Source organism: Bos indicus, chromosome 15 (assembly GCF_029378745.1).
Source record: "Bos indicus isolate NIAB-ARS_2022 breed Sahiwal x Tharparkar chromosome 15, NIAB-ARS_B.indTharparkar_mat_pri_1.0, whole genome shotgun sequence".
Classification (NCBI taxonomy): Eukaryota; Metazoa; Chordata; class Mammalia; order Artiodactyla; family Bovidae; genus Bos; species Bos indicus.
In genome coordinates this window covers 6714716-6786804 of record NC_091774.1, presented here as the reverse complement: position 1 = coordinate 6786804, position 72089 = coordinate 6714716, and the positions used below count along the sequence as shown (strand labels likewise).

At 39.3% G+C, this 72089-nt stretch overlaps 2 protein-coding genes across 8 annotated transcripts in view; both read left to right on the top strand.

The window, feature by feature from the left end:
• The window catches only part of BIRC3 (baculoviral IAP repeat containing 3), a 19025-nt gene extending 7024 nt beyond the window's left edge, over window positions 1–12001 (top strand). For all 4 annotated transcript variants that reach the window (XM_070803304.1, XM_070803306.1, XM_070803305.1 and 1 more), the window contains 6 exons: window positions 1384–1462; window positions 3347–3395; window positions 5904–6146; window positions 10637–10891; window positions 11161–11202; window positions 11316–12001. In XM_070803304.1, coding sequence (XP_070659405.1) covers window positions 1384–1462; window positions 3347–3395; window positions 5904–6146; window positions 10637–10891; window positions 11161–11202; window positions 11316–11509 — 862 coding nt within the window. In that variant the 3' untranslated portion in view covers window positions 11510–12001. The remainder of the gene's footprint in view (window positions 1–1383; window positions 1463–3346; window positions 3396–5903; window positions 6147–10636; window positions 10892–11160; window positions 11203–11315) is intronic.
• A 25216-nt stretch (window positions 12002–37217) lies between these two features.
• Window positions 37218–63235, top strand: BIRC2 (baculoviral IAP repeat containing 2). Of its 4 annotated transcripts, none has more exons than XM_070803299.1 (9): window positions 37218–37383; window positions 38730–40847; window positions 40938–41037; window positions 47733–47811; window positions 48401–48449; window positions 55467–55721; window positions 59804–60058; window positions 60755–60793; window positions 61349–63235. In XM_070803299.1, the coding sequence occupies exons 2-9, from the start codon at window positions 40010–40012 to the stop codon at window positions 61540–61542; spliced, it is 1809 nt and encodes a 602-aa protein (XP_070659400.1). In that variant the 5' UTR covers window positions 37218–37383; window positions 38730–40009; the 3' UTR covers window positions 61543–63235. The 4 variants fall into 4 exon arrangements, with proteins under 4 accessions (XP_070659400.1, XP_070659402.1, XP_070659403.1 ...); XM_070803300.1 differs by lacking the exon at window positions 37218–37383 and adding an exon at window positions 37471–37600; XM_070803301.1 differs by lacking the exon at window positions 60755–60793.
• The last annotated feature ends 8854 nt before the right edge of the window (window positions 63236–72089 follow it).

Genomic DNA, 72089 nt, shown 5'->3' with positions numbered 1-72089 from the left:
CATTATTAGGAAAGTACAGAGAGAAAAAATTTAAATGTCAAGAAATCTCACCACCTAAAGATGACCACAGTTACCATTTTCATGAACATCCCTCCAAAAAACATCTCAAATGTATAAAATTTTATATAAATTAGATACATGTACTATTTTGAAACTTTTCAGTCAACATTATGTCTTAAACATATTTCCATTTATTCAACACTCAGTAGGTAATTACCTATTACCAGGCACTGTTGTAGATATTTAATATACTTGGTTGAACAAAATCAAAACAAAATCAAAATCAAAACAAAATCAAAACTGGTCTCATATGCTAAACTTATAGCAGGAGAGATCAAACAATTAATACAAGCTTAATAAATAAGTTATATAGCATGTTGGAATATAATAAGTGCTTTGGATAAAAAGAAAAAAAGAGATGGATGAAAGAGATCAGAAGTACCAGGCTGATTGCAATATGAAACAGAGTCATCAGGGTAAATATAGATCCATTTCATCTGTTTTGGTCACTGCATAGCATTTTGCTGTCATGTCTTTCGATTATTCCATGCTTGTTTTCACTCTTTTTAAATTAAAATCAGGTAGCCTTTAATTATATTTTTCATGGTCAACACTTCTAATATTTGTTAATGTTGATTGCCAAATGTTTACATTATATGTTTTTAATACTGGTCTTCCCTTGTAACAACTTTGCACTCCCCAAATATTTCAGATTTCAAAAATTAAAAAGAATACCTTTAAAAAACATAGACGTTTTTAAAATGTGCTGCTAGCTTTCTATTGTGGTAATTTTGTGAATATATAAAGAACTGATAATTTTGCTTTGATCGAGTCATGAATTCATTTTGTACTTAAATTAGACAATGGATATATATTATCTAGGAAATGCCAAACTTGTGAATGTCTGACATACTAGAAAATGGGCTCATCTTCCTAATTCTTTCTTTTTGTGTATTTTCAGCTTTTAAACATACACACATACCTTATGTATGAACAGTATCATTTATTAGGGAACTTTCTACCTTGTTTCCTTGTTATTAGTGTTCAGAGTGTTTTTAGGAATCTTAGAGAACAGTTGAAGAGAGCAGCTGGGAACTTGGAATGGAGACAGCCTTGCTTTTCTCAGTAGACTTGAGAGCCTCACGACCTCTGCCTGCCTCAGCCTTGGCTGATTACCAATTACAGCCCTCCTCTTGATGATATCTTGCTTTTGACTGCAGCGTCTCTTACCACTTCCTATATGCTAAATGAATAGTCAAGTGGTTATAATTACGCTTATGTTCATTTGAAATATTTACCAGGCTACAAATGGCCAGATTGAAATAACCAGAGTTAAATTTGTTTAAATATAAATAACCAGATTTAATTTTGTTTACATTTTAGGTGTGAGTACTTAATACAGATTAAAGGACAAGAGTTCATTAGTCGAGTTCAAGCCAGTTACCCTCATCTACTTGAACAGGTAAGGGACAGTTTTTTAAAATCATTTGTTAAATTGACTTTCTGATAATTACAGAGAGTAAATTTTAGTGAAAAGACCAGAATCACTTTAAAAATACACTTTTTTTTTCAACACCCAGCATGATCTTAGAGAGTGCTCAGTTCAGTTCAGTTCAGTCGCTCAGTCGTGTCCAACTCTTTGTGACCCCATGAAACACAGCACACCAGGCCTCCCAGTCCATCACGAATTCCCGGAGTTTACCCAAACCCATGTCTGTTAAGTCAGTGATGCCATCCAACCATCTCATCCTCTGTTGTCCCCTTTTCCTCCTGCCCTCAATCTTTCCCAGCATCAGGGTCTTCTCAAATGGGTCAGCTCTTCGCATCAGGTGGCCAAAGTATTGGAGTTTCAGCTTCAACATCAGTCCTTCCAATGAACACCCAGGACTGATCTCCTTTAGGATGGACTGGTTGGATCTCCTTGCAGTCCAAGGGACTCTCAAGAGTCTTCTCCAACACCATAGTTCAAAAGCATCAATTCTTTGGTGCTCAGCTTTCTTCCCAGTCCAACTCTCACATCCACACATGACCACTGGAAAAACCATAGCCTTGACTAGATGGACCTTTGTTGGCAAAGTAATGTCTCTGCTTTTGAATATGCTATCTAGGTTGGTCATAACTTTCCTTCCAAGTAGTAAGTGTCTTTTAATTTCATGGCTACAGTCACCATCTGCAGTGATTTTGGAACCCCCCAAAATAAAGTCTGACACTGTTTCCTCTGTTTCCCCATCTATTTGCCATGAAGTGATGGGACCGGATGCCATAATCTTAGTTTTCTGAATATTGAGCTTTAAGTCAACTTTTTCACTCTACTCTTTCACTTTCATCTTTAGTTCTTCACTTTCTGCCATAAGGGTGGTGTCATCTGAGTACCTGAGGTTATTGATATTTCTCCTGGCAGTCTTAATTCCAGCTTGTGCTTCACCCAGCCCAGCGTTTCTCATGATGTACTCTGCATATAAGTTAAATAAGCAGGGTGACAATATACAGCCTTGACGTACTCCTTTCCCAGTTTGGAACCAGTCTGTTGTTCTATGTCCAGTTCTAACTGTTGCTTCCTGACCTGCATATAGGTTTCTCAAGAGGCAGGTCAGGTGGTTTGGTATTCCCATCTCCTTCAGAAGTTTCCACAGTTTATTGTGATCCACACAGTCAAAGGCATTGGCATAGTCAATAAATAGTAGCGAGTGCTATTCTTTGGATAACAGCAGATCCAAAATTAGAAACCTTCTGAAAAATAGTATTTAAGTTGTGTTTCTGAATATTACTCTAATAAAGTTGTAATAAATTGAATTACTTGAGGAAAAAATTGACTAGGTAGTAGCATTTAAGTTACACTCTATATCACCATGATGATGAGCTATACTATATAAATTTTTCTTAAAAGGATTTGAGGAAGATAATTGTATTGCTCTTTCTAATCTTCCCAGAAAAGCAAATAAGAACTTATAGAATAGCTTGAGGGTCAAACACTTCCTAGCCATGGTCAATGGAACTAATATTTGATCCAGCTTATCCCAAAGAAACACCCAGAAAATGGAAGATCTTTGGGATAATAGGTAAACAATGATTGTCTTGTAGATCACTGAAAAGGTATAACCCTTTTTGTGCCTTAATGAAAATGCGTTTTATTTGTTAATACATACACACATGTGAAGAAATTCTTAGTAGTTTATGGCCTACAGAATTGCTGTTGAATGTAAATAAAATTCTGCTTTTGACATAAAAAACCATGTTCCCAATAAACAAGTCAGTATGCAATAAATTGAACAAGTCTCTTGATTAATTTTTATTGCAATGAGTAAGATGAAATTTACATTTTAATTTATGTACATTTTTTTTGTAGCTGTTATCTACTTCAGACAATCCAGAAGATGAAAATACAGAGTCACCAAGTATGTATACTAATAATAACTGCTACATTTAAATATTAGGATCATTTGATACTGTTAAGATTGAAAGCTGATAATTACATAATATACATTTATGTTATGATTTATAATTTACAATGAATTTTCAAATACACTTGATATTTTTCAAACCTTAGTGCATATCATAATTGCCTGAGGAACTCCAAAAATATAGATTTCTAGTCTCACTTTAACCCTACTGAATTGAATCGTAGTATCTAAAAGTGGGGCTTGACTGTCTCTAGTTTTAACAAACTGCATACATCCAGTTTTCAGACCAGTGTGGGAACAGATACACTATGGCATAAGATTGCATACATACTATTTCTATGAAATGGAGAGTAGAAAATAATATTCCCATTTTTTTCAATAAGGACTTGGAGGCTCAGAGAGGTTAAGTGACCTATTACCTTAACCTAAAAGGTGATAGAGCCAATATTTGAATAAGCCCTTCTTCATTATCTAGTGTTAAATTCAATTCAATAAATATTTGTTGTGCTTCTGCTGTCCTGAGAAACAAAGAACAGAATAAATGTAACACCTGTTCTCATGAGCTGCTAGTCTGAGGGATACAGGAAAATGCACAGATAGGATAATGGTGCAGAAAATAAAGTGGGCTCAGAGAGCACATATGGAACATTAGTCCAGACTTGGAGGATCAGAAAAGCCTTTCCAGAAGAAGTATTTGTCTTAGCACAGAAGCAAACAGAAGAACAAAAGTTAACCAAATAACAAACGGAGGAAAAGAATATTCTCAGCAGAGAAAACAGCACGTGAAAGACTTAAGTGACAAAGGAGAACAGGCAAATTAGAAGAACTGAACAAACTTCTGTATGGATAGAAGTAGGATTTGTGAAGAGATGAATGAATGAAGCAGGCTGGCTTAACAGTAGTTAGCACAATAGGCAGAATTTGAACCAGCAGCTGTCAGTTTGTGACTTCTGGGCTAGAAGACAATTGAGTAAGTGGCCAGTGGTGAGGCTGAAGGGGTTAGGGTCCAGACTGTGTAAGATCTTATAAGGTACAATTGAATGTTACCTTAAAGGCAAAGGAATTGTTGATGGAATTTATGGAAATTCAGATTTATGTTTTTAAAAAGGCATTCTGATTACAATACTGAGAATAAATTAGATAGGAACAGTGTTGTAGAAGGCCACTGCAGGAATAGAGATGAGTGATGACAGTTGGCCTATTTCACAATTATATAAAACATATTTAATTTAGAAAGCTCATTTGTTCATTCAACTTGGGGAAAAAGAATCTCAATACTGGTTGGGATGATCCACCAGCACCGACATTCTATTTCTTTCTCCCACTTATAGTTATGCCAGATAATGGATATTTTGTATCTGAATACAATGTTCCATGTTCCTATTTTAGTGACTGAATATGTATACCATTATTTTAAATTTACGAAAGGTAGTACAAAAATAGTACCTGCATATTTTCTGGGCCTTATATTTTGGATATTGTAATAAATAGACATTTCTCCAAAGAAGACATACAGATGGCTAACAAACACATGAAAAGATGCTCAACATCACTCATTATCAGAGAAATGCAAATCAAAACCACTATGAGGTACCATTTCACGCCAGTCAGAATGGCTGCTATCCAGAAGTCTACAAGCAATAAATGCTGGAGAGGGTGTGGAGAAAAGGGAACTCTCTTACACTGTTGGTGGGAATGCAAACTAGTACAGCCACTATGGAGAACAGTGTGGAGATTCCTTAAAAAACTGGAAATAGAACTGCCTTATGATCCGGCAATCCCACTGCTGGGCATACACACTGAGGAAACCAGAAGGGAAAGAGACACGTGTAGCCCAATGTTCATCGCAGCACTGTTTATAATAGCCAGGACATGGAAGCAACCTAGATGCCCATCAGCAGATGAATGGATAAGAAAGCTGTGGTACATATACACAATGGAGTATTACTCAGCCATTAAAAAGAATACATTTGAATCAGTTCTAATGAGATGGATGAAACTGGAACCTATTATACAGAGTGAAGTAAGCCAGAAAGAAAAACACCAATACAGTATACTAACGCATATATATGGAATTTAGAAAGATGGTAACAATAACCCTGTGTACGAGACAGCAAAAGAGACACTGATGTATAGATCAGTCTTATGGACTCTGTGGGAGAGGGAGAGGGTGGGGAGATTTGGGAGAATGACATTGAAACATGTATAATATCATGTATGAAACGAGTCGCCAGTCCAGGTTCGATGCACGATACTGGATGCTTGGGGCTGGTGCACTGGGACGACCCAGAGGGAGGGTATGGGGAGGGAGGAGGGTTCAGGATGGGGAACACAGGTATACCTGTGGCAGATTCATTTCGATATTTGGCAAAACTAATACAATATTGTAAAGTTTAAAAATAAAATTAAAAAAAAAGAAAGAAAGAAAAATAAATAAATAAATCACAATTTAGAAAATATACAAACTCTCCCATAATGTGTTAAATTCCTTATTTTGTATAGTTATTCATTTTGGACCTGGAGAAAACCATTCAGAAGATTCAGTCATGATGAATACACCTGTGGTTAAAGCTGCTTTGGAAATGGGCTTTAGTAGAAGGCTGGTAAAGCAGACTGTTCAGAGTAAAATCCTAATGACTGGAGAGAATTATAAAACCATCAGTGATCTTGTATTAGATTTACTTAATGCAGAAGATGAAATAAGGGAAGAGGAGAAAGAAAGAGCAACTGAGGAAAAAGAATCAGGTACACATATTTATTTACAGTCTCTATTTCCATAAGGATGCCACTGTATATGTTATTAAAAATATACTCATTAATCCAATTGGATTTTATGTTCAGTCTTCTACATTTGAATTCTGAAAACTTTCTTCACATTAAACTATATTTGATTGCTTATTAGTAAATTGAAATCGTATATATTGAGTGAAAGCAAATTTTCCTGCCTTTGCTTAATTTCTGTGTTTACTCTGAATAATTGATTGTGTATATAATTATTCATGGCACATTAAAAAAATTTTTTTTTTTTTTTAATTTTTGGCTGCAGTTGGGTCTTCCTTGCTGCACGTGGGCTTCTCTAGTTGTGCTGCCTGCCTTATTGTTGCAGTGCCTTCTCCGGTTGTGGAGCATGGACTCTGTGGACTCGAGCTTCAGCAGTTGCAGCTCTCAAGCTTTAGAGCGCATGCTTAGTAGTTGTGGTGTACAGGCTTAGTTGCTCCTTGGCACGTTCAGTCTTCCCAGACCAGGGATTCAACCAGTGTCCTCTGCATTACAAGGTGGATTCTTAACCACTGGACCACCAGGGAAGCCCATGGCACATTTTTGATCTCGGACTAGTTGCTCACTCCTCTTCGCTGTAAATTGGGGTGGGATCAGGGACAACTATTAATAGTAGCATAACAGTGTGTCTCAACCTGTGACTATAAAGTAATATACAAATTATCATTAAGTTTCCTATTTGCTCACACAAGATATGAGTTCCCCTTTGGAGTGTCTTTCTATTATTTAAAAGAGTGCTGGGATACTGTTTCACGTTCTCTCAAGACAAGTTGCCTGTGACCTTCCATGCTAGCCATGTCGTCTTGTTAGCTCTGCTCTGTTGCCCTTCAGAAAACTCTCTCCTCTCAGCATGTTCATTCTCATCTGGTTGCTCTGCTTCCATCATCACTTTGGCCTGGACAAAGAGAAATGTTGATCCCTCCTTGGCCACTCTTTCTCAAGCATGGACCAGATCCAAGAGTCCTTTCAACACAGCTGAAAACAGACTACAACTCTTAACAAGCTCTTATTGGAGATTTAGGGATCACAGAAGGACATTATATCACACATGGCAATTGACAGCCATAACTGTATGTGTGCTCTCTTGGTGCTCCTAAACCCATCCTCATGAATCTCTCTACCTAGCTCCTGATTGATCTCTGTGTAGCTCTGACCAGTTTACACAAATGACTAGGAAAGTCCCAAGCAAGGCTCAGTTCAGTTCAGTTCAGTCACTTAGTCATGTCCAACTCTTTGCGACCCCATGGACTGCAGCATGCCAGGCTTCCCTGTCCTTCACCAACTCCCAGAGCTTACTCAAACTCAATTCCATTGAGTTAGTGATGCCATCCACCCATCTCATCCTCTGTCGTCCCCTTCTCCTCCCACCTTCGATCTTTCCCAGCATCAGGGTCCTTTCAAATGAGTCAGTTCTTCTCATCAGGTGGCCAAAGGATTGGAGTTTCAGCTTCAGCATCAGTCCTTCCAATGAATATTCAGGACTGACTTCCTTTAGGATGGACTGGTTGGATCTCCTTGCAGTCCAAGGGACTCTCAAGAGTCTTCTCCAACACCACAGTTCAAAAGCATCAGTTCTTCGGCGCTCAGCTTATAGTCCAACTCTCACATCCATACATGACGACTGGAAAAACCATAGGTTTGACTAGACGGACCTTTGTTGGCACAGTAATGTCAGCTTTTTAATATGCTGGCTAGGTTGGTCATAGCTTTTCTTCCAAGGAGCAAGCATCTTTTAATTTCATGGCTGCAGTCATCATCTGCAGTGATTTTGGAGCCCCCCAAAATAAAGTCTGTCACTCTTTCTATTGTTTCCCCATCTATTTGTCATGAAGTGATGGGACCAGATGCCATGATCTTAGTTTCCTGAATGTTGAGTTTTAAGCCACCTTTTTCACTATCCTTTCACTTTCATCAAAAGGCTCTTTAGTTCTTCACTTTCTGCCATAAGGGTGGTGTCATCTGCATATCTGAGGTTATTGATATTTCTCCCAGCAATCTTGATTCCAGCTTGTGCTTCATCCAGTCCAGCATTTCTCATGATGTACTCTGCATATAAGTTAAATAAGCAGGGTGACAATATACAGCCTTGACATACTCCTTTCCCAGTTTGGATCCAATCTGTTGTTCCATGTCCAGTTCTAACTGTTGCTTCTTGACCTGTGTACAGATTTCTCAGGAGGCCCCCAAATAGCCACAAAGCCCAGAATGAGAAAGGTTTGCACCCCTTCCCTTGTCCATGGCCATCTGAGACCTCTTTCTTCCCAGGATAGTTGACTGTGAGATTGTCCACTCCATTCCTGGATAAATCTACCCCTGGCCAACCCAGACTGACATATCAGATCATGATGATACAGCATCCTCTATTTACCAAAGTGTGACTTACTTGTTCAGTTGTACATGTCACCAATACAGCATATAGTCCAAGTTTGCCCAGCCTTGCCAAGTTCTTTTTCATTTTAAAGGGAAGATAAGACTGCGTGTCCTTCCTGTAGTTGTCACATTCTTACCACTGGTTGTCAGTGAACAACTGCTTAAAGAAGAGAACACTCATCTCCATAACTGTTTAAAAACTCTTTGAAGTCTAAAGGCATCCAGCTATAAAATACTTATTTTTCTTCAAAAAAAAAAAAATCAATGGTTTCCAGAGATAACTCCAAGTCAACAAATGGTATAAGATAACTTTCATGTGTCTGCACAGTCTGTGCCCAAGAAATATTTTTTGAATGACAATTAAAATTCTTACATTTGTGTTACTAATTAATTTCTAGTTTCCGAGAATGGTAGGTGGGTGATTTCTTTACAAATGTGCACTTAAAGAGGCAACTTGGGATATTTTTTTCCAGAATAAAAGAATAGTATGTTTCAAAGGTGTATTCAAGTCTTTACTTTCTTATAAGCTATAATATAGCCTATGACTTTGAAGTGAGACTATTTTCCTCAGTCAGTAGCAGTCTAATTTTGGAAATCTTAAGAATTTCAGAGAACTTATTAGTTTAAGTAAAATGTAATTAGAAAAATAAAAAACTTTAAAATGGATATACTTCAATATAAAATTATACTTTAATTTTCTAATATATCGCTACTTCTTTATAATAAATTACTTAACAATATGGTAAATTCTGATTCTTCCATCCCTCTGCTGTAATCTACTTCAAATTTCTTTGTTCCAACTGCTCTTTAAATTGCCTAACCCTGATCGTTCATTTGTTCAGCAGGTATGTGTGAAACATTGACTTTTTACCCAGACACTGTTCTGTTCGTTTTCTCTTTTATTTTCAGAGCTTCAATCCTCTTTGAAATGCGTATCTTGAGCCTGGACCATCTGACTAGGCACTAGTTAAATGGTGTTCCTTGTTAAATGGTTTTATTCACGTTCCTATTTGAGAGAGTCAGAGTTTCTAAAATATATCAATCATCTCCACTCAAATAATCTTTCTTTAGACAACTCAACTTCTCTTTTTATTTTATAGTAAAGCTTAATGGATCATGGTAAAACTATATGATAGTTAATTAACAAACCTAGATTCATAAGTCATATTCCATAAAGATAATGCAATTGCAGAGTTTCAAATATAAAATATTTTACTAGTAGATACAAAATCTAGATTTTTAAGGAGAATATAGTGATCCTATAGCACAGGAAGGTGTGACAAGTAGGATTTCTTTTTCAAAATGTTGTTAGTGCCTTTTCCCCATTGTTATAAAATATTGAGCTAATGGTGATACCATGTATAATTTGGGGAAATAATAATTAAATGGAATTTTAAAGAAGTTTTATGGGTGACTGATAATTTAAGAAAAAATCTGTCATTTTTAATTCTCTTGATTTTGCCTTTTCCACTTGGACTAGATTGGATTGAAATTTCAATTTCATTTGGCTCTAAGGTTTATTTGGTTAAACGATTAGCAGTATTGCAGAATTGTTGAAAGCAGAGATTATGACACCAAATTGCCTCAGTTTGACTTTTGCTAGTTTTATGTACTTTAGCAGTTTACTTACCTCATTGTGCCTCTGTTTTCTTATCTACTAAATAAGGACACTAGTGAAAGTGAAAGTCGCTGTCCTGTCCGACTCTTTGCAACTCCATGGACTATATAGTCCATGGAATTCTTCAGGCCAGAATACTGGAGTGGGTATCTGTTCCCTTCTCCAGGGGATCTTCCCAACCCAGGAATCAAACCAGGGTCTTCTGCATTGCAGGCAGATTCTTTACTGACTGAGCTGGGCTGTTGTAAAGATGAAATAAGTTAATACATGTGAAGTGCCTACCACAGTGCTCAGCATTAGTTCTTATTATAAATAGAGTTATTTTCTACTTTGGTACTGCCAAGCTAGCAATCAACTTCAGTGCTGATACTGAATTATGGTTGTTTTCATTCAGTTATATGTGTATATGTGGAAGGAAGTTTGCAGACAGAGTTTGAATGTGATTATGTTTGTGTTCTTTTCTATAAAGATGACCTGTCATTAATCCGGAAGAATAGAATGGCACTTTTTCAACATCTGACTTGTGTGCTTCCAATTCTGGATAGTCTCCTAACTGCCAGGGTGATTAGTGAACAAGAACATGATGTTATTAAACAGAAAACACAAACATCTTTACAAGCAAGAGAACTGATTGATACTATTTTAGTGAAAGGAAATTTTGCAGCCACCATATTCAAAAACTCTCTACAAGAAATTGATCCCATGTTATACAAGCGTTTATTTGGTGAGTGCTGAAAAATTACTTTTGAAACTTTCTAGGTCAATTGAAAAATATGCTCATATTAATAATTTGTGGTTATTGAAAATAATTCAACCTAATTTGTAAACTAATACTTGTACAAAAAGATAGAAGGCTTTTGTTGCCTTGACATTTTGAAAATTATTTATAGTGTTTGGGCAGAGTCCAAACTGTTAGTTTAAAAATATATATTCTGTGACTAAATATTGTTAACCTTATTTGTAATAGTAATGCTTTTGCTTTTGCTCCCTTAGTGCAACAAGACATAAAATACATTCCTACAGAAAATGTTTCAGGTAAAATATTAATGATTTAAACCAGAAGAAAACATTGTTTTTTATTTTCTTGGCTTTTCATTGGAGGAGAAGCAGCAAATTGCCTTTTATTAACATTTTTTCTCTCTTCTTAGATTTACCAATGGAAGAACAGTTGAGGAGACTACAAGAAGAAAGAACATGTAAAGTGTGTATGGACAAAGAAGTGTCCATAGTGTTTATTCCTTGTGGTCATCTAGTAGTTTGCAAAGACTGTGCCCCTTCTCTAAGAAAATGCCCTATTTGTAGAGGTACAATCAAGGGTACAGTTCGTACATTTCTTTCGTGAAGAAGATCTAAAACTCTGTCTAAACTTATACTAGAATTAATGGATGAAATGTATTATAATTTTAACTTTGATAGTGTTTTGGTTTCTTTAAGATTTTTTTATTTATTTGCAACTCAGAAGATTTTGTTTTATATAAATATATTTATATAAATATATCTCTAAACTATGAACATGAATATTTTATATAGCAGGGAATGATGGGCTTTTGTTCTTATGAACAAAATATAGGGATAGCACTATAAGCACAATACTAAATTAAAATTTCAGCATTATTGAAATTGTAAGTGATGGAAAATTTAAGCTTTTGAACTGACCTTTCTGAATTTTGCATATTTTTGAGTTGTATTAAGGATCAGGAACACAGATTCCTTTGCTTTTTCCATCAGTGTCCTATACATAGAAGGTCTTGATATTTGTTGAGTGACTTTTTTAGGACATAATGTTTTTGTAAAGAATTCTATGAGGAACATTTTAATAAAGCAATCAAAATTACTGTTGTTCTTGATACCTTCATTTCTATGATATCAGATAGTGTACTGACTCCCACACTCCTTCCGTACCTCCCTAAGACTTTTTGAATGTTGAACTCTGCTTTAGATCCCTTTCTGTAAGATGCTTCTTCATTTATACTTGTAGAGCACAGTGGTCAACCACAGCTGGCTTTAATCTATAGGATTTTATAGGATGTCTGAGTCAAAATCAAATATCCTCCCATTAAATTTGTTTATTCATTTGTCTGTTGATTTATTCAGGAAGTCTCATGCCTGTCCTGCCTATCAGGAAAGGCCCCTAGTTTTATTCTCACCACTTTGGTATTAATTCTGGGATTTGAAAAGTACACTGATTAGCAGTGTTTGGAATGAACAGCTTGTAAGTCAATTTGTTCCGCTCTGCCAGTGCAGAAAGATTTCCTCCTTTGCATTACTTTTTGGTACTCAGCGTGTCCAATTCATAATTCTCTAGCCTTTGTTTCCTGTAGAGTTTTTAGGGCTTTAAAACCAGAAGTGAAGCTGTAGTTGGGAATAGTCTGGAGAGACAAGCAAAAAAGCCAATAATCTAAATTAGTTCTAAATGGCTGCTAGAGTTCCATAAAAAGAAAGCTTAGGAACCAAGTAAGAGGGGAGATTCCATCTCTTCAGGCTGTTGCTGGGAGGCTGCATGTGATGCCACTGATTTTGCCTCTTTGTTCGAATATTTAGTTGGCTAGCCACATGGTAACCACAGTGTCCTGCAGGGGTGCAAGGCTGAATCAGTTGGATTATTGCTTAGATGATTTGTGTTGTTCAGTTGCTCAGTCGTGTCCAGCTCTTTGCAGTCCCGTGGACTGCAGCACCGCAGGCTGACCTGTCCTTCACTGTCTCCTGCAGCTTGCTCAAACTCATGTCCACTGAGCTGGTGATGCCATTCAACCATCTCATCCTCTGTTGCCCCCTTCTCCTCTTGCCCTCACTCTTTCCCAGCATCAGGGTCTTTTCCAGTGAATCGGGTCTTTGCATCAGGTGGCCAAAGTATTGGAGCTTCAGCCTCAGCTTCAGTCCTTCCAGTGATTATTCAGGATTGATTTCCTTTAGGATTGACTGGTTTGATCTTGCAGTCCAAGGGACTCTCAAGAGTCTTCTCCAGCACTACAGTTCGAAAGCATCAAGTGTTCAGCCCTCAGCCTTCTTTATGGTCCAACTCAGCCTTTTAAGAGAAACATTTAGATAGTATATACCCTTCTGACAGCAACTATGTTTATATCTAGTTCTTATTGCATGCTACACTTAATATTTGAACTTGCCCATATCCACTGTGAAAGTCTTGTTCATTTCTCATTTTGGTAGTATATGTATAGCTAACATACCCAGATTATTTATTCAGATATTTTGTTATTACCCTGTTAGTCACTGTAGATAATAATAATGGTAGTTTCACTTTCAGATGCCATGTCAGGCATCAGGCATGTTTTTAGGTGCTTGACATTCATTCATTCATTTGATTCCCTCCATCTTCACCCCTCACCCAACCTGGCCTTACAATTCTTGTAACTGAGTAGATAATTTAAATCTCAATATACAATATATACTAAGTGTTATAATTCAGAATTTGCAGTGGGCTTAGTTTCTTATTTAGATTATGCTCATTGAACTTCCGTCCATTCTTTTTTTCATTTCCTTGTGTTACTTGGTACTATTAGCCTGTAAAATGCCTTTGTGATCATAGGCAATGTTATTCAACCATCTTTACCGTGTTTTGATGGCTTGCACATGATAGTAGACAGTGTGGATGTTTGCTGTGTAAGTTCTAGGCAAAACGATGGGTTGTTTAAGGGATTCACTGTAGAAGCAACACTGTTGCTAAGTCGCTTCAGTCCTGTCGGACTCTGTGCGACCCCATAGACGGCAGCCCACCAGGCTCCCCCGTCCCTGGGATTCTCCAGGCAAGAACACTGGAATGAGTTGCCATTTCCTTCTCCAGTGCATGAAAGTGAAAAGTGAAGTTGCTCAGTCATGTCCGACCCTCAGCGACCCCATGGACTGCAGCCTTCCAGGCTCCTCCGTCCATGGGATTTTCCAGGCAACACTAGTACCCTTGAAATAGTAGGTCAGGATTGCTCATTCTTTTTAAAACTATGCCAATCCCCACCCTTCTAGTCAAGAAGAGATGAGCAAGGTCCAATTTCCCGAGTATGTACTATGTAAATAGAGTAATAGGTATTTTTTTTTTTCCACGTTGCACAATATACCTGCTCTTCCTCAGAGTCTCACCTGGCCCTGTACAGTTTTTAACCTCATTTTCTGCCACTTTCTTCTTGCTCACTATAGCTCAGCTACTTTGGTTTTCTTCAGTTTCTAAACATGGCAGGCTCTTTTGCTTCAGGGTCTTTGACTGGACTGTTTTTTCATTTGCTCTTTCCCTGAAAAATGTTTACTCGTTCTTCAAGTCTTAGCTTAGATGTTACTTCTTCAGAGAGGCCTTCTCTTACTCCTTAGAGCTAAATTATATCCCTTAAACTGTCTCACGACTAAGTGACTGAACTGAACTGAAACTGTCTTTCCAAAGGCCTCTTTTTTTTTTTTTTAATGAAATTGATCACAATTGCAAACAGTTGACTCATTGAAAAAGACTCTGATGCTGGGAGGGATTGGGGGCAAGAGGAGAAGGGGACGACAGGATGAGATGGCTGGATGGCATCACTGACTGCATGGACGTTTGTCTGAGTGAACTCTGGGAGTTGGTGATGGACAGGGAGGCCTGGCGTGCTTCGATTCATGGGGTCGCAGAGTCGGACACGACTGAGTGACTGATCTGAATCTGAATCTGAATCACAATTTGTATTTATACATTTATTTGTGTACTGTCATGTTTATTGTAAAAATTTCCATGAGAAAAGGAACCATGTGTTTTGTTTGCCGTACATGTCTAGCACCTAACTCAGAGCCTGACATAGAATAGGCCCTTACTGAATGAGTGAATGAATGACTTTCTATGAGCAAGGTTGGGATATGAGAGGGAATTTCTTCCTCCATAATTATCACTGTTGATAAAGTATTAAGGGATAATCATTGGTGTAGAATCATGGGCCAAATTCTGCACTCCTTTAGATATCAAAGGGAAGTTTTAGAGAGCGATCAACTCAGTTAAAAAAGATGTATGTAGGAGATGGGACTTGCAATTATTTTCTGAATGATGAAGCAAGGCAATTATTTTCTAGATGATTTCAAGTTTGGAAAGAGCATTTTAAAAAGGTACAAATATGGACATTAGAATCTTAATAATAATAATTGACATGTATTGAACTTGCATGTACTAAGTGTCTGTGCACATTATCTCATTAGAGAATCACTGTAACTTAAAAACAGTATATAACACAGGGACTGATAGTGCAAATTTGGGGTTCAAATTATAGCTGAGTAATCTTGGACAAATTAGTTAACACCTCTGTGCCTCTGAGTGCATCTGTGTGGAATGGGGATAATATGCTGCTGCTGCTAAGTCGCTTCAGTCGTGTCCGACTGTGTGACCCCATAGACGGCAGCCCACCAGGCTCCCCTGTCCCTGGGATTCTCCAGGCAAGAACACTGGAATGGGTTGCCATTTCCTTCTCCAATGCATGAAAGTGAAAAGTGAAAGTGAAGTCGCTCAGTTGTGTCCGACTCTTAGCGACCCCATGGACTACAGCCCACCAAGCCCCTCCGTCCTTGGGATTTTCCAGGCAAGAGTACTGGAGTGGGGTGCCATTGCCTTCTCCAACTATAGCCCCTGCTGCTGCTAAGTCGCTTCAGTCATGTCCGACTCTGTGCGACCCCATAGATGGCAGCTCACGAGGCTCCCCCGTCCCTGGGATTCTCCAGGCAAGAACAGGGGATAATATACCTGTTGCTATATTACATCTCATGTCCCGTGATGAGATTAACATCTCATCTCCCATGAGATGTTTCTCATGGGATTGCAGTGAGGATTTAAAGAGCTGATCTGTAAGATGCCTGGAGTGCTCAACAAGTATTAAGTAGATACTGTTCTTGTTTTTTAAAGATGAAAGAAGTGGTTTAGAGAGGTTTAGTATATTACCCAAGGTCTCATAGCTGGTAAGTGAAAGAGTTGGAAGGAGAACTCATACTACCATCAATTGGAAGAGACCTTAGGAGTTCTTTTTTCTTTTTTTTTAAATTGAAGGATAATTGCTTTACAGAATTTTGTTGTTCTCTGTCAAACCTCAACATGAATCAGCCATAGGTATACATATATCCCCTCCCTTATGAGCCTCCCCTCCATCTCCCTCCCCATCCACCCCTCTAGGTTGATACAGAGCCCCTGTTTGAGTTTCCTGAGCAAATTCCCATTGGCTGTCTATCTTACATATGAATGCAAGTTTCCATGTTACTCTTTCCATACATCTCACCCTCTCCTCACCTTTCCCCATGTCCATAAGTCTATCCTCTATGTCTGTTTCTCCATTGCTGCCCTGTAAATAAATTCTTCAGTACCATTTTTCTAGATTCCATATATATGCATTCAGTTCACTTCAGTTCAGTTCAGTCGCTCAGTCGTGTCGGACTTTTTGTGACCCCATGAATCACAGCATGCCAGGCCTCCCTGTCCATCACCATCTCCCGCAGTTCACTCAAACTCACGTCCATAGAGTCGGTAATGCCATCCAGCCATCTCATCCTCTGTCGTCCCCTTTTCCTCCTGCCCCCAATCCCTCCCAGCGTCAGAGTCTTTTCCAATGAGTCAACTCTTCACATGAGGTGGCCAAAGTATTGGAGTTTCAGCTTTAGCATCATTCCTTCCAAAGAACACCCAGGACTGATCTCCTTGCAGTCCAAGGGACTCTCAGGAATCTTCTCCAACACCACAGTTCAGAAGCATCAATTCTTCGGTGCTCAGCTTTCTTCACAGTCCAACTCTCACATCCATACATGACCACTGGAAAAACCATAGCCTTGACTAGATGGACCTTAGTTGGCAAAGTAATGTCTCTGCTTTTGAATATGCTATTTAGGTTGATCATAACTTTTCTTCCAAGGAATAAGCATCTTTTAATTTCATGGCTGCAGTCACCATCTGCAGTGATTTTGGAGCCCAAAAAGATAAAGTCTGACACTGTTTCCACTGTTTCCCCATCTATTTCCCATGAAGTGATGGGACCAGATGCCATGGTCTTCGTTTTCTGAATGTTGAGCTTTAAGCCAACCTTTTCACTCTCCTCTTTCACTTTCATCAAGAGGCTTTTGAGTTCCTCTTCACTTTCTGCCATAAGGATGGTGTCATCTGCATATCTGAGGTTATTGATATTTCTCCTGGCAATCTTGATTCCCACTTGTGCTTCTTCCAGCCCAGCGTTTCTCAAGATGTACTCTTCATATAAGTTCAATAAGCAGGGTGACAATAAACAGCCTTGACATACTCCTTTCCTATTTGGAACCAGGCTGTTGTCCCATGTCCAGTTCTAACTGTTGCTTCCTGACCTGCATATAGGTTTCTCAAGAGGCAGGTCAGGTGGTCTGATATTCCCATCTCTTTCAGAATTTTCCACAGTTTATTGTGATCCACACAGTCAAAGGCTTTGGTATAGTCAATAAAGCAGAAATAGATGTTTTTCTGGAACTCTCTTGCTTTTTCCATGATCCAGCAGATGTTGGCAATTTGATCTCTGGTTCCTCTGCCTTTTCTAAAACCAGCTTGAACATCAGGAAGTTCACAGTTCACGTATTACTGAAGCCTGGCTTGTAGAATTTTGAGTATTGCTTTACTAGTGTGTGAGATGAGTGCAATTGTGCAGTAGTTTGAGCATTCTTTGGCATTGCCTTTCTTTGGCATTGGAATGAAAACTGACCTTTTCCAGTCCTGTGACCACTGCTGAGTTTTCCAAATTTGCTGGCATATTGAGTGCAGCACTTTCACAGCATCATTTTTCAGGATTTGAAATAGCTCAACTGGAATTCCATCACCTCCACTAGCTTTGTTTGTAGTGATGCTTCCTTGACTTCACATTCCAGGATGTCTGGCTCTAGGTGAGTGATCACACCATCATGATTATCTTGGTCTTGAAGATCTTTTTTGTACAGTTCTTCTGTGTATTCTTGCCACCTCTTCTTAATATCTTCTGCTTCTGTTAGGTCCATACCATTTCTGTCCTTATTGAGCCCATCTGTGCGTGAAATGTTCCCTTGGTATCTCTAATTTTCTTGAAGAGATCTCTAGTCTTTCCCATTCTGTTGTTTTCCTCTATTTTTTTGCATTGATTGCTAAGGAAGGCTTTCTTATCTCTTCTTGCTATTAGTATACAATAATTATCTTTCTTTTTCTGACTTACTTCACTCTGTATAATAGGCTCTAGGTTCATCCACCTCATTAGAATGGACTCAAATGTGTTCCTTTTTATGGCTGAGTAATAGTCCATTGTGTACATATACCACAGCTTCTTTATCCATTCATCTGTTGATGGACATCTAGGTTGCTTCCATGTTCTAGCTATTGTAAATAGTGCTGCAAGGAAAAATGGGATACATGGGTCTTCCAATTTGGGTTTCCTCAGGGTATATGCCTAGGAGTGGGATTACTGGGTCATATGGTGGCTTTATTCCTAGTTTTTTAAGAAATCTCCATACCGTCTTCCATAGTGGCTGTATCAGTTTACATTCCCACCAGCAATGCAAGAGGGTTCCCTTTTCTCTACACCCTCTCCAGCATTTATTGTTTGTAGACTTTTTGATGATGGCTGTTCTGACTGGTGTGAGGTGATATCTCATTGCAGTTTTGATTTGCATTTCTCTAATAATGAGTGATGTTGAGCATCTTTTCATGTGTTAGCTATCTGTATGTCTTCTTTGGAGAAATGTTTGTTTAGGTCTTTTCCCCACTGTTTGATTGGGTTGATTGTTTTTCTGGTATTGAGTTGTATGAGCTGCTTATATATTTTGGAAATTAATTGTCAGTTGTTTCCTTTGCTTTTATTTTCTTCCATTCTGAGGGTTGTCTTTTCACTTTATAGTTTATAGTTTCCTTTGCTGTGCAAAAGTTTTTAAGTTTAATCAGGTCCCATTTGTTTACTTTTATTTTCATTACTCTAGGAGGTGGGTCATAGAGGATCTTGCTTTGATTTATGTCATCGACTGTTCTGCCTATGTTTTCCTCTAAGAGTTTTATAGTTTCTCTTATATTTAGGTCTTTAATCCATTTTGAGTTTATCTTTGTGTATGGTGTTAGGAAGTGCTCTAATTTCATTCTTTTACATGTACCTGTCCAGTTTTCCCAGCACCATTTATTGAAGAGGCTGTCTTTGCCCCATTGTATATTCTTGCCTCCTTTGTCAAAAATAAGGTACCCATAGGTGACTGGGTTTATTTCTGGGCTTTCTATCTTGTTTCATTGGTCTATATTTCTGTTTTTGTGCCAGTTCTATACTGTCTTGATGACTGTAGTTTTGTAGTATAATCTGAAGTCAGAAAGTTTGATTCTTCCAGCTCCATTCTTCTTTCTCAAGACTGCTTTGGCTATTTGGGGTCTTTTGTGTTTCCATATGAAATGTGAAATTTTTTATTGCCATTGTTAATTTGATAGGGATTGCATTGAATCTGTAGATTGTGTTTGGTAGTATACTTATTTTAGCAATATTGATTCTTCCTACCCAAGAACATGGAATATCTCATCTGCTTATGTCATCTCTGATTTCTTTCATCAGTGTCTTATCATTTTCTTTGTATAGTTCTTCTGTCTCCTTAGGTAAGTTTAATCCTAGATATTTAATTGTTTTGTTGCAATGGTGAATGGGATTGATTCCTTAATTTCTCTTTCTGATTTTTCACTGTTAGTATATAGAAATGCAAGTGATTTCTGTGTATTGATTTTGTATCCTGTGACTTTGCTAAATTCACTGACTAGTAGTTTTCTGATAGTATCTTTAAGGTTTTCTATGTACAGTGATGCCGGGAGCCGGCGAGAGACATTCCGCTCGTGACAAAGGTCATGAGGAAGGAGGCTCGGCATATGCAAAGGCGGGGTCGAGCCTCGGGAGTCTCCCCGGATATTCTCGAGTATCTTCCCCCAAAAAACCAGAGTCTGCCTACTTTATTGCTTTGTGCTCTCACCTCTGACTTTACTGGGGGCTGTCCCCCACCACCATCTCGCTCTCTCTGTCAAAGAGTTAACTTACAGCTCCAATTAATAAAGTTCCTGGGCAATTAGGAGTGTTTAAATCCAAACCCCTCAGATGGCTCTCTAACTCGCCTGACAAGTTTACCGGGACTCCTACAGCTATGCATATGATTGTTTACAGTCTCCCAGCCTCAAGAGGCACGGGAAGCTTAAGATATTCAAATAGCTTAGAGCCTCTCAGAGAGTTAGAAACTGTCAGAATAAAACTAGTAAAAGATTTCATTGATGAGCCAATGCTTGTTGCCAAGTTTTCACATCCCCTGAATTGTATCCTTGAATGTGTATTAATTAATATAGTTGGTATGTAGAAAAAATAAGTAGTGGCCTTGGTGTTAGTAACTTTAGACCCTTAAGGTAATAAATTCTTTCCTTTGTTGTAAACCCATTACACATCCACCCTATAGGAATGCAATTTTATCTTCGGAAGATGGCGCCAAACCTTAAAATAATTATTCTTAGAGAAAATAAGTCTTTGTTGATAAGTCCTTGTCAAGAGTCATAAAATGTTAATAGGCCTTCTGGCCAGAAGATGATGTAAATCACCTAAACCATTTGTATACGATAAATTTGCAGGAAAGAAACCCTGGTTTTTGATAAGAATCAAAGACTGCTGACTTTGCATCCCCTATTATCCTCTATGTGTAACTTAGGGTATAAAAGCCCCTGTTAAAAATAAAGCTATGGGCCTTGCTCACCAATGCTTGGTCTCCCCATGTCATTCTTCTCCTTAACTTCCAGCTGAGTCTCCATCTGGAACGTGGATATCCTCTGCGACCACTTATTTGCCTGGGCTTCTAAGACCCACTCGAGAAGGTGTCTAAGGTGGGGCACCTTCCGCTATTCGAGAGGGCGCCTGCGGCCTCCGTGGTCAGAGCTAACCTGGTGTCACGGGTTATATTGATTTTCCGCGTAAACCAAGCTACTCAGTCTCTTTTCTCCACTGAATTTTCCTACTGAGCTATCCTCATTCTATTACTCTTTATATCTCTAATTACCATTTGAATAGGTCGCCGACGCCATCTCCCCTTCGAATACCCTGGATCAGCCGGGGCTGGTCCCCGGCACAGTATCATGTCATCTGCAAACAGTGAGAGCTCTACTTCTTTTCTGATCTGGATTCCTCTTATTTCTTTTTCTTCTCTTATTGCTGTATCTAGGACTTCCAGAACTATGTTGAATAATAGTGGTGAAAGTGAACACCCTTGTCTTGTTCCTGATCTTAGGGGGACTACTTTCAGTTTTTCACCATCGAGAATAATGTTTGCTGTAGGCTTATCATATATGGCCTTTACTATGTTGAGGTAGATTCCTTCTATGCCCATTTTTTGAAGTGTTTCAGTCATAAATGGATGCTGAATTTTGTCAAAGGCTTTTTCTGCATCTACTGAGATCATCATATGGTTTTTATCTTTCAATTTGTTAATATGGTGTATCACATTGATTAATTTGCATATATTGAAGAATCCTTACATCCCTGAATGCATATCAACTTGATCATGGTGTATGAGCTTTTTAATGTGTTGTTGAATTCTGTTTGGTAAAATTTTGTTGAAGATTTTTGCATCTATGTTCATCAGTGATACTGGTCTGTAGTTTTCTTTTTTTTGTGTTGTCTTTGTCTGGCTTTGGTATCAGGGTGATGGTGGTCTCATAGAATGAGTTTGGAAGTGTTCCTTCCTCTGCAGTTTTTTGAAAGAGTTTTGGAAGGATAAGCATTAGCTCTTCTCCAAATCTTTGATAGAATTCTCCTGTGAAGCCATCTGGTCCTGGGCTTTTGTTTTTTGGGACATCTTTGATCACAGCCTCCCTTTCAGTGCTAAGAATCTGTCCATTTCTTCTAGGTTATCCATTTTATTGCCATATAATTGTTCATAAGAGGTGGTGCAGCTGCTTGGGTTGCAGGGATTCTGGCAGCACCAGGTACTCAGAATTGGCGGCTAGGGCAGCAGGAAATATAGTGCTCTAGAAGGGTATGGCAACTAGTGTTGGCCAGTACACTCCAGAGTTCTTGCCTGGAGGACCCCCTGACAGAGAAGCCTGGCAGGCCACAGTCCACAGGGTTGCAGAGTTGGACACAACTGAAGCGACCTTCCGTGCTTAGACACAAGACTTTTTTTTTGTCTGTGGCAGCTCTGCCCCAGTGAGGGTTGAGCGCTGAAGGTGGCAGAGCTGCCTGGGTCACAGGGATCCTGGCAGCACCAAGTGTGCAGGGACATGGCCTGCCTCTGCCGCAGGAGTTATGGCCCTCTCAGAGTCTTTGTTCGAGCCTTTTGTACCTGGTGATCGGAAGGCCTCTTTGGCCAGTCTTTGTAGCTCTGCCTGTTCATGCACTTAGAGGGCTCCCTTGCCTGGGGTCCTTCTCTGTTGTTCAGTGCATCAGGCACATAGAGGGACCACCCTGGCTGGGGTCCTCTGCTATAGATTGGCATGTCAGACACTTAAAGGGGCATCCTGGCTGGGGTCCTACTCTGTAGTTTAGGGCATCAGGCACTTGATGGGCCAGCCTCTCAGTTGTTCAGCTTCTAGTGCAGGCGTGTGGGGAAAGAGAGGCTATGGTGATGGCTCCACTCTCTATGTGTGACTCAGCAGTATCTCCTTGCTTCCATGGCTGCCTGGCTTTCCTCCACAGGCATTTCCCACCACAGTCTCCTCCCTCACACTGCCTCTATCCATCTCTCCACAGTCAACAGCAGCCTTTGCCCTGGGATTGCTCCACGATCCCTAAGGTCCAGATCCCAGCTTCTGTCCCTTCCAGGGGACCTGTGTCCCTGTCCGGGGTATGTATGGCTGCGGCAAGGACTGTCTGTTCTCATTCCATTTAGGCTGCCACAGATCAGTTGCTTCACTCTCAGCCTTAAATGTTTCTCCTCTAACCCAGACAGTTGCCCCGACGTGGGGATCAGACCCCTGCTTCAGTTCCCCCACCCACTGAGGGCAGGTCCAGTCCTACTAACACTCCTGTTTTTCCCCCTAGTTCCTTCATCCTCCCAAGTTTTGTGTGGTTCTATATATTCTTTTCCGCTGGTCAGGTACTCCTGTCCACTCTCAGCTGGTGTTCTGCATGCACTTCTGTGTCTGAAGGTGTATTCCTCATGTATCCATGGAGAGAGAGGTACTCCACGTCCACCTACTCCTCCACCATCTTGTTCTCTCTAGGAGTTCATCGTGGCATCAGAATATTTGAATCATCTCTGTAAGGAACCTCTCAAAAAATGCTCATGTGTCAGCTTTATTGATCTTATGGTAGTAGAGGTGGATATGATAGAACTTAGGTGATGCCTAAAAATAGTTTTCTATATGTTTTGTTAGGCCAAAGAAAGAAAAAAAAGTGAAAGTCGCTCAGTTGTGTCTGACTCTGCATGAGCCCATGCAGTCCATGGAATTCTCCAGGCCAGAATACTGAAGTTGGCAGCCTTTTCCTTCTTCAGGGGATCTTCCCAACCCAGGGATTGAATCCAGGTCTCCCACATTGCAGGTGGATTCTTCACCAGCTGAGCCACAAAGGAAGCCCAAAAACACTGGAGTGAGTAGCCTATCCCTTCTCCAGTAGATCTTCCTGACCCAGGAATCAAACCGGGGTCTCCTGCATTGCAGGCGGATTCTTTACCAACTGAGCCACAAGGGAAGGGATAATAAAAGTGTCAAGCTATAAAGTGGATATCCTCAAAATATTTTGAGAGGTCTTCATACTTGAAAATACTGGGAACTAGTAATTCAAATTAGTTTTGTGTTGGCTAGTCAGGCGATTGAGCCCTTAAAATGTGGCTTAGTTTGAATGGAGATAAGTGGTAAGTACTAAGACACACAGTAAATTTTGATGACCTAGTACAGAAAACTATAAAATACTCAGTAATTTATATTGATTACATGTGGAAATAATATTTTAGGTATATTGGGTTACATATATTGTTAAAATTAATTTTACTTGTTTTTTCTTAATATGGTTATGAGAAGATTTTAAATTACTCATATAGATCACATTACATTTCATTGTATAGTACTGATCTAGATAATATAATGGCTCTTAATTTTATCATTTCAAGACATTAGGGACTCATCAAAGTTTATTAAAAGGTAGTTTGTACTATAAAATATGGTCTTCTCTAGAAAACTACTCTGTCCATGCACCATCACCTCCTTTTCCTCTGGTCTGGATTGAAAGTTTCCTTAATGCTCTATTTTTAAAGGAATTGTATTAAAGTATAGTTGATTTTCCTTGATGATCTTTTCTTGTCCCTGTGATTGACTTTATGCTAGTGTTTATCACATTGTATGGGGTTTGTTTTGACGGGCTTCCCTGATAGCTTCGGAGAAGGCAATGGCACCCCACTCCAGTACTCTTGCCTGGAGAATCCTATGGATGGAGGAGCCTGGTAGGCTGCAGTCCATGGGGTCGCACAGTCGGACACGACTGAAGCAACTTAGCAGCAGCAGAGGCCTGATAGCTTAGTTGGTAAAGAATCCGCCCACAATGCGGGAGACCTGGGTTCGATCCCTGGGTTGGGAAGATCCCCCAGAGAAGGGAAAGGCTACCCACTCCAGTATTCTGATCTCCAGTATTCTGTATAGTCCATGGGGTCACAAAGAGTTGGACACGACCAAGCCACTTTCACTATGGGGTTTGTTTATTGGTTTCTTTTGCTAGTTTGTGAGCTCGTGAGAAGGGACTGTTTTTCATTCTCACTGTCCTTAGAATTTGTGCAAAAATCATACATACCATGATTCTTTTTCCCCCAATTTTACTGAAATATATTTGACATACAGTACTATATGTTTAAGATAAATGATTTGATTTACATACTCCATGAAGTGACTATTGCAGGTTTAATAAATATCCATCATCTCATGCATGCATGCATGGTAAGTTGCTTCAGTCATGTCTGATAGTTGCAATCCTATGGACTCTGGCCTGCTAGACTCCTCTGTCCGTTGAATTCTCCAGGCAAGAATACTGGACTGGGTTGCCATGCCCTCCTCCAGGGAATCTTCCCCACCCAGGGATTGAACCCATGTCTCTTATGTCAGGTTCTTTACCAGCTAGGAAGCTCATCGCCTCATATAGATGCACAATTAAAGAATCAGAAAAAAAAAAAATGTTCTTCTTCTCATGATGAGAACTCTAGGGACTAAATCTAACTTTCATATATAACATACAATAGTGTTAATTATATTTATCATGTTGCATGTTACACCCCTAGTACTCAGTTCAGTCACTCAGTCGTGTCTGACTCTTTGCGACCCCATGGAATGCAGCATTCCAGGCCTCCCTGTCCATCACCAACTCCTGGAGTTTACTCAGACTCATGTCCATCAAGTCAGTGATGCCATCCAACCATCTCATCCTCTGTCATCCCCTTCTCCTCCTGCCTTCAGTCTTTCCCAGCATCAGGTTGTTTTCTAATGAGTCAGTTCTTAGCATCAGGTGGCCAAAGGATTGGAGTTTCATCTTCAGCATCAGTCCTTCCAATGAATATTCAGGACCAATTTCCTTTAGGATGGATTAGTTGAGTCTCCTTGCAGTCCAAGGGACTCTCAAGAGTCTTCTCCAAGAAGTCTTCTCCAAGGTAGGGTGGGATGAATTGAGAGAGTAGCACTGAAACATATACATTACCATATGTAAAATAGAAGAATTGATACAGTCACCATCTGCAGTGATTTTGGAGCCCCCAAAATAAAGTCTGCCACTGTTTCCACTGTTTGCTTATCTATTTGCCATGCAATGATGGGACTAGATGCCAGGATCTTAGTTTTCTGAACTTAGTTGAATTTTAAGCCAACTTTTTCACTCTCCTCTTTCACTTTCATCAAGAGGCTGTTTAATTCTTCTTCGCTTTCTGCCATAAGGGTGGTGTCATCTAAGGTTATTGATATTTCTCCCGGCAATCTTGATTCCAGCTTGTGGTTCATCCAGTCCAGCATTTCACATGATGTACTCTGCATATAAGTTAAATAAGCAGGGTGACAATATATAGCCTTGACGTACTCCTTTCTTGAGTTGGAACCAGTCTGTTGTTCCATGTCCAGTTCTAACTGTTGCTTCTTGATCTGCATAGATTTCTCAGGAGGCAGGTCAGGTGGTCTGATATTCCCATCTCTTGAAGAATTTTCCACGGCTTGTGTGATAGCAACAAAAAAGCAGGAGACATTATTGTTATATAATCCTTACTAAAGAATGTAGAAAAAAAACATTTGTCCTTTCCTCCTCCTTGAGAATTCCAGGCCCCTTTCTCCTCCATGGGGACCCTGGACTTTTTATCAACCTGCCTAGGAATTGACTCTGTCACTAGGCTGGGGAAGTTTTCAGCTATTACATCTTCAAATATGTTCTCTGCTCCTTTCTCTCTCTTCTCCTTCTGGGACCCCTGTAATGTGAATATAAGTGTACTTGGTATTGTCTCAGAGATTTTTTAAACTGTCTTCATTCTTTTTGTTCTTTTGTCTTTTTTCCTGTTTAACATCAGTGATTTCCATTATTCTGTCTTCCAGCTCACTGATTTTTTCCTCTATTACATCTAATCCACTCTTCATTTCTTTTATTATATTTTGCATTTCAGTTTTTGTACTCATCTCTGTTTGGTTCTTCTTTATATTTTCTAACTCTCTGTTAAAAACATCTAACATCTCACTCTGTCCATTCTATCTTCTCCTGAGTTCTTTGATCATCTCATGTTCCTCTGTCACCTCATTTTGTCTAATTTGTTCTTTTTATTGCTATGTATTTGGTAGGCTGGTTAAATTTCCCAACCTTGGAGAAGTGCCGTTCGTAGGACAGGTCTTATGCATCCAAGCAGCACACTCTTGTCTTGTCACCAGAGCAGTGTGCTCTAGTGGTACCCCCAGAGTGGGGTGCACTGGTCCTCTGTTGTGGTGGGCTAACTACACCTAGTGGTCTGATGGGTGTGGCTGGCTCACGAAGCCACTAGTTAGTGGGGCTGGGTCACTGGGCAGCTGGCTGTAGAGCCCCACTGTGTTCCCAGGGCTCCTGGCCCACTGCTCAGTAAAACCTGGATATAGGGCTGGGATTCCTAGACACAGCAGCAGCCTGCTGGTAGGTGAGGCCAATCTCTGATATGGCTCACTATACGTTCTGAGGTGTCCCAGAGCTGGTGCTGGCCCTTTTGTGAGTGGGGCTTGATCCCAGGGTGGCTGGCTGAAGGGTTTCTTAGAGCTGGTATTGGTATGCTTGTGGGCGGGGCCTGGACACGGGCTGTCCTGGAACTTGTGCTGGTCACTGGTGGTCAGAGCAGTGTCCTAGGTTCTCTGGGTGCAAAGCCTTGAGGGTCCTGAAACTAGTGTCAGCACCTTGGTAGGTGGGGCCAGACCCTGGGACAGCTGGCTGAGAGTCCACTGTGTCTCAGAGCTGGTGTTGGCTGGTCCTGCCATGGTGGTCTGTGGAGCTGCAATGGTCCTGGGACTTGTGCCCACATACTGACTAGTGGGTAGGGCCTTGGCTTCTTGGGGCTGGTTCTGGCATGGTAGACGGAGGTAAGTCCTGGGGTCTCTGGCTGCAGGGCCCTGGGGTTCTGGAGTTGGTGTGTTTGGGGCTTGGGCCCATGGAATCTTGGGGCCAATGTCTGCTCATTGGTGGATGGCTGGTCCCAATGCTAGTGAACCGGTGCGTGGAGCTTTGTCCCCAGGTCTCTAGCTGCGGTGTCCTGGGATTCCTGGGACTAGTGCTGGCTTACTGGTGTATGGAGCTCAGGATGTTCCTACTCTGCTATCTTGGCCACTCACCTCCATGATTCTTAAATGAATCAAAGAGTGAAATAATTTGTTCATAGGCATGTAACCCCAGGAGAAACAGCAGAGATTAAAGCAAAATCTCTTTCACTGTAATGCCCAAGTTTTATACATTGTGACATATTGCATATACTTCAAAGATTTGAATAATTTTGCACTGTCATTTATAAAATGGTACGTTTTCACTATTTAATATAGTGTACCTATGTTGTGAAGAGAACTAAACTTTCTAATTCATCTAAAGTTTTATTTATTGCACGTTTCTAAGGGTTTCAAATAATTCTACTAGATTGAGCTGCTCAATTTCTCTCTCGTGATTGCTTTCTGGAAAACCACAGGAAAAACTTCCCCTAGACCTTCATCAGCTTTTTGGATCCTAGAAGTCTTTTATCTTATCCTTCCTCGAAAGGAAACATGTATAGAAAGAACAAGGTTCTCTATGCCTTGTGTATGCGAGCATGACTCCTTATGACCGTTTTTTCTCCAGTGGCAGGTCTTTTCCTTTTGTTTAGTTTGAGGATTTGGGGGCTTATTAAAGAAAAGACCAGCAGGTGGCAGTAGCGCACAACGAGCTTTACTCTGGTGCTTGGCAGGTTTCAGGCGAGGGAAGTTCCCATAGAGGGTGGGTGACCTTCCAGTCAGAGGTGTGGGGCCACCACCAGGAGGGGAAGAGGGCAAGGGAACTCCCAGGCAGGAGGGGAAGGAGGCAGGAGGTTTCGTCCAAGTGCTGTTGCAGACAGCTTAGTCATGGATCTCAGAAGGCCAGCAGGGACTTGGTTTCTTAGACTGAGGATTTGTTTTGTGGATTCTGGGTATGCAAAACAGGCAGGATCTAAATGGCTTAAAATATGGTTCTTTAGGATACAGTTAAAGTAATTAGATGTGTAAAAATTTGAGTTTGGCACAGGCAAGATTTTGAGCTAGTAGTCAAAGTCTGCTGTGAAAAAGTAATATGAAGCTAATAAGCAGGGGGCATCTTTTTTTTAATTGGAGGATAACTGCTGTACAACAACGTGGATCAGCTGTAAATATACATATATCCCCTCCCTAGTGAGCCTCCCTCCCACTGCCCACCCATCCCACACCTCTGGGTCATCACAGAGCACCAGCGGAGTTCAAAGGGTACATCTTTAATCCATTTATATAAATCTTCATCATCCTTTTGTTTTCTTGTTTATTTTTGGTTTCACTGGGTCTTTGTTGCTGCACATGGGCTTTTCATTGTGGTGTGAGGGCTTCCCTGCAGTGGCTTCTCTTGCTGTGCAGCACAGGACCTAGGCGTGCAGGCTTCAGTAGTTGCAGCAAGCGGGCTCAATAGTTGTAGTGTGCGACTCTAGGGCATGCGGGCTTCAGTAGTTGTGGCTCACAGGCTCTAGACTTCAGACTCAGAAGTTGTGGCTCACAGGCTTAGCTGCTCCGTGGCACGTGGGATCTTCCCAGACCAAGGATCGAACCTATGTCCCTGCATTGGCAGGTGAGTTCTTATCTGCTGCATCACCAGGGAAGTCCCATCCTAACTTTTAACTCATTAATTTTTTTTCATACTTTAAACTTTTTATTTTGTATCGGGGTATAGCTGATGAACAATGTTGTGATAGTTTCAGGTGAACAGTGAAGGGACTCAGCCATATATATACATGTGTCTGTTCTCCCCAAAGTCCCCCTCCCATCCAGGCGGGCACATAACACTGAGTTTCATGTGCTCTACAATAGCTCCTTGTTGGTTATCCATTTTGAATATGGCAGTATGTACATGATCTTCCCAAACTCCCTAATTATCCCCTCCCTCGGGCAACCATAAGTTTATTTTCTAAGTCAGTGAGTCTCTTTCTGTTTTGGAAGTTCATTTGTATCATTTCCTTTTAGATTGCACGTATAAGGGACGCCATATGATACTTCTCCTTCTCTGTATGACTGACTTCACTCAGTATGACACTCTCTAGCTCCATCCATGTTGCTGCACATGGCATTATTTCATTGTTTTTAATGGCTGTTAACTCATTGAGTTTTGAAATTAGAGCTGCTGATATTTGAACTTATATCAATTAAAGTTCACTAATTAAGCTTTTAAATAATATTTCTGTTATTAAAATTTTGACTTTTGCTACAGACAACAAAATTTTAAAGCTCTCATGAACTTAATACAGATAGTGATTTTTTTTCCCCAATAGATGGAAAGGTAATACTTGGGATGTTGTAAGTAACTAGAAGTTGGGGAAGAAAACTGTGACATGGCCAAAATTTCCAAATTTTTAATGTGTTGGGTTTTATTTAATTTTTAAATAAAGTATTTCAAAAATTCAGGAAAGTATACATTTCATTCTTGTATTGAGGAATACCAGAATATGCCACCCCAAAGTGTACTTATAGAAAATGGATTATTTTGTCTTGCTCTTTAGTATCTTAAAGATGACTCTTAAAACTCTTATCAAAGGAGAGGACAAGGACTCAAATCTGCACAACAAACCTTACTAAACAATTCTTATTTACCATGCTTTTCCTGATTACCTTCCTATATCTTGATTCTCACCCAGAAACCCCAAACCTCTTTTCCTTTGCTGGTATTAAAACCCAAGTTCTAATCCCATCTTTAATGTTATTCATCACTGAGGATTCTTATTCATACATGTGTAACCTTGTTTTTCTCTTGCCAATCTATCTTTGGCCAGTCTAGTTTCCAGCATCCCAGCTGGGGAACCTAAGATGGGCAAAGTAAGAATTTTTCCTTCCTTATGATATACACTGATGTAAGGGAGAAAAAAAATAATTTCCCCTTTGCCCTTCTGAGTTTTTGGCTGAGACCTCTGTAATAACAGACTATTAACAAGAAAAACATCAGAAGTTTCACATATCTACCTCATGTATACATGGGAGATACCCTGGGGAAACTGAGTAACTCCCTGAGACGGACTAAGCCACAGGCTTAAATACCACTTTCACCTCGAAACAAAAAGAAAGAAGGGTGTGAGGAGGCCAGTTACAGGGAAGTTTCCAGGAAAAGCACAGTAAACCAGGGTAAAGTTTGCTGCTGCTGCTGCTAAGTCGCTTTAGTCGTGTCCGACTCTGTGCGACCCCATAGACAGTAGCCCACCAGGCTCTCCTGTCCCTGGGATTCTCCAGGCAAGGACACTGGAGTGGGTTGCCATTTCCTTCTCCAATGCATGTAAGTGAAAATGAAAGTGAAGTCACTCAGTCGTGCCAGACTCTTAGCGACCCCACGGACTGCAGCCTACCAGGCTCATCCGTTGCTGCTGCTGCTGCTGCTGAGTCGCTTCAGTCGTGTTCGACTCTGTGTGACCCCATAGACGGCAGCCCACCAGGCTCCCCCGTCCCTGGGATTCTCCAGGCAAGAATTCTGGAGTGGGTTGCCATTTCCTTCTCCAATGCATGCAAGTGAAAAGTAAAAGTGAAGTCGCTCAGTCGTGTCCGACTCTTAGCGACCCCATGGACTGCAGCCCACCAGGCTCCTCTGTCTGTTGCTACATAGATTTAAATCAGTGCCTCCTCCATTTGTCACTCCGCAATGCATCTTTGGCCTGTCTAGCCCAGTCTTAGCAAGAATCTTGCTATGTCATGTTAGTGAGAATGTGTCCAACCTTAATATCTGATTAAATTCTTTATCTTCCACCTTTGATATATATAAGCCCTCAGCCAATCTTCAGCAAGGATCCATCTGCCCTTGATGTCTCCACTAAGTAATTTCACATCCACTGACCCTTCATTCCACTGGCTGGCTACAAATTCTCAGCTATCTTTGTGGTATTCAGAGTTGAGCCTGATCTCTCTCCCCATGGCAATGCTTTATTGCAACAGTCTTAAGTCTTCCTTTCTGTTGTTCATTACTTGTAAACGTTTTGACAAGTGTCAGAACAATTTTTTTCTTTAATAATATCACATAATAAATCCTAACATTCTTTTATACTTCCTAAAAAATTAAACAACCATTACATATGCAATTGATGCACTGAAAAGATTATGAATCTCATTCATCATAAAGCAATGAAATTAAAAGTACACTGAGATACTATTTAACAGATGGGCAAAAATTCAAAAGTTTGACAACATATCTCCTTGATGAAAGTGAAGTGAAAGTCGTTTAGCTGTGTCCAACTCTTTGTGACCTCATGGACTATACAGTCCATGGAATTCTCTAGGCCAGAATACTGGAGTGGGTAGCATTCCCTTCTCCAGCGGATCTTCCCAACCCAGGGCTCGAACCCAGGTCTCCCACATTGCAGGCCAGTTCTTTACCAGCTGAGCCACCAGGGAAGCCCATCTCCTGGATGAAGCGGTGTAGAAAAAAGGAAATTACATACATTGCTGACTGGATTGCAAAATGCTAATACTTCCATGAAAGGGAAGGGGTATTTGATCACATCTAGCAAAATTACATACGAATTTGCCATTTGACCTAAGAATCCAACTTCTGGGAATATATCCTAAAACAAAATGTCCATGACTATTCATTATAGTATTATTTGTAATAGCAAAAGATTGGAAACCACCCAGATGTCCATCAAAGGGAAGTAGTTGAATACATTATGGCATATGAAATAAAATTACATCTTATAGCAAGACAAGAAAAAAAATCAAACACAAAAAATTTTCCCAGCCCTTTGGCCTCGTCTCTCCTGCCACTGTGCATAATGTATCTGCATTAAACATCGACCAGACCTCTCCATTTGCAGAAACACCTGCTCAACTATACAGAGCAACATTCTCCTAGTACCAACAAGACAGTTCCTTAAAAGATAACAGTCCTTCTTAATCTAGGAAGGGGCCCGTTACTTGCTTAACTACTATAAACTGTCAATAATACATCATTTAATATACAGCCCTCTGTCTTAAAAACTTATATTGATATAACTGTGCTTTGACCTCTAAGGGGCAGAACAGTTCTTAGAGCTTTCTGAGAATCTATTCCTGGATTATAACACTCAATTTGGCTCAGTTAAATTTTCCATTTTTTTCTTAGATCAACTGACTAATTTTTTCACCAACAGGGACTAGTTGACTACATAGCGCTACATCTACACTATGGAGTACTGTGCAGAAATGAGAAATCTATCTCTACTAGTATTGAGTGATCTCCAGAATTAGTAAGTGGAAAAGGTGGGAGAAATATGCTACCGTTTATCTAATAAAAAAATAAATATATGGATAAATATATAGAATTATATTTTTAGAATTAAAAAAAGAACCATAAACGTGTTTAAATCATTGCCTATGAGGCAGGAAGAAAATGGAAGTGAGAATAAGGATTTTTCAGTGTGAAGGAAGGGAGTTACAGATGTACAATCAAGGGTTATCCAGCTTATAACAGAACAGGTTATAAGAAAAATACAGTTGACGGGAACAGAGTAAAGGGACAAAGTAGGTGATTAAATAATCAATCTCACTAGGACATTATAAGTAGAAAAAACATGGGCTACTCTTGTAAATTAATGATTACTCAGGAAAGCAGGTTTGCTTACCACCAAACCAGGTAGGCTTGCTTAGCAACAAAACCATGCAGCAGAAGCATGAGACATGCTCTCAAACAATAAAACAGTGGTGGCATAAAACCCACATATCTCAGTGAGTTCAGTAAGTTAATGATTCTTAGGACATGCTCTCTGCACACATGAAAAACAATAACTTGTGGACTTAAATTGACCATGTAGGGAACAAGAAAACTTTCCTGCTCAGCCTGGAGGAGGAACTGATGATGGAAGCATGATGTCTACTCAGTTCAGTTCAGTTGCTCAGTCATGTCTGACTCTTTGTGACCCCACGGGCTGCAGCATGCCTGGCCTCCCTGTGTATCACCAACTCCTGGAGTTTACTCAAACTCACGTGCATTGAGTCAGTGACGCCATCCAACCATCTCACCCTCTGTCGTCCCCTCCTCCTCCCACCTTCAATCTTTCCCAGCATCAGGGTCTTTTCCAATGAGTCAGTTCTTCACATTAGGTGGCCAAAGAATTGGAGTTTCAGCTTCAGCATTAGTCCTTCCAATAAATATTCAGGACTGATTTCCTTTAGGATGGACTGGCTGGATCTCCTTGCTGTCCAAGGGACTCTCAAGAGTCTTCTCCAACACCACAGTTCAAAAGCATCAATTCTTTGGCGCTCAGCTTTCTTTATAGTCCAACTCTCACATCCATACATGACTACTGGAGAAACCACAGCTTTGACTAGATGGACCTTTGTTGGCAAAGTAACATCTTGGCTTTTTAGTATGCTATGTTGGTCATAACTTTTCTTCCAAGGAGCAAGTGTCTTTTAATTTCATGGCTGCAGTCACCACCTGCAGTGATTTTGGAACCCCCCCCCAAAATAAAGTCTACTCAGTGGAAAGTACTCTGAGGTCTACTCAAGAAAGACAAACAAGTTCTTCTCCCTCTTTCATTTTTCCTTTGATTATAAAACTCCAGCCCAGTAAGATCCTGGGGCATGGCACCCCCTTCCTGCCTGCTTGTAAGGCTCACAAGCATCTTATTCTAATAAATCACTTCTTATTTATCACTTTGCCTCTCACTGAATTCTGCACTGAGACACAGAGCCCCTGATATCACACCAAATGGTTTCACAACTGAATAACAGTACCACAGACAGTCAGATTATGGTCTTAAATATCATTTCCCACTGAAGGAAACAGAGCATTTTGAATAAATGGCTTGTTATAATTACTGGGTAAGAGATGTACAAAGCCAGTATTGAAAGCAATCAAAGACTACCAGGGCCATTTCTAAAGGACTCAGGAATGACTTCCCTGGTGGTCTAGTGGCTAAGACTCTATGCTCTCAATGCAGAGGCCTGGGTTCACTACAACTAAAGGTCCTGCATGCTGCAACAAATATCAAAGATTCTGTGAGCCAAAACTAAGACTCAGCACAGTCAAATAAATAATTAAAATATACACATAAATTTTAAAAAAAAGGACTCAGGAGCCAACATAAATAAGCTCCCATTGGTCTATTGAGAATAAGTGCAAAGGATTATAACTCACAAAGTGTTAAAATCCCTAGATTCATACAGATAACTGTTCACTTTAGGGTTTTTACCCATTAGAACTTTTTTTAATAGTTTAGGTTACCATTTAATTTTATTTTTCATTAGAGTAACCACTCATTATTACTTATTGACCAGTTAAATCCTTTTCTCAATGATATGTAATGTAATCCCAATGTCAGGTTCATATATATATTTCTAGGCACTGTATCTTGTTCCTTTATTTGTCCATCCTTGCGCTAACTCAGTACTATCTTAATTACTATGACTTTAGTATATAACTCATTATCTCATGGATAAGTCCCTTCAATCTTATATTCTTCTTCAAAATTGTCTTGGATCCTATAAATATTTTATTGACATAAATGTGAAAAATATTAGGATAGCAACCTCAGTAGAAATACACACCTTATTTTTAAAAATCACCAGCAATTGTACACTGTAAATATTAAAAAGATTAACTGAGTAAGTGGGCAACAATAAATTTAACATTCAACTACAAGGTTATACTGGAGAAGGCAATGGCAACCCACTCCAGTATTCTTTCCTGGAGAATCTCAGGGACAGGGGAGCCTGGTGGGCTGTCGTCTATGGGGTCGCACAGAGTCAGACACGACTGAAGCGACTTAGCAGCAGCAGCACAAGGTTATACAAGGTTATAGTTATTTATTATGCCTGCATGTTATTACACAGTTTTTTTTTTGAAATATCTATGGACTTTCAGTTTTTGAAATACGAATTTTCCCTTATACTGTTTTGGTCAGGACAAGAATTGAAAATGAGAAATAGTCTTGAATCCAGAATGAACAGTTCTTGCTATATTTATTTTCCCACACATAAAAAGAAAGTTGAGTAACTTTCAGAGAAATTGTAACTTGAACTAAATACTGAACTACTATCAAACCTCGTGCATATTTGGAAGTTTTTAGTCATTGGGAGTCACGGCATTTCTTTTCTCTGTATCACAATCTGTTACGAATACTTTCTTTTTACTATTAACACTTGAACAGAAGCCCTCCTGTTCTGTGACTGACTGGCAGGCAGAAATGACAGGGACAGGAAATGGGAAATGGTTCAGGGTTTTGGAATTCCCCCGGCTGCCTAATTAAGTAGCTTATTTGGAAGTTTTTGAAATATTTGCCCCCCTGGGGTTCCCCTGAGAGAAGAAATCATCTGCTATCATTCACAAAGAAAGTCTTCACAAAACATAAACTAAAAAATTCCCTTGCTGCAATATAGCAAATATTTACTGTATGCCACTGCTAGAGAGGGGAGCAAACCAAGATTTTGTATTTACGATTTTTATATCACTTAACTATACAAACATGTCACTTAACTATATAAACGTTATTTATAAGGGCTCCTTTGTGGTTCCTTCATGATTAACATATACATGCGTATGAATGTACCCACTCATTGGAAAAGACCCTGCCTGATCTTCGGATTGAGGGCAGGAGAAAAGGGCCACAGAGGATGAGACGGTGGCTGGCATCACCAATTCAATGGACATGAACTTGGGCAAACTCTGCGGAGATGGTGAGGGACAGGCAGGCCTAGTGTGTTACAAGTCCATGGGGTTGCGAAGAATCAGACACGACTTGGCGAACAACAATGTATGAATGTATACATTCCATTCTAGCCACATTCAGATTAAAAAAAGGAGTGAGGCCTGGCCTGAAACATGGTTCCTGTTGCTCGTGATGACTTTCTGAAATTAGAACACTTTTGTCAGTTCATCCGCCTCCAGAACAGAAAAACAAAAGTTTAAAAATAAAAGATACAGTGTCTGATTATAAAATTTATTCTCTGATGCTGTTCTGCCGTCCAACACTTTTCCATTTCCACGGCCAGCTGTCGAAGGTTGACGTTACGCAGCCGCTGAGACCGTTCAGACCAGATCAGATCAGATCTGTTACAACTATTCATTTAATGGAAGCCCAAACGCCGGCAGGTTGCCTCCACCCCGGGACGTGGTCACCCGCGCTGAGGGGAGGCCTCACTCGGGGAGTCGGCGGGGGCCGGACCCCGAACGCGCGACGCCGGGGAGAGGCGCTTCGCCCGCACGGGGGCGTTTCTGCAGGGCTTCCCGCGGCTCGCGCTTCGTCACGTCCCCCTCAGGAGAAGGTCAGGAACGGCCAGGGAACGAAACGTCAGAAATACCCACGCCGCGAGATGAAAAGTCAAAATACCAAGCTAAGGCCCGGCTCCGCAGGCCCCGCCAGCTGACCCACGGCCAGGCCCTCCCGCCCGCGCGCGCTCCCTGAGTCACGCCAGACCCGCACTTCCGCCCTCAAACGCCCCGGCGCCCTCGGGCTGCGTGACGTGATCCCGGCCGGCGCGCTGACGTCACGGGCGTCGGCGTGGGCCTCGCGCGGGCGGGGAGCCTGTGGCGCGCTGGAGCCCAGCCACCCGGCCGCCCCCTTCTGCCGGCGTCGCGTTCAAGGGTCTGAGGAGGCTCCGGGCGGCTGAGCAGTTTCCGCGTCTGCTGCGCCGGCCCCGCGGTGAGTGCAGCTCCTTCCGGGCCCCGGGGTGCAAGGAGGCTTGGGGCGCGCGGGCCTGTGGGACTCGCTTCCCTGCGGCTGCGGTTGGCAGGACTGGGACGACAGGGCCGGGGCCCTTCGGCCGGGAGCTGGGGGGTCGTGGCGAGCTCTCCAGTCTCCTCACTCTCTCCGGCGCTGTTTCATTCGGAAGCCCCAACTCCAAAAGTTGCAGTCGAAAGTAAATTTTTTAAATTGACCTGTTGGCAAGCCTCCGCTGGCCGCCGCCCACTTTTGTGGCCATTGGACTCAGCCCAAGATGTTGGTCAAGCTTCTGCAGGGTTTTAAACTTAGCCCTCGGTGGTGTTTTGTTTAGCGTGTTCGAAGGAGGACAGTTTTGTGGGAGCGGGGTCTCCTCTTTCAGATCGCTCCAGCCGCGCTCTGCCACTTTCGTGGTCCACTGTGTGTTGTGAGAAATAGCGCTGGGAAATTAAAATTCAGGTTTCCCTTCTTTTCCCTTGCAGTTTGTCTCTCGGCCTCAACCCCCGAAGCCACAAGTTTGCTTTAAGAGGGCAAATCACTGTAGGGTGCTTGTGGACAAAAGTCTGTTAAGACAGAACGTCAAGTTCTGGTGTAACGGAAGCTTTCTTGCAAGGGGTCGCATTCCCAAGGCCAGTGTTTCACAGAGCCGTTGTGGGGTGTGTTGGTTTTGAGCTGCTTTCTGTGGCTGTTGCTTTGGATTGTAAGGCGTTGTAGACTTAAAGGGTTATCATTTATTAATGAGTTCCTGACCCATTTTACTCTCACTGGTGAGTTTTCCGAGTTCTGGAGAGACTTGATATTAAAGAATAAAGAACATTGTGAGCGCGCAGTCGTGTCCAGTTCTTTGCGACCCCAGAGGCTGTAGCCCGCTAGGCTCCTGTGTCCAAGGAATTTTCCAGGCAATACTGGAATGGGTTGCCGTGTATTATATCGTCTAAATAACTGCACTGTTGCTCATGGGTGCCGTCTCTTTCAGCACTAGTGCCCCTTTGCCTCTAGCAAACTGCCAGAGATATTACCCTTAAAGTATGTATTAAAGTTGTCACCAGAGGAGGAGAGGAGACCAAGAACAAAATAGGTTTCTGTGTCCATCTTTCTTCAAAGTTGTACGTTAAAAGAAATGCATATTTATGCTGTGGGCAATGTATTGCATTTATTTTGATAGAGCTTTTCTAATTAGTTTTGGTGACAAATTGCTGAAATTTAAGATGTATTATCTAAAGTGTAAATCACTTTTAGAATTTATCGAACAAGTTGAAAAGAATATATAAATTGTATTCACCGTGAAAATGCAGTTTTCTAAAATAGCTTTTGTTTTTCCTTTTCAGATTTACAGCCCTGAAGAATCTACTTTTTTTCCCTCATTTTTTCCCCTGCAGTAATAAATCCCATTATGGACACCCAGAAACTTTATAAAGGGATATAGTTTGAATTCTGCGGAGTGTAATTTTGTGTATGACTTATACTTTTAAAATATGAAGGGTTTTCAGAAACAAGGCTAGTAGAGTTAATTACTGGCATATTATGCATAAGCAGTGTTGGTGATAAGATCTTGTTAGGCATTTGTGATAATACTAGAACAGTCAAGCTGTATCTTGATAAACTTGATTTACCTTTAAATACAAAATGAGTGATATTGTAGATGCATGATTCTTAAATGAAAGACAAGTTATGTAAAAAGGTTCTGCTGTAGAAACCTTATGGTTAACTAGTTTATGGAGGCAATACCTTCAGTTGACCAAATATTATAAAGTGGTAAGCAAAGTTAGGAAGAAAGACAACATAATGATGCTGCAGGAAATGAAAACAAATACAGACAGTATTAACAAAGATAAGTTAGTGGCTTGTGAGTTTTAACATCGTACACAGTATAACAGATATAGGTTCAACAATGCTTGTAGGTGTTGACATCCTCCAAAATTGTTAACTGAAGCTACTTTAACTTTCTTAAGTAAATACTATGATGATAAGCTATGTGAAATTGGCCTTTAGATAATGTGACCATATGAAGACTTACTGTTTACTAGAATAAAAGATTTTTTTTATAAAAAATATATTAAGAGTGCTTGGAGGGAAAAAAGTCTGCATATAGTTTTTTTTCTCTTATAGGATGGCCATTAATTGGCTTGATATCCAGGCTATGTGATTTGTAACCAAAAGCAAATTAAAGGCATAAGTATTGTGTCTTTGTTTAGAATTTTGGGAATATAAACTTCCTTGAAAAATCAAGGAGTGTTAAACATATTTTCAAAAGTGTCTCAACTTCTTTCAGTCTGCTTAGTATTATACCAAATAGTGAACAGAGATAGTACTTGAGTTAATATAGTCCTAAAGAGTATTAAATAGTATTTTGATAATATAGGAGATAGAGTCATCCTGCCTGAGTGTAAATTCAGATGTAAATCCAGTAAAGAAGGTGTAGTGAATTTTATGTAAGTAGGAGCCTATCATTTGATTCTTTTTTAATGGTGAAAAAAAAAAAAAACTAATGTGAAGAGAAGAAAAATTTCATGTAAAGGATTTTTGCTGTCAAAAAGTAAAAATCATGCACAAAACTACCTCCTAAAGACTTGTCCTGGATCCCTTGTATCGAAAAATTAAGAGTGTGATGGAAGACAGCACAGTCTTGTCAAATTGGACAATTGGCAACAAACAAAAAATGACATACGACTTTTCATGTGAGCTCTACCGAATGTCTACATATTCAACTTTCCCCGCCGGTGTTCCTGTCTCAGAAAGGAGTCTTGCTCGTGCTGGTTTTTATTACACTGGTGTGAATGACAAGGTCAAATGCTTCTGTTGTGGCCTGATGCTGGATAACTGGAAACAAGGAGACAATCCTATTGAGAAGCATAAACAACTGTATCCGAGCTGTAGCTTTATTCAGAATCTAGTTTCTGTTACTAGTCTGGAATCTACTTCTAAGAATGCTTCTTCTCCAATGAGAAACAGTTTTACGCACTCATTATCACCCACTTTGGAACATGGTAGATCATTCAGTGGTTCTTATTCCAACCTTTCACCAAACCCTATTAATTCTCGAGCAGTCGAAGACTTTTCCCCATTGAGGACTAACCCCTACAGTTATGCCATGAGTACTGAAGAAGCGAGATTTCTTACTTATCAAATGTGGCCATTAACCTTTCTGTCACCATCAGAATTGGCAAGAGCTGGCTTTTATTATATAGGACCTGGAGACAGGGTAGCCTGCTTTGCCTGTGGTGGGACGCTAAATAACTGGGAACCAAAGGATGATGCCATGTTAGAACACCAGAAACATTTTCCCAGCTGTCCATTTTTGGAAAATTCTTTGGAAACGCTGAGGTTCAGCATTTCAAATTTGAGTATGCAGACACATGCAGCTCGCCTGAGAACATTTATGTACTGGCCATCTACTGTATCAGTTCAGCCCGAGCAGCTTGCAAGTGCTGGTTTCTATTATGTAGGTAAGAAAATGTATAGCTATACATTTTATCTAGTTCATTTTGATTAATATATTGGAACACGTGTGTATTCAGTTATTGTGTTTTCTTTAGGTCGCAACGACGATGTCAAGTGCTTTTGTTGTGATGGTGGCTTAAGGTGTTGGGAATCTGGAGATGACCCATGGGTAGAACACGCCAAATGGTTTCCAAGGTAATTGCTTTGAAAGGTATTTGTATACACAACTCTGTGCGTAAAAGATGTAGGCATGTTTGTGTGTTTTAAGTTTACATTTCAGTATAACAAGCTTGTTTATACCATTAGAAAATTAGCCTTTTAAGACACCAAATTGTAACATTAGTTATTTTGGTAGAAAAATGTAGAATATTCTGTAATTTTTTTCTTTTATAAACCATGTATTCAGGATATAACTTAACTTATTCTTGATGCCTCATTCACAGTTATGGCCATACATTACATTTATGTGTTTTCCATTTTGTTTAAAGTATTATAAAAATATGTAAAGTAGAGCAAAAAGGGGATATGTTAGAAAAAGGTAAGGAAAAAGAAAAACAAGAAGGGACATTAAGTGAATCTAGGAATAGGACAAATATAACAATGCATATAATAAAAACCTGATTGTATAATCAGTTTTAAGTGATTATAATTGTAAATTATTTTTTTCTGTACAATTTTATCTTTTTGTTATATGTATCTCTCTTTAGTCACTTTGTTTCTACCGGTATGTCCTATTTTTTTTTACTATAGCCTGGAAAGAATTTAGAGGCAGTGCTGTTACTGGAATGTTATTGAGTAGTTGTATGAACTTGGACAAGTCATGTGACCCCTTTGAGCCTTTCCTCATCTATAAAATGAGGAAATTGGAATAGGTAATACTGTCTTTTAAAAAAATTACAAGATGTACATAAAATACAATTTTTAAGTATACAGTTTTGTGGCATTAAGTGCATTCACCTTATTCCTCATTCATTACTACTATCAATTTCCAAACTTTTTTTATCTTCCCAAACTGAATCTTGTGTTCATTTAGTTAATTCCTTATATTCCAGCCCCAGGCAACCACCATTCTACTTTCTGTCTCTGTGAATTCAACTCTTTTAGGTACTTTATAAGAGTGGAATCATATCATATAGATAATTTTTCAACTGGTGAGTGACTTTCCTAAATGAGGAAACTCTAAATTATTTTTTTGGGAAAAATCATGTTTTATGGTCATAATTGTATTTATTTTTGGCCTCTCCTTGTGGCTTCTGGGATCTCAGTCCCCATTCAGGGATTGAACCTGGGCAACAGCAATGAAAACACCAAGTCCTAACTACTGGACCACCAGGAAATTCCTAGTTGTCAGAATTTTAAATGACTTGATTGTACTTGGCTCTATGAGATTGGCTTATTCTGTAATTTGGAATTTAATGCTGTATTAAAAAGACAAAAACAGCTTTCTGATTAACAGTGTTTCATTTGCTATAATTTTTCCTTTATAAAGCAAGACCAAACAAAATCTTGGTTTATTTCTGTAATTAATGTTTTGCTTGAAATGGTTACATAAGGGAAAAGGCCAGAAGTACTTTTTGTAAACACTTCTGAAAACAACAAATTTCAATTGTGGATAGTCTTTCATCTCAGAAAATGAAAACCCAAAGTGGATAATCATTATCACTGTATTTTAACACAATTTATTTATTCACTTATTAAATATTTGCATGCCTACTAGATACTATTTTACTTCTGTTTTTTCTCTCCTAACATTTTTAGTTATAATCATTCAAAAGAATTTCCTTTTTCATAAGTATTAATATTTACACGACAGTGTGGAGTCAAATGAAAAGTCAATCCAAAGCAAAATGAAGAAGAACCAAATTAAAGAGAAAGTCAAAATAGTTTTGTGGTACTATTACATATGAGGTTGAAAATAAAACTGGCAGATAAATGCTGATTTTGCAGCAGACCAGTAAGAATACTGGGATTCCTCTTGATTGAGCATGATAGTTCATGACAGTAACAGCATTATCTGGTGGCAAGAGTCTTAGGAATAAGTAGTTAGAAGTAACTGGAAAATCATGATGATCTTTTTTCCCCCTTATAATATCATTTTTAAAAAATTGAAATATAGTTAACATACATAATATGTTTCAGGTGTGCTGTGTCCTGATTTGATGTTTGTATACATAATAAAGTTGTTACCATGATAAGCCTAGTAACCATCTGCCCCTATACAGCTATTGCAATATTGTTGACCATATTAAAACATTTTTTTTCTTTGAAGGATAATTGATTTTGGGGCTTCCCTGGTGACTCAGACAATAAAGAATCTTCCTGTAATGTAAGAGACCTGAGTTTGATCTCTGGGTGGGGAAGATCCCCTGGAGAAGGGAATGTCTGCCCACTCAAGGATTCTTGCCTGGAGAATTCTATGGACAGAGGAACCTGGTGGGCTACAGTCCATGGGGTTCACAAAGACTCGGCCATGATTGAGCGACTAACACTTCAACAACAAAGTCATAATTGCTTTTGCACACATTTTTTTTGCTGTGTGTATATTACATCCCCATGGCTTATTTATTTTACCACTGAATTTTTTATCTCTAAATCCCTTTCACCTATTTCCCTATATGCTTCTGAATACTACTTTAGATGCTGGAGATATTAACAGTGAATAAGACAAGACAAAAATCTTAGTCCTCATAGAATTTATTGGAAGGAGGAAGTATGGAGCAGCCAATGTTCAGTATACTTCCTATCTTTAGTCATTATAAGTTAATCAGTCCCAGAATAAAAATAATTTAGACCTATATTAAGATCAGGAACAATGATGACTTGAACCATGAGCATGTTTACATGATCTCTACTAAATCTACCCCAGTCATCACTTGAAGGACATTGGGTTGTTTCCAGTTTGGAGCAATAATGAATAAAGCCACTCTAAAAATTAGTAAACCTTTGTGAACTTGTTTTCATTTTGTTTAGGTAAATACTTTAAATACTTAGAATTGGGATTAGTGGGTTGGATGGCAAGTTTTGTTTACCATGGTAATTTAGAAGAAACTGCCAAATTGTTTTCTGAAGTGGCTGTAGAATGTGTGAGACCTCCAAGTATTCCAGATTCTTAATGACGTGGTAATATCTTTTTGATTTTAGCCATTCTAATAGATGTGTAGTGGTATTTCACTGTGGTTTTAATTACCATTTCCTTAGTGATTAATGATGTTTATTTGCTATCTAGATGTTTATTTGCTGTCTATATAAGTTGTCGCTCAGTGTCAGCAAGGAATTGGTTCCAGGACACTCCCAGGGTTTCCCCTCAAGAAACCAAAATCCGTGGGTGCTCAAGTTCCTCGTAAGATCATAGTAGAGTCAGCCCTTTGTATCTGTGGGTTCTTTATTCTTGGAACTGTGTTTTCTTTGATGAAGTGTCTTTTAAAGAAGTTTTTTTTTTTTTTTTAATTGCTAGGTTTTGAGAGTTCTTAATGTATTCTAGATACAAGTTCTGCATCAGTTGTGTTTTGGAACATTTGAGTCTGTGACTTGTTTTTTTTATTTTTTTAACAATGTATTTGATGAGCAGAATTTTTTAATTTTGATGATGTCAATTTATCAATTTTATCTTTTATGGATTATGCTGTTGGTTTATTAGTTAAGAAATCTTTACTTAACCTAAGAACAAAAAGATTGTCTCCTGTGTTTTCTTCTACAAGTTACACTGTTTTAGGTTTTGTATTTAAGCATGTAGTCCATTTTTAGTTTGTTTCTGTATACAGTTTGGACATAGATAAAGGCTAATACTTATGAATATTGAGTTGTCTATGTCCATTTGTTGAAAAAACAAAAGGGAAGAAACAGATGTTATATGAACTTCCTGGAATAACCATGGAGAAATTCTAGTAATTTGAAAGCAAGTATTTGGGAAACACTGTCACAGTATATATAGATGAAAATACTTGATACTCTTTATTTTTTTAGGGGGTTTGTGCTTCCTATAAAATGGAAGAGTGGACAGTAGAGAAAGATTAGCAGTCGTTTTGTGAAATATTATATTTTAGGCATCAGTTCAATTCAGTCGCTCAGCTGTGTCTGACTCTTTGCAACTCCATGAATCACAGCACGCCAGGTCTCCTTGTCCACCAACTCCTAGAGTTCACTCAGACTCATGTCCATCGAGTCGGTGATGCCATCCAGCCATCTCATCCTCTGTCGTCCCCTTCTCCTCCTGCCCCCAATCCCTCCCAGCACCAGGGTCTTTTCCAATGAATCAACTCTTCACATGAGGTGGCCAAAGTACTGGAGTTTCAGCTTCAGCATGAGTCCCTCCAATGAACACCCAGGACTGATCTCCTTTAGGATGGACTGGTTGGACCTCCTTGCAGTCCAAGGGACTATCAAGAGTCTTCTCCAACACCACAGTTCAAAAGCATCAATTGTTCGGCACTCAGCTTTCTTCACAGTCCAACTCTCACATCCATACATGACCACTGGAAAAACCATAGCCTTACTAGATGGACCTTTGTTGGCAAAGTAATGTCTCTGCTTTCCAATATGCTATCTAGGTTGGTCATAACTTTCCTTCCAAGGAGTAAGCATCTTTTAATTTCATGGCTGCAATCACCATCTGCAGTGATTTTTGGATCCCCCCAAAATAAAGTTTAACACTGTTTCCACTGTTTCCCCATCTGTTTCCCATGAAGTGATGGGACCAGATGCCATGATCTTAGTGTTCTGAATGTTGAGCTTTAAGCTTTTTCACTCTCCTCTTTCATTTTCATCAAGAGGCTTTTGAGTTCCTCTTCACTTTCTGCCATAAGGGTGGTGTCATCTGCATATCTGAGATTATTGATATTTCTCCCTGCAATCTTGATTCCAACTTGTTCTTCTTCCAGCCCAGCGTTTCTCATGATGTACTCTGGATAGAAGTTCAATAAGCAGGGTGACAATATACAGCCTTGCTGCTGCTGCTGCTGCTAAGTCACTTCAGTCGTGTCCGACTCTGTGTGACCCCATGGACGGCAGCCCAACAGGCTCCGCCATCCCTGGTATTCTCCAGGCAAGACATACTGCTTTTCCTATTTGGAACCAGTCTGTTGTTCCATGTCCAGTTCTAACTGTTGATTCCTTACCTGCATACAGTTTTCTCAAGAGGCAAGTCAGGTGGTTTGGTATTCCTGTCTCTTTCAGAATTTTCCACAGTTTATTGTGGTCCACACAGTCAAAGGCTTTGGCATAGTCAGTAAAGCAGAAATAGATGTTTTTCTGGAACTCTTGGTTTTTCCATGATCCAGCAGATGTTGGCAATTTGATCTCTGGTTCCTCTGCCTTTTCTAAAACCAGCTTGAACATCTGGAAGTTCATGGTTCACAATTGCTGAAGCCTGGCTTGCAGAATTTTGAGCATTACTTTACTAGCGTGTGAGATGAGTGCAATTGTGTGGTAGTTTGAGAATTCTTTGGCATTGCCGTTCTTTGGGATTGAAATGAAAATTGACCTTTTCCAGTCCTGTGACCACTGCTGAGTTTTCCAAATTTGCTGGCATGTTGAGTGGAGCACTTTCACAGCATCATCTTTCAGGATTTGAAATAGCTCAACTGGAATTTCATCACCTCCACTAGCTTTGTTCGTAGTGATACTTTCTAAGGCCCACTTCACATTCCAGGATGTCTGGCTCTAGGTGAGTGATCACACCATCATGATTATCTGGGTCGTGAAGCTCTATTTTGTACAGTTCTTCTTGTGTATTCTTGCCACCTCTTCTTAATATCTTCTGCTTCTGTTAGGTCCATACCATTTCTGTCCTTTATTGAGCCCATCTTTGCATGAAATATTCCCTTGTTATCTCTAATATTCTTGAAAAGATCTCTAGTCTTTCCCATTCTGTTGTTTTCCTCTGTTTCTTTGCATTGATCGCCGAGGAAGGCTTTCTTATCTCTCCTTGCTATTCTTTGGAACTCTGCATTCAGCTGCTTTTATCTTTCCTTTTCTCCTTTGCTTTTCACTTCTCTTCTTTTCACAGCTATTTTTAAGGCCTCTTCAGACAGCCATTTTGCTTTTTTGCATTTCTTTTCCATGGGGATGGTCTTGATCCCTGTCTCCTGTACAGTGTCATGAACCTCCATCCATAGTTCATCAGGCACTCTGTCTATCAGATCTAGTCCCTTAAGTCTATTTCTCACTTCCACTGTATAAAATAAGGGATTTGATTTAGGTCATACCTGAATGGTCTAGTGGTTTTCCCTACTTTCTTCAATTTCAGTCTGAATTTGGCAATAAGGAGTTCATGATCTGAGCCACAGTCAGCTCCTGGTCTTGTTTTTGCTGACTGTGTAGAGCTTCTCCATCTTTGGCTACAAAGAATATAATCAGTCTGATTTCGGTGTTGACCATCTGGTGATGTCCCATGTGTAGAGTCTTCTCTTGTGTTGTTGGAAGAGGGTGTTGGCTACGACCAGTGCGTTCTCTTGGCAAAACTCTATTAGTCTTTGTCCTGCTTCATTCCATACTCCAAGGCCAAATTTGCCTGTTACTCCAGGTGTTTCTTGACTTCCTACTTTTAGACATACCACATTACAGTTTCTAAAACTTATGTTAAGCTTCCAAAGTAAATTGTCTAGAACAGCATTTTCCAAGTCTTACCTTTTTCTCCTTTGAGGTCCAGACGCCTTTACTGTTATTGTATTAATGTAATCAAATAAAAATATCAGAATGTATCAATACATAGTAAAAATTTGTGATGTTTTATGAGAATTTTGTTCCTGTTAGGTGTATATGTGTACTAGGTTGTGATGTAAAATGTTTGTACTATAGTATATAGTCCAAGAGTTTGAAAACTGCTTTTCTAGAATGATCAGAGTATATTTTTGGCATAAAAGAATTTAAAAAGTTTTCCTCTTATGTTTTAGGTGTGAGTTCTTGATACGAATGAAAGGGCAGGAGTTTGTTAGTGAGATTCAAGCCAGATATCCTCATCTTCTTGAACAGGTAAATATGTTTTTATAATTGGCAACATTGGATTCTCCTAGATAATAATTACAAAATACGATTAAAAGTGATCTTTATTTCTTTTTAAAGTTAATGATAGTTATATGTTTTATGTCCATCTTAATGAAACTTTTTAGTTTTTTTTCAGACTACCATGTTTGTTCATGGCTTTTAAAAATTATTTTTTAGTTTTTTGAAAAGTTACACAACCTGCCCCTGTACAAATTTGTGGTAGGGTTGGAAAAGAGTCTTTAGTATCTCCTTCTCCTTTTTGAGAAAAATAAAAAGTAACATTTTAGGAATTTGGAACCTCAGAGAGTGGTTAAGCTGAAATACAACTTTCTAAGTGGAATGAGAAACCATTAATACTTTTTCCTGCTTTCCTGATATTTAAATTCTAATATGGAATTAGCTGCAGTTTAAGGAAATATTTTATGGTGATTAAGATAAAACAGCAAAGTGCAGTATGTAAACTACCCAGTTTTCAAAGCATGTGCATAGTACTTAAGATAAACTTACCTTAATGTGGCTATGCTCAGATTGTTTGAGATTCTGGATTTTACCTATTTTTTTTTTTCCTGTTTCATAGCTCTTGTCAACTGCAAATACCTCTGGAGATGAAAATGCTGATCCACCAAGTATGTATGAAAATATCCCAAATAAAGAATAGGATTTAAGAGTATTAAAAATAAAAGTTTGTAAATAAAGGATTTCTGAGGTTATAGAAAAAAGTGCTAAGAAGTTAGCTCGTAAATATTATGTATCTTTCTATTCTCTAGAGGAGGGAATGGCAACCCACTCCAGTATTCTTGCCTGGAGAATTCCATGGACAGAGGAGCCTGGCGGGCTGCAGTCTGTGGGGTTGCAGAGAGTTGGACATGACTGAGCGACTGAGCACATACACATCTATCTTCTAAGATTCATGACATTTTTAGAGGATTCTTAGAAGTGTTCTAGTTTTTGTTCTTAAAGTGCTCATATTCTAACTGGGGAGACAAGATAGGAATACCAAATGAGAGGTGCAAATAGTAAGCTCTCCAAAGAGGGAAAGTTTGCGGTAAGCTATCATGTTTGGAAAGGCCCAGGTTACATGATTTGAGAATTGGGCTAGAAAAGTAGGTATTTGCCTGGATGTAGTATTTTAGTGCAAGGGTAGGAAATACATCTTCTGGTTATAATTTATAATCTTAGCTACATCTGGCATTTAGTGTAAAGTGTTATTTAGTCTACTGTTACCTTACTAACTTTCTGTCTGGATGATCTAACCAGTGTTGGAAGTGGGATATTGAAGTTCCCTTCTATTATTATATTCCTCTGTATTTCTCCCTTTAGTTATGCTAATATTTGCTTTGGATATTCAGATGTGCCACTGTTTTGTTGCATATAAGTTTACAATTGTTTTATGTATTCTTGATAAGTTGACCCCTTCATCACTGTGTATAGTGATTTTCTTTGTCTCTTAGCACTAATTTTGACTGAAAGTTTATTTTATTTTATGTAAGTAGAGCAACTCCTCATCACTTTTGATTATCATTTGCATAGAACTTTTTTATCTTTTCACTTTCAGCCTTTTATATCTTTCCACTTGCAGTAGGCCACGTACTGTTAGATCTTTTGGGGTTTTAAAATCCGTTCAGCCGTTCTGTGTCTTTTGATTGGAGAATTTAGTCTATTTTCATTTAAAATAGTTACTGATATATAGGGACTTTTTACTGTTTTTTTTGTAAATTGTTTTCTGACTGGGTTTTTTTTTTTTTTAGTTCCTTTGTTCATTTCTTCCTCTCTTGCTGTCTTCATCTCTGACTTAATTTCTATAGTAGTGTACTTTAATTTCTCTATTGTATTTTCTGTATCTACTGTAGGTTTTTTCTTTGTGTTTACCATGAAGCTTACATAAAATATCTTACAGATATAATAGTCTGTGTTAAGCTGATAACAACTTACCTTCAATCGTTTAGAGAAACTCTACAGTTTACTTATCCTCACCCCATGTTTTACACTATTGATGTCGTACTTTATATCTCTTTATATTCTGCATCTAGAAACAGATTATTGGAGTTGTAGTTGTTAGTATTGTTTTTTATTTTTCTGTATTTTTCTATAAGTACTCCTTTAAAAAAATTTTATTGAAATATAGTGGATTTACAGTGTTATGTAGTTTCAGGTGTACAGCATAGTGATTCTGTGATACTATATATTCATTCTTTATCAGATTCCTTTCCCATATAGTTTGTAGTAGAACACTGAGTAGAGTTCCCTGTGCTATACAATAAGTCTTTGTTGGTTATCTCTTTTATATATAGTAGTGTGTATATGATAATCCCATGCCCCTAATTTTTCCCTTTCCCCAGACTTTAGGTTTGTTTCTGAAATCTATGAGTCTGTTTCTGTTTTATAAGTTAATTTAAATCATTTTTAAAAAAACATTTAGATTTCACATATGAGCAATATCATATGATGTTTGTCTTTCTTTGTCTGACTTAGTATGTTAATCTCTGGGTCCATTCATGTTGCTTCAAATGGCATTATTTCATTCTTTCTTTGTGGCTGAGTGAATTCCATTATATATATCTACCATATCTTCTTTATCCACTCCTCTGTCAGTGGACATTTAGGTTTCTTCCATGTCAGGCTGGGCTTTCCAGGTGGCTCAGTGGTAAAGAATCCACCTGCCAAGCAGGAGATGTGGATTTGATCAGTCCCTGAGTTGGGAGGATCCCTTGGAGAAGGAAATGGCAACCCATTCCAGCACAACTTTTGCCTGGGAAATCTCATGGACAGAGGAGCCTGGAGGGCTACAGTTCATGGGGTCACAAGAGTCGGACACAGCTTGGTGACTAAACAACAACAATGTCTTGACTATTGTAAATAGTGCTGCAGTGAACATTGAGGTGCATGTATCATTTTGAATTATGATTTTCTGCAGATATATGCCCAGGAGTAGGATTGCTGAGTCATATGGTAGTTATAGTTTTAGGCTTTTAAGGAACCTCCATACTGTTCTCCATAGTGGTTATAACCAGTGTACATTCCCACCAGTAGTGAAGGAGGGTTCTCTTTCTGTACTCCCCTTCCAGCATTTATTTTTGTAGACTTTGATATTAGCTCTTCTGACCAGTGTGAGGTGATATCTCATTGTAATTTTCATTTCTATTTCTGTGATAAACTAGTGATGCTCAGCATCTTTTCATGTGCCTTTTGGCCATCTGTATGTCTTTAGAAGATCTTCTGTCTCTTTTTGATTGGATTTGTTGTTTTTACATAGAGCTAATGAACTCTGTATATTTTGGAGATTAACCCCTTGTCAGTCACTTTGCAAATATTTTTTTCCCATTCTGTAGGTTGTCTTTTTGTTTTGTTTCCGGTTTCCTTTGCTGTGCAAAATGTATTACTGTTGTTTTAACTTATACTAGACATACAATTACAGTATAGTGTGTTTTGAATTTGACCTGCATACTTAATTTTACCAGTTAAGTTTTATACTTTTATATGTTTTCATGTTATTACTTAAGGTCTCTTCATTTTAACTTGAAGAAATCATTTTACTGTTTCTTATAAAACAGGTTTCATGTTCATGAACTCTGTCAACTTCTGTTTGACTGGAATGTCTTTATTTCTCCTTCATTTCTGAAGGACAATTTTGCCAGTATTTGTTTTGCTGAAAGTTGTACTTTTATTTTGGTTTCAAAGGATTTGTTAACAAAAGAAACTGCTTGTTACACACGAATAAGCAGTTTCAATATTTAATATTCAGTAATTAATTTGGCTTAATTTCAGTGTACAGTCATAAAAGAAAAGAAATAGAGACAGTAGAGAGAAATAATAGCATATACATCTCTACATTGGGCCAACACCCACGTTGATCTAGCATTGAACAGTGCTGGAAGTCCCACGTAACAGCAGTCTGGAGTCCTAACTGGGAAAGGGTCCTGTCAGTACATCCACCACACAGGCCAGACTTCAGATTGCAGCTTTGGGAGCTGCTGCTTATGATCCTCGGCCACAAACTCATAACAGTTTGCATGCAAAAATGCAGTTCTGGTTTTTCTTTAACTTTTACAATGCTGTTTGTTTCATCTTGTGAGTCATAAAGTTCTTTAGACTCTGGGGGCCTGATTGAGTCCCCAGAGGCTTAAGAAATTCTAAAGCTGGATTGCCCCAGTGGTCCAGTAGTTAAGAATCAACCAGCTAATGCAGGGACACCAGTTCAACCCCTGGTCCGGGAAGACTGCACATGCTGCAGAGCAGTTAAGCCCATATGCTACCACTACTGAGCCTGTGCTCTGTAACACAAGAAGCCACCACAATAAGAAACCTGCATGTTGAAATTAGAGAAGGCCTGTGCAGCAAACAGACCCAGTGCAACCAAGAATAAATAAGTGAATAAATAAATAATCAAATACAAAGCACTCGTTAAAAAAAAAAAAATCCAAAACCCACTCCCTTTCTTATCTGAAGTGCTGTTTGACTTGCTGGTAACGATTGGTGTTCATGCATGCAGGCAGGCATGTAGTCCGGGCAAGGTCAGAAGTCGGTTAGAGGTATTCTCCCCTACTTGCGAAGCCTGAACAAGGCTACCTTCATTTTGAATTTCCCAAACAGTGTTCTTGGTTGGCATTTGTTTTTCTTTTATCACTTGGATATATTAAGTCTTTCTCTCCTAGCCTGCAAGGTTTCTGCAGAGAAATGTGCTGATAGCCTTAGGGGGTTCCCTTGTATGTAATGATTCTTTTTTTTTTTTTTTTTTGCTGCTTTCAAAATGCTTTCTTTGTCTTTTTGTTTTTAATATTTTGAGTATAATGTGTCTTGGAATAATCTCTGGCCTGATCTTGCTTGGGGTTCTCTGTACTTGCTCTTTCTGGATATCCGTATCTCTCCCAAGATTTGGGAACTGAAGTTTTAAGCTATTATTTCTTAAAGTAAGCTTTCTACCCCTTTTTTCTGTCTTCTGGGATTCCTGTGATGTAACTGCTCATCTGCTTGGTGGTGCCCTATAATTCATGTGGTCTTCTGTCCCTCTTTTATTCTCTTTTTGTTCCTATAACTGGCTAATTTCAAATGATCTCCATTTGGGTTCTCATTCTTTTTTTCTTCATCATCAAGTCTGTTGAATTTCTCTATTGATTTTCAGTTCTGTCCTTTTTTTCTTCAGCTCCACGTCTTCTGTTTGATCTTTTTTCTTTTTCTTGATTAAATTTCTGATTCTGGTTTCTATTTCTTGTTTAAACTTCTGATTTTGTTCATGAATTGTTATTTTCATTTAGTTGTTTACTGTTGTTCTCTTGAATTTTACTGAGTTTCTTTAAGGTGACTGTTGAGTTCATTGTCAGACAAATCATAGATCTTCATTTCTTTGGGGTCAGTCTGGATGTTTATTAGTTTCTTTTGATGGTATTGTATGTGCCTTATTTATATATTTATATGCTGTATGTAGCCTGGCCATAGTATCTGTGCATTTGAAGGAGCGAACACCATTTCCAGTTTTTACTGATTGGTCTTGCCAAGTGAGGACCTTCTTTTGTCAATTTTGATGGATACAGAGCTGTTTTGGGGTCTGTTGCTGGGACCATAGTCAGGGATTCTGGCACCTGGGTACAAGCCAGTCTTCTCAAAATCACTCTCCTTGGTTTTGGAATACACTAGGCTTTCAGAATCTTATATCTCAATCACAGAGCCTCTCACAAAGGCACTTTGGTCCTTGGACGGATTCCAAATTGTTGTTGCGTGGGGAATCCAGATGGGAGACATCTTAATTAGCAATCTTGCTATCATTACTCTTTTGTATCCTTCTTAAGGTATCGTCCTCACTTGGCTTCCTGGACACCACATTGTTGATTTTCCCATTTCCCTGGTTGATCATGAACAATTTCCTTTGGTGGTTACTCCTTTTTCAAACCTCTTATGTGATGGAGTACCCCTCAACGTTCAGCCCAAAGGTAGTTCTCCATTTCCTGAGCTGCAGACTAGCATGTTCAACCACCTGTTTAAACCTCTGCTTGTTTATAATGGGTTTCTCAGAGTTAATAGGACCAGAGCAAACATTTTCTCCCTGCCCTTCGTACCTCAGATGTGCTTTTTCTCTGATCTCCCTTGCTCAGTTAATGTTCCCCACTTCCTGAGGTTGACTTAAGTTAGACATCATCCCTGATTCCTCCTTTTACTTTGTGTATTTAAGCTATTAAAAGTCCTTTCATCTCTATAATATGCCCCAAATCTTACCACTTCTCTTCATCGTCCCCACTGTTAACCTGATTCAAGCTTCTATCACCTTTTGTCATAAAATCCTAACAGGTCTCCCTGACTCCATTTTACCTCACTAAAGTTTATCACAGAGCTGCCAGAATCAGCTTTTGAAAAAACAAATCAAGTTTTATCAGTCTTAGAATATTCTAGCAGACTTAAAATATAAACTCCTCCCAAGGCTCTACGTGATCTAGGCCTCACCCTACTCTCTGACTGCACCGCCTTACTATTTCTTGAATAATATCAAGCTTTCCTCTTGACTTGAGGCTTTTATACTGGCTGTTCTCTTTGCCTGAAAGACTTCTTTCAGATATTCCCATATTCATTCCTTATCGTTCAGTTGTTTGCTTTGCTGTTACCTATTCAGACAGGGTTCCACATACGTTTGAGCAAGGGAGCACACACAGTGTATATTTACATTTATTATACAACAGTTTTCCAGCAGATGGCAGTAAAGTATCTTGAAGAATGATGTCTTTTTATAATTTTCACATTGCCATATTGGCTGGCATTTGTTATCAGAAAATGCCTCTCTGATCACCTTATCCTGAATGTCCTCCTGCTGCTTCCTAGTTTGTCTTAACCACCTTATTCTGCTTTATTTTCTTCAGAACATGTGTTGCTATCTGAAGTCATATTAGTTTAATTCTTTAATCACGTTTTTTTAAACCACGTTTTTAGATGTGTTCTGTGTGAATTAGTCTTCCACTTTACTGATCTTCCCATCTTTGTTTTTTTCTGCTTCATCTGTCCACCTCTTCAGGTCCTGTCTATCCTTAAGGTTCAAACTCTTGTGTGATCTTTTTCATTAAGTCTTTGTTGATTTCTTCCACTTTCCTAGCTGAATTGAGATTATTCTCGCTTCTAAATTTGTGTAGCATCTCAGTTTCCAAAAATAACTGTACAACAGAGTCATTTGAGGAATTTTTAGGATATTCTTATGTTCCATCCCTAAAGACTCTAACTAAGATATGGGAATTGGTATTTTTTTAAAGTACAGCCTGTTACTGGGCTTCCTTGGTGGCTCAGTACCACCAAATAACCTGCCTGCCAATGCAGGAGTCATGTGTTCGATCCCTGGGTTGGGAATATCCCCTGGAGAAGGAAATGGCAGCTCTCTCCAGTATTTTTGCCTGGGAATTCCTATGGGCAGAGGAGTGTGGTGGGCTGTTGTCCATGGGGTCACAGAAAAGTCGGATACAGCTTAGCAACTGAACAACAATAACAGCAGCCTCTCCTTTGATCCTTACCAGGTTCAGACTTCTGTTGGAGTTATAGGTAACTTGTGCATACAGCTCATCTCCATTACCAGCATATAATCACGTCTAGAGTAAAGATTATATCAGAGTCATTATTGTTCCCCATATTTTTATATTTATGGAATTTACCCAAATATATATCTTTTAAAATAGTTGTTCATTTTGGACCTGGAGAAAGTTCTTCAGACGATGCAGTCATGATGAATACACCTGTGGTTAAAGCTGCCTTGGAAATGGGCTTTAGTAGAAGCCTGGTAAAGCGGACAGTTCAGAGTAAAATCCTAACAACTGGAGAGAATTACAAAACAGTTAATGATATTGTGTCAGCACTTCTTAATGCTGAAGATGAGAAAAGAGAAGAAGAAAAGGAGGAAGAGAAGGAAAGACAAACTGAAGAAACAGCATCAGGTATTTGGGAACGTTAGTCCCCTGCATTATTTCCGTTGAGGTCTTGTAGGACTGTCTCATGTGTTGCAGGACAGTGAGTATCCCTGTCTCTCCACTGACTGCTGGTGGCAGCCAGCAGTCATTTCCAAACCTCACATTCCCTTCACTGTGAGCAACGTATTACCCTAGTTGAGAATCACTGACTACAGTTTTTTTTCTTTTTGAATGTTTTTTTCTCCCCAAGAAGATCCCTGATTTATGCTAATCAGAGGATTTTGTCATAATTTCTTTCTTGAGCTATATTGCCTTTCTCCCTCATACATTAACAGATCTAAACTGTTTGGAAAAAGTAAGATTTTAAAGCTGGGGGCCTGTCTCATTTCTACTTTTTTTTTTTAAAGTTCCTTTAAATCATATTCTTAACATGGCATTTTACTGTCTAATCCTAGCTTAGTGATCCTTATAGAAAAAATAAAATCCATGATGAAATTCTAGGATTTGATAAGCACCTCCCCAACACAAAGATCATAGGGAATTGATTTTGGTATTCATCTTTATTGTGTTAAGCTTCAGACTTCCACAACAAGTCTTCTGAGTAATCATTCCTTTAACAAATACTAACTGAACATGATCACCTGTACCAAGTACTGTGCTCCCCATGGTGCTTGCTTTCAAGGAGCATAGAGACTAGCTGTGGAAACTAGTATGCAAAAAGATAGGGTTACAGGGCCAGTAGAACTGAAAGTTGCATACATAGTGTAAATTTGACTGTCAGACTGGAAAACACTTTTTCTATTTAAGCTTGTAAGTAATGATAGGAATAGTTTGAGAACTGTATCATTTGGCCGTGTAGCAAAATGTTTAAGGTCTGATTTCTAGTTGAGACAAATTTGTGTTTAAATCCTGGCTTTGTCAGTTACCAGCTTAGTGATTAATTTAACCAGAACTCTTGTTTTCTCATCTGTAAAACAGGGATGATAGTACTACAAATTGCATGGGGCAGCTATAGAAATTAAATGAGAGGTTACAAGTAAAACAATTTAGTGCCTTTACCTAGCACATCAAAATTTTTTTTAAGTATATTGCCTTGGGAAGTGGGAGGGTCTTCGTGCAAGAAAGGGCCCAGGGATAGTGAGATTATTAACCAGAGGGCAGGAGGAGAAAGGGACCACAGAAGATGAGATGGTTGGATGACATCACTGACTCAATAGACTTGAGTTTGAGCAAATTCCGGGAGATAGTGAAGGGCTCCTGGAGTGCTGGAGTTCATGGGGTCACAAAGAGTCGGGCATGACTGACCAGCCGAACGACAGCAACAATAAAATACACGTTAAATGAAATCACTCTAATAAACCTGGACACCATAGTTTTGTGACTTTCTTGTATTTTGTAAAATTCAGAGAAAAGTCTTGAATTACAGCTTTGAAATTGTTTCTTAATAATCAAAAAAAGAATAGAGAGGAAGAGTTTAGGATACTAATAAGAGAAGATCATTAAAACACCTGACCGATATATAGATTAGAATGGGACATAAGCAAAGCCAGGAGACAACTCTTTTGTTAGTAGGGTTGGAAATGACATGGAGCTATAGCATCAGGTGAAGAACAGATCTGTTAGTAGTAAGGTGAATTATTAAGGCAGAAGGATAAATAAGTTGTGGGTAGAGAAGGGACTTTCATAATTTTGAGATGAATAGTGTGTTTCACTCCTTGGTGGTTGTTCAGTCACAGATGAATAGTGTGTTTCACTCCTTGGTGGTTGTTCAGTCACTCAGTCATGTCCAACTGTTTGTGACCCCAAGGGAATGGTCTTTTTTTTTTTTTTTTAACAACTTTACAATAGACTTCTTTATTTTTTATTAAACTTGTAAATATAGAGATGTACAAAATGCTAAAGCCTTTGGCTGTGTGGATCATAGCAAGCTGTGGAAAACTTTTAAAGAGAGGGGAATACCAGATCATCTTACCTGTCTCCCAAGAAACCTGTATGCGGGTCAAGAAGCAATAGTTAGATTGGTTCAGGATTGAGAAAGGAGTATGACAGGGCTGTGTGTTGTCACCCTATTTATTTAACCTATACACTGAGCACATCGTGAGAAATGCCAGGCTGGTTGAGTTACAAGCTGGAGTCAAGATAGACGGGAGAAATATCAACAACCTCAGATATGTGGATGAAACCACTCTAAAGGCAGAAAGGAAAGAGGTAAAGAACCGCTTGATGATGATGAAAGAGAAGGGTGAAAAAGCTGGCTTAAGACTAAATATTAAAAAAACTAAGGTCATGGCATCTGGCCCCATTACTTCATGGCAAATAGAAAGGGAAAAGGTGAAAATAGTGACACATTTCCTCTTCTTGGGCTTTAAAATCATTGCAGATGGTGACTGCAGCCATGAAATCGGAAGACGATTGCTTCTTGGCAGGAAAGCTATGACAAACCTAGGCAGTGTGTTGAAAACAGAGACAGCAGTCTGCTGACAAAGGTCCGTATAGTCAAAGCTATGGTGGTCATGTACGATTGGTAGAGCTGGACAGTAACGAAGGCAGAGCACCAAAGAATTGACGCCTTTGAACTGTGGTGCTGGAGAAGACTCCTGAGAGTCCCTTGGACAGCAGGGAGATCAAAGCATTTAGTCCGAAAAGAAATCAGCCCTGAATACTTATTGGAAGGACCGAACAGCAACTTTTTTTTTTAAGGCTGAAAGCAGGCAATTAAATATTGGTGATTGGGGCATCAAAAGAGGAAGTTTTTGAAAAATACTTCAGGAATTTATGCCTATAGTCTATTTAACAATGGATTTTGTGTGGTTTAAGGTTAAAGGAGAAAACATTACTTTAAAAACAAGACTAGGCTTGATTCGTATGCAGTCTTTTTAAATTGCTATAAACCTAGACCTTTATAAAATATTGGTAGCCAACTCTGTGCCAGATACTGTGATAAATACTTCACATATATCTCATTTAATCCTTACAACTCTTTGAGAAAGGTACTATTATTATCTACATTTTACAGATGAGGAAACTGAGGTATGTGAAGGTTACGGCACATAGCTACTAAGTGGCTGTGCCTGTGTGGGCAGCTAGGTTTGTCCTAACTCTGCAGCTCAAACTCTTCAGCACTGCTTACTGCTTTTATTCCCTGCCCCCCGACTCTGGCTCTTTGTTGCTGAACGCAGGCTGTTCTCTAATTGCAGCGAGTAGGAGCTGTTCTCTGTTGCGGAGTGCGGGCTTCTCACTGCGCTGTCTTCTCTTGTCGCAGAACACTGGCTCTAGGCCCGTGGGCTTCAGAGGTTGTGCTGCATGAGCTCAATAGGTGCAAGGCTCTAGGGTGCCAGCTCAGCAGTTGGGGAGCAAAGGCTTAGTTGCCCTGCAACATGTGGAACCTTCCTGGAACAGGGATCAAACCCATGTCCCCTGCATTGGCAGGCAGATTCTTAACCAGTGGACCACCAGGGAAATCCTGCTTACTACTTCTTAAACACGAAGAGACTAGGAGACTTGATTCTACAACTGATTGTTCCTGTGACACTGGACAGGTCACTCATTCCTCCTGAGTCTTTCTTACCCTATCTGGAAATAAGAAACATTCATAACCGACTTGTTTCATTGATAGGATCTTTTTATCTAATGAGACAATTCATATGAAAATGCTTATAAACGTAATGTGATATAATGCAAAGAGAAGTCAGTATTTCATTGGGGCAAAGTATAGAGGTGGCATATTCATATTATCCTTTAAAATTCTCTTCCTACTTTCTGCAGGATAAAGCAGGATTCTAAGATAGGTTAAAAGATAAAATGTTACAGAAAAACCCAAACAAACATTTTGGCCAACCCAATATATAGACTCAAGTAGGTTACAAAAACAGAGGCCATGTGTATACTACATACTATGCCATGGTATAGTATGTATACTATATACCTACCAAATCTTCTGAAAGTTTTCCAAATGACAGACATTAAGATGCAGACAAGTAATTTTGTTCTTTTTTTCTAGCTCCTATTTAGTGTCTGAATTGTTCATAGTGTTGGTTGTTAGTGACTATGAGTGTGGTTGGAGCAGTTTATAATCTAATATATTTTTTCTTTTTTTTTTAACATTGAAGATGATTTGTCATTACTTCGGAGGAATAGAATGGCTCTCTTTCAACAGTTGACGTGTGTGCTTCCTATCCTGGATAATCTTTTAAAGGCCAATGTAATTAATAAACAGGAGCATGATATTATTAAGCAAAAAACACAGATACCTTTACAAGCAAGAGAACTGATTGATACCGTTTTAGTTAAAGGAAATAGTGCTGCCAGCATCTTCAAAAACTGTCTTAAGGAAATTGACCCTACATTATATAAGAACTTGTTTGGTGAGTTTGTTGTACAATTATTTTTAGAATTGTGTTCATCTTTGTGTTTGATAAATTGAATCCAGTTAGCAAACTGTGTACATTTGTTCTAAAAAAATGAAGTCTTTTATTGCCCAAGTAGCTTGGCTAAATAATATCCAATGATATATAACTAAAATCTATGTATTCAATACATAGTAGGGGAAAAATAATATGTAGTAGGCAAAGCAGTCTTGTATTTGGTAGAGTAATGCTTTAAAATATTTTTTTAATTGAGGTGTAGGTGGTTTACTGTATTGTGTTAGTTCCAGGGGTACAACAGTTATTTAAAATTTTTATAGATTATATTCCATTTATAGTTACTATAAAATATTGGCTATTTTCCCTGTGCTATACAATGGACCTTGTAGCTTGTTTATTTTATACATAGTAGTTTGTACCTCTTAATCTTCCTACCCCTGTTTTGCCCACCCCCACCCCCACTGGAAATAGTGCCGCCACTAGTTTGTTCTCTATATCTATGTCTGTCTTTTATGTCACGTTCACTAGTTTTGTGTTTTAGATTCCACATATACATGGTGACGTAGTGTTTCTCTGACTTATTTCACTAAGCACAATACACTCCTGGTTCCATCTGTGTTGTTGAACGTGACAGAATTTTATTTCTATGGCTGAGTGTTAGAGTGATTTTTTTTTTGTATGTTTTTCTTTCCTCAGTGGAAAAGAATATGAAGTATATTCCAACAGATGTTTCAGGTAAAACAAAATTAAGACTTGGGACCAACATAAAATATTACCCTTAAAAAAATTATTTATGTATTTATGTATTATTTTTGGCTGTGCTGGGTCTTTGTTCCTGTGCAGGCTTTCTCTAGTTGTGGCGAGTGGAGGCTGCTCTTCATTGCAGTGCACAGGCTTTTCATTATGGTGGCTTCTGTTGCAGAGTACAGGTTCTGGGGTGCACAGGCTTCAGTAGTCAATGTGTGGGCTCTAGCTGTGGTTCCAGGCTCTAGAGCACAGGCTCAGTAGTTAGGGTTCCTGGGTTCCAGAGCACAGGCTTAAGTAGTCGCAGTGCGTGGGCTCAATAGCTGTGGCTCCTGGGCTCTAGAGCACGGGCTCAGAAGTTGTGGTGCACAGGTTTAGTTGCTCCACTGCATGTGGGATCTTCCTAGATCAGGGATTGAACTTGTGTCTCCTGCATTGGCAGGCAGATTCTTTACCAATGAGCCACCAGGGAAGCCCCTATCCTATTATTTTTTTAATGGAAGGTAAAGTAGAAACTGAATTTCACTGAGGTTTTTGTTGTTATAGGTCTGTCCCTGGAAGAGCAGTTGAGAAGGCTGCAAGAAGAAAGAACTTGTAAAGTGTGTATGGACAAAGAAGTTTCTATTGTATTCATTCCTTGTGGTCATCTGGTAGTATGCCAGGAATGTGCCCCTTCTCTAAGAAAATGCCCTATTTGCAGAGGTATAATTAAGGGTACTGTTCGTACATTTCTCTCATAAAAGAAAAATAAGCTGTATGTTAGCTTATGTATAAAAATCTTTAAAATATTGTCTGAAGTTGTTTGAAGTAAAAAAAGGAATTACTGACTCCTTAATTAGTAACATTTGTATTCTCTGCTTTCTTTGGTACTAATACTTGTGTTTCAAAAAAATGGTGTCATATATAATATTTAATCTCTGTTTATATGAAAAGTAAGGTTTATGTTTGAGCTGTGTTAGTGTACAATGTGCACACAGAAGTTAAAGGAGCAGTGTTAATGCTGTTATGTATCATTTTAGGAGTGATGGATCTGGTATTCTTTCTGAAAGCTTTGAGTACTACTTTAGAGTACAGTTGAAAAGAACTGGAAACCAGGAACTCTGGAGTTTATCACAGTTATATTGCCAAATTCTCATTGGTTCTTTTTCAGTTGTGTTGTTTTTCAAATAGTGGTACAGTGTTGAGACAAGGTCCTGGTTCCTACTCAAAAAAAATATGCATAACAAAGTCTTTGAGTTCCACAGAACTGGGGCCCCCACCCAGGTGGAGGATGGTAACATCAGGCTGAACACAAGATTCCTGGAGCACCGCTCCGTTGCCTCACCAGTAACCAATCAGGAAAAAATCATACACCCTGAAGCCCTCATCCCAAATGTTGCCTCCTGTTTCTGGGGACCAGTGATGACCATCCTATTAGGTCTCCTGTTTGGCCCCTGTCTATTTCATCTCTGAGAGGAGCCAACAGTTTCAAGCTAAATTGCTGTTATTACAAGGTGAATGCTGGTTTCAGGCACAGAATACCTCAACTTAGATCAGGTAGAGAGAGACTTCTGCTTTGTTAGGCAGGCCTACGCCCATGCACAGCAGGAAGAAATTACAGAAGGAAAAGACCTCCGCTCCAGTTCCCAAGAAGGATCTTGATTTTGAAGTCTCTCAGCAGGGAGTTAGGGGAAGCAAACTGACTGAAACCGCCCACCCTGGCCAGGCACCATAATAACCATTTGCAAGAGTTGTTTTACAACAGGAGATCCTGGTATGGAACACGGAACTAGTAAGCCACCACAAACCGGAAGGGTTCAGGAAAGGTCAAAATGAGACACCACATGTCCGACAACCTCCCAGAATCCTCACATCTGGCATCCATCTTGGCTGAACCAGGCGTGCACCGCCAGGAAGGACTCTGAGCCAGAATGATTTGGCTAAAAACAACCCGGAAACTAATCCCATCACCGTAAAACCCGAGACTGCCAGAGCAGTTCTCCTGGGTTCCCTCACCCTACTGCTCTCCACTTGGGCGCCCCTTCCTGATAAAATCTCTTGCTTTGTCAGCAAAAGATAAAATGGTGTCATATATAATATTTAATCTGTGTTTATATGAAAAGTAAGCTTTATGTTTGAGCTGTGTTAGTGTACATATGTGTACACAGGAGAAGTTAAAGAAGCAGTGTTAATGCTGTTACGTATCATTTTAGGAGTGACTGGATCTGGTATTCTTTCTGAAAGCATTGAGTACTACTTTAGAGTATTGTTGAAAAGAACTAGAAACCAGGAACTCTGGAGTTTATCACAGTTATATTGCCAAATTCTCATTGGTTGTTTTTCAGTTGTGTTGTAAGATAAGGATTTTTCTCTTAGTGGTATAAAAGTTTTTCCCTAGTTTGTGAGAAACATCTTAATAAAAGGTCTTTAAAAAGACTACATCAATTCACATCAGTTTTGTTGTTGTTGTTCTGCTTTATAATTTCCATAAACTTTCATAAGGTTATATAAGAATGAGATAATATACATAAGCATAGTACTTGTCACATTGTAAGCAGTTCAAATGCAAATTATTAAATTAAAAAACTGAATTCATAAAACAAATTACCAAAAAATGTTTTTTTAATAATAATGGAATTTATGAGAATTTCTTTCAGATGACAGTATCTGTCTAGTTGCTTTGTATATTGTAGATACTATTTGAATTAAAAATCCATGTCAAACATTCTTAACAAAATTATGTAAATCTTCATTGGGATTTAAGAAAATAGTGTCATCATTTTGTTGTAGAGGTGGTGGTGGGAGGTTGAATACAGCTAATGGAAAGTATGTTCTTTGGGGCCCAGTCATATTTGACCTTTCCCAGATCTGGGTCTTTGACAGACTTCTGAGACCAAGTGAAAAGGAGGTCGAGTATTAAAAATTCTTATCCCCAAACTCCATTAGATTCTTTCAAGTAAAGTGTATAGTAGGAAGAAAGAAAATTTCTCTATCTTTTTTTTAAGTCAGACTTTATAGGTGCCATTTAATGATGGTTAAGTGAAAATAGGCAGGAATTCTATAGGAAACAGTGTCTGCAGGGCCCTGGCATGCACTCTAAGGGCCATGGAGGCAGGCCCTGTACCAGCCTGCCCGTGGCACAGCCCCTCTCTTCTGTGAGTTGTGGGACACTCACCACTTGGCCTAGGGCTGGGTCTCCAGAAAGCCCGAGTCCTCTGTTGGGCAAAGAGCAGCCCTGCAGGCTCCATGACACATCTGTGGGCCCAGGTCTGGCCCTGTGAGGAATCTGAGGCTCCGTGTCTGTCAGGGAGCTGCAGCAAGTGTTCATCAGGTAGGAGAGGGCCTGGCTGGTGGCAGTGCGTGTGGCAAGGCCAGGAGAGTGCGGTCCACCAGCGGGGCTCTTGCCTTCATTCATCATGATATGCTGGTGCGTTGGTGTAAGTCTGAATGCATACTTCTAGGTGCGAGACCTATGTCAATAAGAGAAAGATTCTCCTTGCCATTATAGAAGGAATTTAAAGAGGGGATTAGATCATTTTTAAAACTACTGTGCTAAAATAGTACTCAGTATCCACTGTGTACCAGCACTGTGGAAAGTTCTTCAAGAGATGGGAATAGCAGACCACCTTATCTGCCTCCTGAGAAATCTGTATGCAGGTCAAGAAGCAACAGTTAGAACTGGACATGGAACAACAGACTGGTTCCAAATTGGGAAAGGAATCTGTCAAGGCTTTATATTGTCAGCCTGCTTATTCAACTTACATGCAGAATACATGAGAAATGCTGGGCTGAATGAAGCACAAGCTGGAATCAGGATTGCTAGAGAAATATCAATAACCTCAGATATGCAGATAACACCACTCTTATGGTAGAAAACGAAGAGGAACTAAAGAGCCTCTTTATGAAAGTGAAAGAGGAGAGTGAAAAAGCTGGTTTAAAACTCAACATTGAAAAAACAAGATCATGGCATCTAGTCTTATCACTTCATGGCAAATAGATGGGGAAACAATAGAAACACTGGCAGACTTTATTTTCTTGGGCTCCAAAAATCACTGCAGGTGGTGACTGCAGCCATGAAATTAAAAGATGCTTGCTCCTTGTAAGAAAAGTTATGACCAACCTAGACAGCATGTTAAAAAGCAGACACATTGGTTTGCAGACATAGGTCTGTCTTGTCAAAGCTATGTTTTCCAGTAGTCATGTATGGATGTGAGTGTTGGACTATAAAGAAGGCTGAGCATTGAAGAATTGATGTTTTTGAACTGTGGTGTTGGAGAAACCTCTTGAGAGACACTTGGACTGCAAGCAAACCAGTCAATCCAGAAGGAAATCAACCCTGAATATTCATTGGAAGGACTGATGCTGAAGCTGAAACTCCAATACTTTGGCCACCTGATGCGAAGAGCTGACTCATTAGAAAAGATCCTGATGCTGGGAAAGATTGAAGGCAGGAGTAAAGGGGACAACAGAGGATGTGATGGTTGGATGACATCACCGACTCAATGGACGTGAGTTTGAGCAAACTCAGGGATATGGTAAAGGACAGGGAAGCCTTGCATGCTGCAGTCCATGGGGTCGCAAAGAGTTGGACACGACTGAGCAACTCAACAACAGCAAATCTATGAATGATCACTTTACCCTTTATTGTTTCTGCACTTGGGTAAAAGAAGTATTTTTTATTATTGGGCTCCACAAACCCACAACAGATAGTATTTTTTGGGTGGTCAGTTGGGAAAGACATGATTAACTCAGTGGAAACAGAAAAACCATGCTAATAATAGATAAGTAAGAGACATACTGTTATATTATGGTATAATTGTGTCCAACAGGTTTTAACCAGTGAATCCTTGGCACTTTTAATCCTTAGCAGTTCTGATGACATAAGGTAAAATTGGATAATTATCCAAGATAATTGGATAGTTATCTTGTAAGCCAAGTGACCATATTTTGTGGTATTGTGAAAAGAGCCCAGAATTTCAAATCTGAAGACTTTACCTCTAAGCTCAGTTCTACCATTAAACAAGGTTCTTAGCCAGCCCTTTATAACTCTATTTGATCCTTGGCTTTTCTTTGAGGGTCAGTTTCTGCCTTTCTTATCCCTCACAAAGTTATATTGGAGTCTAATGCGGGGCTACACATAAGAACTTGTGTGTTCTCTGTTAGCAGGCAGTGCTGATGACAGTGTCGCTGGTCTCATCCCTAAGTGGCAAACGTCTCCTTTGACATCAGACCCAGATAAACTGAGTCACAGCGTTGGACTCCATTCAGTGTTTTTTGTTGTACTCTGTTTTTTTTTTTTTTTCCAATTTTTTTGCTCCATCTATTTTCCAGAAATATTTATTCAATAGGGTTTAAGAGTTACCTTCTTTCCCTCTACTTTCTTACAATACACTTTTTCATCATATTTCTAATTTAAATTTTATCTACTATGATATTTTCAATATTTTATTAATCTTTTTTTTTTTAATTTTTTATTCCTTTATTTCTCATGTGTTCCCCATCCTGGACCCTCCTCCCTCCTCCCTCCCCATACCATCCCTCTGGGTCGTCCCAGTGCACCAGCCCCAAGCATCCAGCATCGTGCATTGAACCTGGACTGGCATCTCGTTTCATACATGACATTTCACATGTTTCAATGCCATTCTCCCAAATCTTCCCACCCTCTCCCTCTCCCACAGAGTCCATAAGACTGTTCTATACATCAGTGTCTCTTTTGCTGTCTCGTATACAGGGTTATCATTACCATCTTTCTAAATTCCATATATATGCGTTAGTATACTGTATTGGTGTTTTTCCTTCTGGCTTACTTCACTCTGTATAATAGGTTCCAGTTTCATCCACCTCATTAGAACTGATTCAAATGTATTCTTTTTAATGGCTGAGTAATACTCCATTGTGTATATGTACCATTGCTTTCTTATCCATTCATCTGCTGATGGACATCTAGGTTGCTTCCATGTCCTGGCTATTATAAACAGTGCTGCGATGAACATTGGGGTACACGTGTCTCTTTCCCTTCTGGTTTCCTCAGTGTGTATTCCCAGCAGTGGGATTGCTGGATCATAAGGCAGTTCTATTTCCAGTTTTTTAAGGAATCTCCACACTGTTCTCCATAGTGGCTGTACTAGTTTGCATTCCCACCAACAGTATAAGAGAGTTCCCTTTTCTCCACACCCTCTCCAGCATTTATTATTTGTAGACTTTTGGATCGCAGCCATTCTGACTGGTGTGAAATGGTATCTCATAGTAGTTTTGATTTGCATTTCTCTGATAATGAGTGATGTTGAGCATCTTTTCATGTGTTTGTTAGCCATCTGTATGTCTTCTTTGGAGAAATGTCTATTTAGATCTTTGGCCCATTTTTTGATTGGGTCATTTATTTTTCTGGAGTTGAGCTGTAGGAGTTGCTTGTATATTTTTGAGATTAGTTGTTTGTCGGTTGCTTCATTTGCTATTATTTTCTCCCATTCTGAAGGCTGTCTTTTCACCTTGCTAATAGTTTCCTTTGATGTGCAGAAGCTTTTAAGTTTAATTAGGTCCCATTTGTTTATTTTTGCTTTTATTTCCAATATTCTGGGAGGTGGGTCATAGAGGATCCTGCTGTGATGTATGTCAGAGAGTGTTTTGCCTATGTTCTCCTCTAGGAGTTTTATAGTTTCTGGTCTTACGTTGAGATCTTTAATCCATTTTGAGTTTATTTTTGTATACGGTGTTAGAAAGTGTTCTAGTTTCATTCTTTTACAAGTGGTTGACCAGATTTCCCAGCACCACTTGTTAAAGAGATTGTCTTTAATCCATTGTATATTCTTGCCTCCTTTGTCAAAGATAAGGTGTCCATATGTGCGTGGATTTATCTCTGGGCTTTCTATTTTGTTCCATTGATCTATATTTCTGTCTTTGTGCCAGTACCATACTGTCTTGATAACTGTGGCTTTGTAGTAGAGCCTGAAGTCAGGTAGGTTGATTCCTCCAGTTCCATTTTTCTTTCTCAAGATCGCTTTGGCTATTCGAGGTTTTTTGTATTTCCATACAAATTGTGAAATTATTTGTTCTAGCTCTGTGAAGAATACTGTTGGTAGCTTGATAGGGATTGCATTGAATCTATAGATTGCTTTGGGTAGTATACTCATTTTCACTATATTGATTCTTCCAATCCATGAACATGGTATATTTCTCCATCTATTAGTGTCCTCTTTGATTTCTTTCACCAGTGTTTTATAGTTTTCTATATATAGGTCTTTAGTTTCTTTAGGTAGATATATTCCTAAGTATTTTATTCTTTTCGTTGCAATGGTGAATGGAATTGTTTCCTTAATTTCTCTTTCTGTTTTCTCATTATTAGTGTATAGGAATGCAAGGGATTTCTGTGTGTTGATTTTATATCCTGCAACTTTACTATAATCATTGATTAGTTCTAGTAATTTTCTGGTGGAGTCTTTAGGGTTTTCTATGTAGAGGATCATGTCATCTGCAAATAGTGAGAGTTTTACTTCTTCTTTTCCAATTTGGATTCCTTTTATTTCTTTTTCTGCTCTGATTGCTGTGGCCAAAACTTCCAAAACTATGTTGAATAGTAATGGTGAAAGTGGGCACCCTTGTCTTGTTCCTGACTTTAGAGGAAATGCTTTCAATTTTTCACCATTGAGGATAATGTTTGCTGTGGGTTTGTCATATATAGCTTTTATTATGTTGAGGTATGTTCCTTCTATTCCTGCTTTCTGGAGAGTTTTTATCATAAATGGGTGTTGAATTGTGTCAAAGGCTTTCTCTGCATCTATTGAGATAATCATATGGTTTTTGTTTTTCAATTTGTTAATGTGGTGTATTACATTGATTGATTTGCAGATATTGAAGAATCCTTGCATCCCTGGGATAAAGCCCACTTGGTCATGGTGTATGATCTTTTTAATGTGTTGTTGGATTCTGATTGCTAGAATTTTGTTTAGGATTTTTGCATCTATATTCATCAGTGATATTGGCCTGTAGTTTTCTTTTTTTGTGGGATCTTTGTCAGGTTTTGGTATTAAGGTGATGGTGGCCTCATAGAATGAGTTTGGAAGTTTACCTTCCTCTGCAATTTTCTGGAAGAGTTTGAGCAGGATAGGTGTTAGCTCTTCTCTAAATTTTTGGTAGAATTCAGCTGTGAAGCCGTCTGGACCTGGGCTTTTGTTTGCTGGAAGATTTTTGATTACAGTTTCAATTTCCGTGCTTGTGATGGGTCTGTTAAGGTTTTCTATTTCTTCCTGGTCGAGTTTTGGAAAGTTGTACTTTTCTAAGAATTTGTCCATTTCTTCCTCGTTGTCCATTTTATTGGCATATAATTGTTGATAGTAGTCTCTTATGATCCTTTGTATTTCTGTGTTGTCTGTTGTGATCTCTCCATTTTCGTTTCTAATTTTATTGATTTGATTTTTCTCCCTTTGTTTCTTGATGAGTCTGGCTAATGGTTTGTCAATTTTATTTATCCTTTCAAAGAACCAGCTTTTGGCTTTGTTGATTTTTGCTATGGTCTCTTTTGTTTCTTTTGCATTTATTTCTGCTCTAATTTTTAAGATTTCTTTCCTTCTACTAACCCTGGGGTTCTTCATTTCTTCCTTTTCTAGTTGCTTTAGGTGTAGAGTTAGGTTATTTATTTGACTTTTTTCTTGTTTCTTGAGGTGTGCCTGTATTGCTATGAACTTTCCCCTTAGGACTGCTTTTACTGTGTCCCACAGGTTTTGGGTTGTCGTGTTTTCATTTTCATTCATTTCTATGCAAATTTTGATTTCTTTTTTGATTTCTTCTGTGATTTGTTGGTTATTCAGCAGGGTGTTGTTCATCCTCCATATGTTGGAATTTTTAATAGTTTTTCTCGTGTAATTGAGATCTAATCTTACTGCATTGTGGTCAGAAAAGCTGCTTGGAATAATTTCTATTTTTTTGAATTTACCAAGGCTAGCTTTATGGCCCAGGATGTGATCTATCCTGGAGAAGGTTCCATGTGCGCTTGAGAAAAAGGTGAAATTCATTGTTTTGGGATGAAATGTCCTATAGATATCAATTAGGTCTAACTGGTCTATCGTATCGTTTAAAGTTTGTGTTTCCTTGTTAATTTTCTGTTTTGTTGACCTATCCATAGGTGTGAGTGGGGTATTAAAGTTTCCCACTATTATTGTGTTATTGTTAATTTCTCCTTTCATACTTGTTAGCATTTGTCTTACATACTGCGGTGCTCCCGTGTTGGGTGCATATATATTTATAATTGTTATATCTTCTTCTTGGATTGATCCTTTGATCATTATGTAGTGACCTTCTTTGTCTCTTTTCACAGCCTTTGTTTTAAAGTCTATTTTATCTGATATGAGTATTGCTACTCCTGCTTTCTTTTGGTCCCTATTTGCATGGAAAATCCTTTTCCAGCCCTTCACTTTCAGTCTGTATGTGTCCCCTGTTTTGAGGTGGGTCTCCTGTAGACAACATATGTAGGGGTCTTGTTTTTGTATCCATTCAGCCAGTCTTTGTCTTTTGGTTGGGGCATTCAACCCATTTACGTTTAAGGTAATTACTGATAAGTATGATCCCGTTGCCATTTACTTTATTGTTTGGGGTTCGAATTTATACACCATTTTTGTGTTTCCTGTCTAGAGAATATCCTTTAGTATTTGTTGGAGAGCTGGTTTGGTGGTGCAGAATTCTCTCAGCTTTTGCTTGTCTGAGAAGCTTTTGATTTCTCCTTCATACTTGAATGAAATCCTTGCTGGGTACAATAATCTGGGCTGTAGGTTATTTTCTTTCATCATTTTAAGTATGTCTTGCCATTCCCTCCTGGCTTGAAGAGTTTCTATTGAAAGATCAGCTGTTATCCTTATGGGAATTCCCTTGTGTGTTATTTGTTGTTTTTCCCTTGCTGCTTTTAATATTTGTTCTTTGTGTTTGATCTTTGTTAATTTTATTAATATGTGTCTTGGGGTGTTTCGCCTTGGGTTTATCCTGTTTGGGATTCTCTGGGTTTCTTGGACTTGGGTGATTATTTCCTTCCCCAGTTTAGGGAAGTTTTCAACTATTATCTCCTCAAGTATTTTCTCATGGTCTTTCTTTTTGTCTTCTTCTTCTGCAACCCCTATGATTCGAATGTTGTAGCGTTTAATATTGTCCTGGAGGTCTCTGAGATTGTCCTCATTTCTTTTAATTCGTTTTTCTTTTATTCTCTCTGATTCATTTATTTCTACCATTCTGTCTTCTAATTCACTAATCCTATCTTCTGCCTCTGTTATTCTACTATTTGTTGCCTCCAGAGTGTTTTTAATTTCATTTATTGCATTATTCATTATATATTGACTCTTTTTTATTTCTTCTAGGTCCTTGTTAAACCTTTCTTGCATCTTCTCAATCCTTGTCTCCAAGCTATTTATCTGTGATTCCATTTTAATTTCAAGATTTTGGATCAATTTCACTATCATTATTCGGAATTCTTTATCAGGTAGATTCCCTATCTCTTCCTCTTTTGTTTGGTTTGGTGGGCATTTATCCTGTTCCTTTATCTGCTGGCTATTCCTCTGTCTCTTCATCTTGTTTAAATTGCTGAGTTTGGGGTGTCCTTTCTGTATTCTGGCAGTTTGTGGAGTTCTCTTTATTGTGGCTTTTCCTTGCTGTGTGTGGGTTTGTACAGGTGGCTTGTCAAGGTTTCCTGGTTAGGGAAGCTTGTGTCGGTGTTCTGATGGGTGGAGCTGTATTTCTTCTCTTTGTTCAGTCGCGCTGTGGGGAGGGAGGGAGGGATGCTGCAAACAAATAACACTGGCGTGCGCTCGCAGTGCCTCAGCCACACTGGGTCTGCCCCCGCTCACGGCACGTGTAGCCTCCCTGCCCACACTGCTCGGGCTCTAGGTTATTCCGCCGGGAACAATCCGAGGCTGGCCCTGGGTTGCATGTACCTCCCAGGTCCAAGCCGCTTAGGTTCAGGCACTCGGGTAGTCCTCAGAGGCGCAGACTCAGTTGGGCCTGAGTTTTGTGCTCTTCCCAGGTCCGAGCAGCTCAAGTGATGAGGTGTTTGGCGAGCGCCAATGCTGTGACTTATCGCTTCCCCGCCACTCGGTTATCTGGGTGTAAAACCGGCGCACCTTCTCAGGCAGATGTTAACCGTCCAGACCCCCAAAAAGTTTTAGTTAGCAAAGAAGCCTGCTTACAGTTTTATAGATAATGTCTCTCTGGGGCTGCGATTGCCCCCTTCCGGCTCTGGCTGCCTATCACCGGAGGGGGAAGGTCTGCAGCCGGCTATCTCTGTTCAATTCTTTGTTCCGTGCGCGGGCCTGGCGGTCTTAGGTTAGGGCTG

Coding starts and splice junctions, on each gene's coding strand:
- BIRC2 (XM_070803299.1), top strand. CDS start 40,010: ATGGAAGACAGCACAGTCTTGTCAAATTGGACAATTGGCAACAAACAA. Junction 40,848..40,937: donor TGCTGGTTTCTATTATGTAG/GTAAGAAAATGT, acceptor TGTTTTCTTTAG/GTCGCAACGACGATGTCAAG. Junction 60,794..61,348: donor TATTCCAACAGATGTTTCAG/GTAAAACAAAAT, acceptor TTGTTGTTATAG/GTCTGTCCCTGGAAGAGCAG.